Source organism: Rutidosis leptorrhynchoides, chromosome 1 (assembly GCF_046630445.1).
Source record: "Rutidosis leptorrhynchoides isolate AG116_Rl617_1_P2 chromosome 1, CSIRO_AGI_Rlap_v1, whole genome shotgun sequence".
Lineage (NCBI taxonomy): Eukaryota > Viridiplantae > Streptophyta > Magnoliopsida > Asterales > Asteraceae > Rutidosis > Rutidosis leptorrhynchoides.
Genome location: NC_092333.1, coordinates 656,109,685 through 656,181,773, shown reverse-complemented (window position 1 = coordinate 656,181,773; position 72,089 = coordinate 656,109,685). Strand labels below are relative to the sequence as shown.

At 35.1% G+C, this 72,089-nt stretch overlaps 1 protein-coding gene and 2 pseudogenes across 6 annotated transcripts; all 3 read left to right on the top strand.

Annotated features, from left to right (window-relative positions):
- The first annotated feature begins 45,543 nt into the window (after nucleotides 1-45,543).
- LOC139885825 (uncharacterized) lies at nucleotides 45,544-47,928 on the top strand. Of its 6 annotated transcripts, none has more exons than XR_011772123.1 (6): nucleotides 45,544-45,889; nucleotides 45,972-46,121; nucleotides 46,500-46,577; nucleotides 46,921-47,058; nucleotides 47,271-47,372; nucleotides 47,551-47,928. XR_011772123.1 is itself a non-coding variant. In XM_071869577.1 (6 exons), the coding sequence occupies exons 4-6, from the start codon at nucleotides 46,983-46,985 to the stop codon at nucleotides 47,728-47,730; spliced, it is 315 nt and encodes a 104-aa protein (XP_071725678.1). In that variant the 5' UTR covers nucleotides 45,544-45,889; nucleotides 45,972-46,121; nucleotides 46,500-46,577; nucleotides 46,921-46,982; the 3' UTR covers nucleotides 47,731-47,928. The 6 variants fall into 6 exon arrangements, 2 of the variants coding, with proteins under 2 accessions (XP_071725678.1, XP_071725679.1); XR_011772125.1 differs by having other exon boundaries at nucleotides 46,921-47,180; nucleotides 47,314-47,372; XR_011772122.1 differs by having other exon boundaries at nucleotides 46,921-47,180.
- Nucleotides 47,929-48,793: 865 nt separating this feature from the next.
- Nucleotides 48,794-50,004, top strand: LOC139850095 (two-pore potassium channel 1-like; annotated as a pseudogene).
- A 10,973-nt stretch (nucleotides 50,005-60,977) lies between these two features.
- On the top strand, nucleotides 60,978-61,898 carry LOC139850089 (two-pore potassium channel 1-like; annotated as a pseudogene).
- Nucleotides 61,899-72,089: the final 10,191 nt, after the last annotated feature.

Sequence of the window (72,089 nt, the reverse complement as noted above, 5' to 3'; positions counted from 1 at the left end):
GAACTCACCAACTTTTTGATTGACACTTTAAAGCATGTTTATTTTCAGGTATGAAAGAAATCTTCCGCTGTGCATTTGTTCATATTACATGGAGTCGTTTATGGCATATAGAGGTCAGAACCTCGCAATGGGACCAACTGTTGAAGACTTCGTCCAGATGGATTAGGACGGGGCATTTCATGTATATACTGGGTTGTAGATTGATTCAAGATAATATATATCGATTTATTTCTGCACATCTAACTGTGGGCAACTAGTTGTAGGTTACTAACGAGGACAGCTGACTTAATACACTCAAATCTTTAAAACATAATAAAAATGGTTGTAATTATATTTTGATCATACTTTGATATATATGTACATATTTGTATAGGTTCGTGAATCGATCCGTGGCCAAGTCTTATTTCCGAGGAAGGAAATATCTGTGAAAGTGAGTTATAGTCCCACTTTTAAAATCTAATATTTTTGGGATGAGAATACATGCAGGTTTTATAAATGATGTACAAAATAGACACAAGTACGTGAAACTACATTCTATGGTTGAATTATCGAAATCGAATATGCCCCTTTTTATTAAGTCTGGTAATCTAAGAATTAGGGAACATACACCCTAATTGACGCGAATCCTAAAGATAGATCTATTGGGCCTAACAAACCCCATCCAAAGTACTGGATGCTTTAGTACTTCAAAATTTATATCATATCCGAAGGGTGTCCCGGAATGATGGGAATATTCTTATATATGCATCTTGTTAATGTCGGTTACCAGGTGTTCACCATATGAATGATTTTTATCTCTATGTATGGGATGTGTATTGAAATATGAAATCTTATGGTCTATTGTTACGATTTGATATATATAGGTTAAACCTATAACTCACCAACATTTTTGTTGACGTTTAAAGCATGTTTATTCTCAGGTGAATACTAAGAGCTTCCGCTATTGCATACTAAAATAAGGACAAGATTTGGAGTCCATGTTTGTATAATATTGTGTAATAACTGCATTCAAGAAACATATGTCGATGCAATATATTTCTATTGTAAACCATTATGTAATGATCGTGTGTAAACATTATATTTTAGATTATCATTATTTGATAATCTACGTAATGCTTTTGAAACCTTTATTGATAAAATAAAGGTTATGGTTGTTTTAAAAATGAATGCAGTCTTTGAAAAACGTCTCATATAGAGGTCAAAACCTCGCAACGAAATCAATTAATATGGAACGTTTATAATCAATATGAACGGGACATTTCAAATTAGGATCTTTATAATTAAATATGGTGATCTGCTTCGATTACTCTGTCTGATAGTTCAATTATAAATTAAACTTTTCCGTTCTATTATTCTCACTATTCCTATAATTTCCTTCTTAGTTCTTACATCCAAAAGATTGTGAAAATTCTTAATCCTGTTCTAATCCTTGATATTTTCCTAATTATCATTTCTGTCATCCATCTTTTCAATCTTCCACCAGAAAATCTGTTTACTTCTACTATTACCTTGGGGTGATACTATTCATAATTATACCGTGTCTTTATATTGCTATTCGTATTAACATCCATGGTTTGTAACCTCCGTGTTGTTATTGGGCTTTATATTTTCTCTTATATTTTGGAGTCCCTGCTTCCATCTTCTATAATCGTTGTCATTCACAGTTAATGTTCTCTCTTATTTACTGCGATTTATACCCCCTTTCTATTCCGGAGCTTCATGCTTTTATTTTCTTTTCACAAGTAATGGTCCAGAATTCGTAGGTATGGAGTTTTGAATTATCATAATATACAAGGTAGAAAGGAAAGGTAGTAGCACGATTTGATTTGTCAAATTACCAGAATCACTGAGAATAGAACTATCAAGAATATACTTTCTTGATATGTTCAGAAGTTAAGCAGAATGAGAGAGTTATGTAACATGGCACATGATGATGTTATGATCTGTGAATCATTACGTTCCATTTAGAAACTCAGTATGACTTACTGTAATATAATCACGTTGATCAAGTGTCATTATATTATACTAACTCATGCATCAGTTCCTAACATTACTTCAATAACATTCATATTTTAAGCTCGAAAGTTACAGAATATAGAAACTAACAGTTTTTATATGATGTAACACTGATAGCACGAAGAGATTAATGATTTCAGATAATAATAGTTATGAAAATATCTTCAGAAATATGGAGGATATTTATAATGAATGATACGATGATATCTTTGAATTTATAATATCGAAGGATGGTGAAGAAAATTTGTCCGCAAGAGTTTGGAGTCAGAAGCAAGGTATGCGCTAAAGATTTCATCAGAAACATAATCATCAGGATTCTTAATGTACAAGTTTAGTCCTTGTGATTTGTTCAGAGACTCTTTCGTAGTTTGCTCAATCAGTTTTTCATTTTCAAACTTTTTCTGAGCTTTGCCAACATACAATTATTTATCATCAACTTTTGACTGTTAAGGTCGTTTACAGTTTTTGCTGCTTCATCAGCATTTTCAAAATTTGATGTTTTGATTCGTAGACTGGATGCTTTTCAGAAAGTTCAGAATTGAAAATTATAATTCTAAGAGGTAACTGTTATACCTATCCACATAACTGTTGGTGTAGCAATGCTGCGAGATTCGAAATACTGATTGTTAATTCTCGGTAATTGGTATGGCAATTCTTGTTACAAGATGCGGATGAGTATATGAATAGGTTTTAACGAACAAATATAATGGTTCTTCGGAGAGACTTAAGCCAATGAGTAATGAAGTTGCTAGTAAGTTTACTGCTAATGTGGTGGAATATAAACGGTTCTCCGGTAACGATGACGAAGGGCAAACTTATATATCAAGGTTATAATAAGGCTAATCCGAATGAAAGTCGAAGTTGACTTGCTGGGACTGTGACAAAATTGGCTAATTTGGAAAAGAATTGCAAAGTTATTTTCAGTAATAACAACGTTAAAGGAGCTAGCACAGATACGTGTTAAACGTTTACTCATGTTCCGAATGTTTTCAGGTGTATAACTATATGCATAAATCTTTCTTTCCGTAGATGAAGTGCGGTTGGTTCATCCTCTCGATTGAGGTGTTTTCAAGGATTATGAAAAGTTTGAACGCAGATTGTAGTCATCAAGATACAAATGAGGTTTAAGATGAAATCAAGTGGCAAACTTGAAGAATTGTTTAGTTTCATATGTTATGATCAATATTTTAATTCATTTTAATTGTCCAATGTTGGCAGTCCACAGCCGATAGTCCACAGTTAACATTCCAATAATTTATATATAGTTTAATATATCATATTCGAATTAACTAATACGTATCGTGACCCATGTGCATGTCTCAGACTCGATCACAACTCAAAGTATATATATTATTTAAAATCAACCTCAACCCTGTATAGAGAACTCGATCATTATTGCATATAGAGTGTCTATGGTGATTCCAAATAATATATATAGATGTGTCGATATGATATGTCAAAACCTTGTATACGTGTCCCGATATTTAAAGTGCGTAATATAAATAACAGAAATTAAATGACGATAAATAAAATTGCGAGAATATAAATTGCGATAAATAAACTGCGATAAATAAATTGCGATAATTGAATTGCGATAAATAAATTGAAATAAAATAAAATGTAATACGGAATTAACAGTTAGCTAGGAACAATTAGCTAGGATCTTGTTAGCGTGGTTTCTTAACAAAATTTCATATTGTTAATTAGTCTGTTTCTAATCAATTTTAATTTGTCCAATGTTTTCTTCATTATGCCACTTGTTGGATTCTGATAGGTCAATATCCAAATATGAAATTGAACGAAAATGATTATTCTGCGGTGAACGGATACATATATCTGTAGATGTAAGTAGGATAGTAAATGACTGTTGAATCAGATTCGAAGAATGTACAATGTAACTTATTAATGTGAAATCTAAATATTCCTCGGGTATTACGTACCCGTTAAAATATTTTCACCATTAACAGTTTGTACGAAAGAATTCTTAATTACAATCTTTATGAAAATATAAATACATATATATTTTCTTCAGATATAATCATGGATTTAATGAGTTAATGTGATATTAATCTCATTTGATTTACCATTAGAACTAGAATATATAATCTCTAAAACATTGAAGATTACATAATCGTCATGTCGAACGAAGATAAATGATGTAGAACGATTCGTAGAACGATGATTATGCTCGAGGTACATAATGAGATGTTGAGGCATGTTTTGTTGAAACTTGAGTTGTTGGTGGTACTGGTATTGATGTTGGTGGTACTTTTGGTGCCGGTGATGTTGTTGAAGCTGATACATTTTGTATCATATTTTCCAAGGCTACAACTCGGGTGCGAAGCTCGTTGACTTCTTCCATTACTCCAGGATGATTGTCGGTCGGAACGAGCAGATGAATAAGGTTTAGAATTTGATGTAGTATATAATCATGACGAGATACTCTGGAAATGAGAGAGAAAATGGTGTTTCGAACAGGTACACCGGTAAGTGCTTCGGGTTCTTCGTCAAGAGGACAATTTGGTTGGTGGAAAGGATCGCCTTCTTCCCGTCTCTATCGGTTAAGTCGACTACGAACCCATCAGATGAATTGGGGATGGATGATTGGTTGATTCATTCTGGTGACACTGCTTTCGGAGCTTAGGTGAAACTCCATATCGGAATAGATGTCGGAATCCGAGGAATTCGAACTGGTTGATGGATTCGTCTCGTACGATCAGATGAAGGATTTTCGATAAGAAATAGATTATAGGATATAGATTAGTACCATGCAATACATAATTTACATATGCATATATAATACTAAAATCCCATAAGTTATGGAGGAATCTACGGAAGCTATCAGGCAAAGGTAACAATAACAGATACACTAAGATATGAATTTATCTATACACAGTCTATGCAATGGAGGCAGTAAGACGTGTCCAGACTTTAAGGATGATAAGCAAATAATTTTCGACACTAAATGATAAGCAAAACTTTTGACATGCAGACACGGTCGAAGTCCAGACCCACTAATGCATCTAAATAACTATCAGTTAGACATACTAATGCAAGACCTGGTTCGCTAAGACCACCGCTCTGATACCAACTAAAAGGACCCGTTCATATACATTATAAACGATTCACAATAGTTGATTACATCGCGAGGTATTTGACCTCTATATGATACATTTTACAAACATTGCATTCGTTTTTAAAAGACAAACTTTCATTACTTCGAAAGTTGACAGCATGCATACCATTTCCTAATATATCCAACTATAATTGACTTAACAATAATCTTGATGAACTCAACGACTCGAATGCAACATCTTTTGAAATATGTCATGAATGACTCCAAGTAATATCTTTAAAATGAGCAAATGCACAGCGGAAGATTTCTTTTGTACATGAGAATAAACATGCTTTAAAGTGTCAACCAAAAGGTTGATGAGTTCATTAGTTTATCATAATCATTCATTTCCATCATTTTAATAGACCACAAGATTTTCATTTCTCATAAATATACGTCCCATGCATAGAGACAAAAATAATCATTCATATGGATTGAACACCTGGTAACCGACATTAACAAGATGCATATAAGAATATCCCCTATCATTCCGGAAATCCTTCGAACATGATATAAAACAACATCGAAGTACTAAAGCATCCGCTACAACGGATGGGGTTTGTTAGGCCCAATAGATCTATCTTTAGGATTCGTGTCAATTAGTAGACTGGTTTACTAATTCTTAGGTTACCAAGTAAAAAGGGGCATATTCGGCTTCGATCATTCAACCATATAATGTAGTTTCGATTACTTGTGTCTATTTCGTAAAACATTTATAAAACAGCGCATGTATTCTCAGTCCCAAAAATATATATTGCAAAAGCATTTAAAAAGGGAGCAAATGAAACTCATAATACTGTATTTTGTAGTAAAAATACATATGACGACATTGAACAATGCAAGGTTGGCCTCGGATTCACGAACCTATATCATTTATATATATATATTAACACACATATTCGTAATCGAGTAAATATATATATTATTATTAGTGATATAATTTTTATAATATTAAATTATATATATTTTTCATTATTTCATTAAATGTATTCTTTTTGTATATAAAAAGCATTAATATAGTTAAGTTATGTTTGTTAAATATATTTATATATATATTATTTGTTTGTTGAAACTAGTAATTGTAATAATACTAAATTAATATTTGTAATGGTAAAAATGATAATACTTAATATTACTAATAAAAATAATAATATTAATAATCTTAGTGATAAATGTAATGGTATAATAATAACTATAAAAATATTAATCTTTTCTGTTAACGATAATTTTAATACTAAATCTTATAATAATGATAATTATAGTAGTTTTTAATAAAATGAAAAATTTAGTAATGTAGGAAATGATCATTTTTATAATGATACTTAATACTTAATAATAATAATAAATTTAACCATCTTATAAGTACTAATGATATTACGAATAATGCTTATGTTTATAATAATAATTCTAATATTTATAATGATACTAGTTTTAATATTAATCAATATGATAATGAATTTTATTAGGTTCATAATAATACTAATCGTAATCATAATAACGATATTAATACTAAAATTATAAAAATCATAATAATAACATTAGTAATTAGTAATACTTATAATAATAATAATGATAACTTTAATACTTATAACTATGATACTAATAATAATAATTGTAACACTAATAATAACAATAACAATAACCATAATAATAACAATGACAATATTAATAACAATAGCAGTAATAATAATAATAATAATAATAATAATAATAATAATAATAATAATAATAATAATAATAATAATAATAATAATAATAATAATAATAATAATAATAATAATAATAATAATGATTTTAAAAAAAATATAAACTACCTTCTAAAGCCTTATCAAAAAGAATTGCACCAAGACGGGTTTGAACCCGAGACCTTTCGAACACACGCACCAACACCTAACCACTCTGCCATCTTTGTTTTTCTGATTAAATAAGGAACCCGATATTATTTACCCCATCTTTCTTTCTGACTCCTGTCTCATCCTTCTTCTTCACAGGTTTGATCAGAGGAATCAAAACCAACTTCTTCATCTCATCACACAACGACTTTCGATTCACCAAGATAAATAAATAAAACAAATTAAATTTTTACAATAATTGCAAAAAAAAAAATATAGAAACAGCACCGTTGCTGCTGTAACCACGGTTTAAAAAAAATTGAATTTGAGTTTGATAATGTTTTATCCAAAACTTGCAACATCAATTAAGTTTCAAATCACTCCTAAAACCTTTCTTAATCGACAATTTAACTGGAAATATCACTTTGAACTCGAATTTAATCGATGAACAACCTTTAACTTTTTAAGACCAAAACTTTGACTCCAAAATTAAGATTCGATACTAAAAATTGAAATTTGAAACTCTCCAGATAGTTTGAATAAATGATTTCTTAAAAAATGGCATTTTTACATTTTGAAGTTTCATTCGAATTTGAGGTTTTGATAGAAAGTTGTCACGAGCAGGGGTGTTTGGGTTATTTCTAATATTCTCTGGTTAATTCAATCTAATTATATCTGCTTCTGAATTTACAATTTAATATGAAGTGGAAGAATTGAATGGCTTATGTCTGATAAACCTAATCATTCGTTTTATACTGAAAAGAATCAACTTGTATCAATCAGGAAATAAGAACAGAAGTAATAATAATAATAAATAAATAAAAAAATAACACTTGAGTCTGATTGCTAACTGAATTTGTTCTTAGTGAGGCTGATTTGTACGATTTTTGGGATAGGAACAAAATCAAACACAGTTGATAATAACGTGAAACTCAATTGAATCCAAAAGGGTTCGTGATAGTGCTTTTATATAATAATTATTAATAATAATTATAATTATATTAATAATAATATAAATACAAATAACATTAATAATAATAATAATAATAATAATAATAAAAGTAATAATAATAATGACATAAATAACAATGAATATAATAATTATCAATAATAATCTTAATAATAATAATAATAATAAATTGTATAAAAATAACAATACTTATAATAATTTTAATAATTTCTATAATAATAATAATAATAATGATATTAATACTTATCATAATAATAATATTGATAATAATAGTATAATGACTTATACCTATCAAATTTTATATATTTTATATAATATTATTAATAATACTAATATTAATATTAACATTTATAATGAAAGTAATGTTAGTAATATATCTTTAATATTTTAACTTGTACTTAGTTTTTATTATTAATATGATATATAACATATACTGAATATTTATATTTATTTTAATAGTAGCTTAATCATTTTATTTATTATTTTACATTCTTAATTCCAATTGATTAAAGTGTATTTTATTAATTTAAATTATTATATATCCACTTATATTTATATATATATACACATATTTACTTACATACAATTGTTCGTGAATCTTCGGGCATGGTCAAAGGTTAACTGAATTCATGTAAACAGTTCAAGAACTATTGAGACTCTACAATACAGACTTTGCTTATCGTGTCGAAATCATATAAAGATTAGGTTTAAATTTGGTCGAAAATCTCCGGGTCGTCACAAATTGACATAGTCGGACCATTTCCAAAAGGCCGAGGAAACATCAAATTCTTGATTGTTGCAATCGACTATTTCACAAAGTGGGTTGAAGCACGACCGCTGGCAACAATTTTAGGAAAGAGGGTGCGAAATTTTGTATGGGAAGACATTGTTTGTCGATTCGGCATACCAAACGAAATCGTTAGTGATAACGGTACACAATTTGCGGGGGATCCTTTTCGTAGTTGGTGCGCGAAGCTTAATATTAAGCAAACTTTTACTTCTGTTGTGCATCCGCATGCGAATGGCCAATGCGAAGTCACCAACCGGGATATAATAGCTGGAATCAAAGCTAGATTGGGTCATGGTCACATTGGTTGGGTGGACGAACTACCAAAGGTTTTATGGGCACATAGAACAACACCCAAAGCAAGAACTGGTGAGACTCCGTTCAGTTTGGTCTATGGGTCAGAAGCTGTTGTACCCGCAGAGATTGGGGTACCAACGTTCCGCGTCCAGAATTTCGACGAGCAGAATAACTCAGAAGCTTTGTGAGAAAATCTTAATTTGTTGGAAGAACGCAGAATTTCTGTGGCGATAAACGAAGCCAACAATAAGTAGAAAATTGCAAAGTACTACAATCATCATGTGCGTTCGCGCTCTTATAAGTGCGGGGACCTAGTTTGGCGTCAGAATGATGCAAGTCATGCGGAAGATACTGGAAAATTGGGCCCCCGTTGGGAAGGTCTATACAAGTTAGTGGGAGCAAGCAACACCGACGCATACAATCTAGCGACATTAGATGGAAAACTTGTGAAACGCACTTGGCACGCGACGTTGTTGAAAAAATGTTACATGTAACTGGTTGGACCGGATCACTCCAAATATTTTAGCACATTATTTTTTCCTTGTGTAATTTACGCCCGTTTGGATGTGTCGCGGTTGTAATCATGATTAATGCCAATTAAAATATTTACTCGCGCATACTTTTGTTGTATGTATCTTTTTTTTTGTATGCGGTTCTTGCCTACTTAAGGGTGTCCTCTAGCCCCCGTGCGGCAGAAGCCTGTTTGGTTACAAGGCTAGACATTAACGACAGGTGAAGGGAATTGGCTTTCCCCTAACCAAGCGCCACGCAGACTAGATGGCTGCCAAGTCGACTTAAAATATACAAGCATTGGTTTGCTTGTGCATAATTACTCTCGCATTGGTTTGCATGAGGAAGTCAAGTATAAAAGCATTGGTTTGTTTTTAGTTGCGTTGCTTACCATACAGCTAAAGTGCACCTCTAGCACATGACCAAACGATAACGCAGTAGCTTTTGAGTCTAAATTGTTAAAGGTAAAATTGCTAAAGTATTGGTTTATTTTACGCAGTACCTGCGTATGCGCATGAGTTTTGGTTAATTATGCGCATGGGCATGCGGTTCATCCTTTGTTTTGATTCGCGATATATAAACAATTAATACATAATGCATGCATAACACAAAAAGTATATAATACAACTAAGTTATTACATGTAACAATTGTTTCAAATACCTGCCCAACACGAGACTTCGGGCTCAAAAATTATAATTACCAAATGCCTGCCTAAGCATAGGACTTACGGCGCATAACGTTAAAGTTTTCAAATTAAAAATCTTCCTTGAGAAACCCATCAATTGGCATATTGGGATCCGCAGCAAAAGCGTCTATTAAGGGGATCAGGATGGACTGGATGGCCTAGTCAGCTTCTAGGAGTGCCTCAGCTGTACCCTCTTTCAAATTTTTCTGCATAACTTCAGGGTACGGTAGCGTGAGGTCGCAGCCTTTGATCACCTCAAGCATCACCTTGTTGCGGTCATGCTCTTTCACTGCATCAACGTAGGTGTTGAACTTTTCGGTGACGGGCACCGAGTCCATTACCTTTTGCGCAATGACAGGAAGGGAGGTGCGAAGCTTTAACAAGTCTGCCTCTGCCAGCTCACGGCCAGTCAGCGCGTCGTCCATCTCCCTGCTCACCCTTTCCGGTTCCAACCGCAGGCGCTCCGTCTCCCCCTTAGCCTGGTCAACCGCACCAACCAACTCGCGGTTTTTCTTCCTTTCCTCAATCAGTGCGGTCTTTGTCTCCGCCACAGTCACCTCCACCACCTTGCGCGCCTCTTCCTCGGTATCCCTATCTTTCTTAACCTGATCTACCCCTGCCTGCAGCAATCCAAGCTCCGTTTCTTTCCGCACGTCCACTTGGTATAGGTTAGTGGAATGGTTTGCTGATCTGCGAACATACCAAAGAACACAAGGCCGTTTTGTATGAAGGCGTTATGCGCTTGGTGGAAGGGCAGTGTGGCTAATTGATTGCGGAACTCAGCTGAAAAAATTTGTTGTAGAAAGGCGGACTGCTCTACGGCATTTTCAGTAGAGGACTGGGTGAGTTGCGCCAGATTTGCCAATCGGAAGCTGCCGTGTGGTGGGATTGGTGTAGAATCAGAGTTAAGGTGTATTGCCCTGTCCCTGGACGTGGCGGTAGCCTCAAGTTCTGGATTTACCTGCGGCGGCATCTGATGCGTCTCCTCAATATGCTCTGCAAATCAGTAACTCGTTAGCACATGAAGTTAATTGTGCGGTGTTTACGCAAGAAAAGAGATGCTTACCAGTGGTAGGAGGAGGTAGATCTGCGGACGCTGGATCGACGGAGACAAAGTTGTCATTCCGCATGTCCTCCTTTTGTTTAGGAGTAAGCTTCTTCTTCTTTTGCTTAGTTTGGGGGGCTTCGGTTGCCTTGCGCTTATTGGCCGAGGTAGCGGGTGCGGACACCTCATTCTCACCAGTCTTCTCCTGATCAAGAGGTTCGTTAATATTTTGCTTGCGGAAAGATATAGCCGCAATATCCTCCGCGGTGAGCATTTTCTTCATCTTCATCTCTACAAACATATGTGTAATGTTAGAGCATGTATGTATACGCTAGTGGTTATAAATTCATATGCATTTATACTATTCCTACCCTTGCCATTCGGCGCGATTATGGCTGGACGCATACTCTCCCATAGCCAGTGCGCGGAAATGTTTCCTAACCGCAGCATAACATTCACATATGACCGGTGCACAAGCTATACGTTAGCGCACTCCGCTAACAACTTCGTTTCCTCTTCATCAAGGACGGGGGTTTTGTTCGCATCCTTAGCCATGCTTTCGCACCAGACAAGTGTTTGTGGGAAGTTGGCTCCCACAACAGATTGGTCAATAAAAAAGAACGTTTCTTTCCAGTGACCCGCGTTTGATTTGGGGGTTTTGGTAAAGTTCTGATGGACGAAGAAAGTAAACCACGACTTATGATGATTGGCTAGGCGGTATAGATGGCAGAATACCTTAACTAATGGTACCTTGTTTAGTGCAACGCACCACATCTCAAACAACACTATTTTCCCTATGGTGTAAGGGTGTAATTGCCCTAGTCCTATGCTGAAATGATCTAGAACGCCTAAAAAGAAGTCAGAAGGTGGCACTCTAAAATTTCCATGTTTAAACACATGCTCATATATGTCTACCTTATTCTTCGGTGGTTTGTGGGCACGTTGATTAGATTGGGGAGGCACCGGATTGTACTGTGCTAATGGTGGGTATTGTTTCACTAAAGAATCTATGTGTTTTTGCTCAATTATTGACTCTACACTATCTACATAAGTTTCATTGGCTTTAGTCATTTTCTTTGAGTGATCGAAGAGTAACTAACCTTTTGAAGTTGGCCGGAATATTTGGGATTTGATCGGAATTGATTTCGCAGCGTATCGGAGAAGCTTGAGGCATAAAAGTAGAAATGAGGCTGAATTGGGTCTATTTATAGTGGAGATTGGGTGTCATGGGGTGAAACGGTTTCATCGTGGCTGTACACGTGTAACGCAATCAACGTTCGACATTTTTTGCACACGCGTGGATGTCAGTTTGATGTACCCAATGTTGAGCGCGTGGCTAACACGCGCCTGCCAACTGCCACTTTACGTCTTGTCAGCTGAATGGGCTTCTGCGACAGTGACAAGCATTTAATGACCTCGAGACGCACGCGGAAAATTTAATGCTAGCCGTTTTCTTGTTTTTTCTTTTTCGCTTAATAGTTTGATATCATATGTCTTGCGTCACATAACATCAAACTAGGGGGATATAATGATACCGCAACCCGCATGCGCATTCTATCTGTATGCAGGCACTCGCGAGCATGCGTATGCGTGTACCTTGTATGCGGCATGCGGTGATGTATCCAATGCCTTGGTTCCCGGTACGGCGGTTACTTGGTCATCAAGTCAATATCTTTTCCATAATTATATCCGTGATTCGGGGGAGTTAGTTATGGACGAGATTATCATTATCTTGGATGGTTCTAGACTTAGGGTTTGCCTATATATATAAACCCTAATTATCATTCTAGGGATAACCAACATTACGTAACCACCATCTACTACACATCCTACGTAGCAAGCTATTATCGTTCATTTTCTCAAGGTTAACAGGTTAGTTTCTTATTAGCTGGCACCTACAACCTTGCTAGGGGCCTTCTGATCAACGATCATTATCGAAGGTGGACTTAATCACTTGGCCACCCCGCCGACATCATCATGTCGGCCAGGGTTATTCACGGTAGCCGGACCGGAGAGCCTTGTTCTAAGATCCTTAAACCCCCCTTTTTACGTGTTGAACAGGCATATTGACCCTACAGAAAATATATGCATGATCAAAGATGAAGATATTGACATTGTGGTCATTTGAATTTCTGCTAGTGGTATTACATTCCTCTCCCCTGTAGTTGCAGCTTCCTGTCATAGATTTGCTCACTGTAAGCTGACATATTCATACAACTTTGATGATATTCGCGTCACTACATTGTGCGTACTTCATTTAGCTGACATATTAATATATTCAAGTCACTACTAATAAATTTATAGCATAATTTGGGTCTTGTTAGCTTTGAGTTTCCAACAGGTTTTGGCTACTGGGAATGATTAGACGATTGAGATGATGATTTCCAGCCGTATCTTCTAGATGTTTCCATTCTAGCCGTAATCTAGATTTTTCTAGATGTTCAAAGAAGCCGGTTGAAGAAGCAAAGTTGGAAACAATTACGGCTAGCCACTTGTGTAACAACCCAAACCAAACCACCATCGAACCCGCGAAAAAATATCAAAATTCTTTTTTTTTGTTTGTTCAGCTACTGGCGCGGCGCGCCAGTACCCCGCGCGGCGCGCTGTGACGACCCGGAAATTTCTGACCAAATTTAAACCTAATCTTTATATATGTTCGACACGATAAGCGAAGTCTGTAATGTTAAAGTCTCAAAACTTTGAACTGTGTTCATGTAATCATTTGACCTTTGACCATTACCGACGATTCACGAACAATTGTTTTAAATAAAAATGTATATATATAAATAAGTATATATGTAAATAATTATACACTATCAATTAAATTATTATGTGATTTAGTATTATGACAGATAACTTAGGATAATTAAAACTTGATATTTAAAAACATAATTATATATATATATATATATATATATATATATATATATATATATATATATATATATATATATATATATATATATATATATGATTATTGACTATATGGATATTGTAATATATTGGAAGATATAAATAATAAATATTCTGTATGTACGAAAATATAAAATATATGATATAATTATAAAATATTATAACATGTAATATTAAATGGCAAGATAAAATTATAGTTTTTGTAGTAACATTAATGTTATTAATATTACTTTCATTATTATTAGTATTAGTATTATTAATATGAATATATATATAGATCTATCTTTAGGATTCGCGTCAATCAGGGGCCATTTCCCTAAATTCTTAGGTTACCAGACTTGAAGCGCGATATTCGGTTAATAATCCAACCATAGAATGTAATTTTAAGTACTTGTGTCTATTTCGTAAAACATTTAAAAAAGCAGTGCATGTATTCTCAGTCCCAAAAATATATATAGCAAAAACATTTAAAAAGGGAGCAAATGAAACTCACCATTATGTAGATAATTATATATATATATGTAGATACATATATATATATATGTAGATACATATATAAATTGTAATACTAATTATTAATATTATTATAAGTGGTATTATTATTAGTATAATTAATAACATTATCAGATTTATTAATAGACTTATATTATTAAGTAAAATTACAAAATCCAATAGGATATATACACTTGTATATGTGCAGATATATAACAAAAATAGGAATAAATACTGATATAGATATATACCGCGATATTTATCCCTCTATTATTATTCTGTTTTGTTTTCTTCTTTTCTTTCTCCCTTTTCTGTTCTTCACGTGAACCAGTGCTGACCATCATCACCATCAAACAAGCAAGTTGTTTTCCATTATTTGGAATGTTATAGAGATGGTTATTTATCACTGCATATCGAAAGAAATGAAATCAAACAGAATTTTTTTTCTCTGTCGTGTTCATATAAACCCTTTATGCTCTTAATTCGAAAACGAATCCATCTTAAAAATCTAAAAGTGCAGAAGTGTTTTAAATCACGTCATGAATGTTTTCTCAAAATCTCAGGTTCCAATTCGTTCTATCGAGCCCGAATTCTTGAGTCAAAGTTTTAAAACCTAAAAGTCAACGTTTTGTTCTTCCTTCAAATTCAAGTTATCTGTTAAATTTTAAGTTCAATTGAGGATTGAGATAGTTTCTAGGGGTGTATTACAATCTAATTCATGTTGTAAGTTTAGCCTAAAACATTCCCGAAATCAAAAATCATTTTTTTTACTTCACTTGCGTCGAGCAGTAGCAGCAACAATGCTGTAATAATTTTTTTTTTTTTGTGTTTTCATAAATCAAATATCATAATCTGAATATTTTGTTGCTTTTGCAATTTAAAAATCTGTTTTGGTGAACTAAGGAAGAATACTAGTCGACTTGAAGGGGAAGTAGAAGAAGTAGCGACTGTACGGGTTATGTATATATTATTGTATTCTGTAACAGAAAGAAAACAGACAGAGTAGTGGTTCAGTGTGTTGGTAATGGAACGGGAGGTCGCGGGTTCAATCCTGGCAGGTGGCGGTTTTTTTTTTTTAAAGCCTTTTAATGTGAGGTAGTTTTTTTCTATTTATTATTATTACTCTTATTGTTATTATTATTATTATTAGTATTAGTATTAGTAATTAGTATTATGTTAATTGTTATTATAGCTAGGATTATTATTATTATTGTTGTTGTTATATTTATGAATGAACTTATAAGTAAGTGTAAATACAAAGATGAAATATTATTATCATTAATATCATTAAATTATTATTATTACTATTATCATTAATATTATTACTATTATTATTAATATAAATTATTGAATACAAAAGGTAAAGAATAAAATTAAAGTGAATATATGTAAACGCTAGTAATGGTAATATTAGAAATTTTGATGAGATTAGGATTATGAGAACGATAAATATGTTATTACTAGAGATAAAATCATCAGTATTGACAATAGATAATATTAAGAATAAGTATGAAATTTATTTAAGTTCATGAATTATGCATGTACGTATAACACAGTTTTGAAACTTTATTATAAGTATTATTACTAATATTATCATATGTATCTTTTCATAATTATTAGTATTATTATTATTATTATCAACAGAATATTGTTAATATTATCATTATTAGTATTAGGATGATTATCATTGATAGTATTATTATTATTAAAAACTATTATCAATATTACTATTTTTTTTTTACAAAATTTATTGTTTTGTTATCAATAAAACTATTAATATTATTATTATCACGTATTATCTATATCATTATTATTAAGCTAATACTATTTATGAAAATAAAAGTTTTAAATGACATTGTTAAGATTATAAGTATTAAAATGAAGAGTATAGATATAAAATTTATATTTAACTTACATAACTTAACTATATTAATAGTTATATAGATATATATAAAATGAAAATATATATATATATAATTAATAAAACTTACAAATTATTACATATAACAGGTACAGCACTAATAATAATATATAAACTTATTCGATTACAATTATGTGTATTGATAAATATACAAATGATATAGGTTCGTGAATCCGAGGCCAACCTTGCATTGTTGAGTTGTTTAATGTCGTCATATGTATTTTTACTACAAAATACATAATGGTGAGTTTCATTTGCTCCCTTTTTAAATGTTTTTGCTATATATATTTTTGGGACTGAGAATACATGCACTGCTTTTTTAAATGTTTTACGAAATAGACACAAGTACTTAAAATTACATTCTATGGTTGGATTATTAACCGAATATCGCGCTTCAAGTCTGGTAACCTAAGAATTTAGGGAAATGGCCCCTGATTGACGCGAATCCTAAAGATAGATCTATAGACCTTGACAAGTCCCATTCGGGGTACGAATGCTTTAGTACTTCGAGATTATTATTATATAGACGAGAGGTTCTGTTTGGGGATATTCTATGCATTAAGTTAACGTCGGTTACCAGGTGTTCAATCCATATGAATGATATTTTTGTCTCTATGCATGGGACGCTTATTTATGAGAACTGGAAATGAAAACCTTGTGGTCTATTAAAATGATGGAAATGATTATTTATGTTAAACTAATGAACTCACCAACCTTTTGGTTGACACTTTAAAGCATGTTTATTCTCAGGTACGAAAGAAATCTTTCGCTGTGCATTTGCTCATATTAGAGATATTACTTGGAGTCGTTCATGACATATTTCAAAAGACGTTGCATTCGAGTCGTCGAGTTCATCAAGATTATTATTAAGTCAATTATAGTCAGATGTATTATGAAATGGCATGCATGTCATCAACTTTTGATGTAAAGAAAGTTTGTCTTTCGAAAAACGAATGCAATATTTGTAAAATGTATCATATAGAGGTCATGAACCTCGCGATGAAATCAACTATTGTGAATCGTTTATAATCGATATGGACTTCGTCCAGATGGATTAGGACGGGTTATGAAACGCGCCGATCTGGTCTGTCTAAAAAGTCTTGAAACGTGAAAAAGATTGGCCACTTCCCGACATAATTAGACAAAACGCTTTTAACAACGTATTCAAAAATGTACAACTAACACTTTTCAAACATAAAATAAGTTTTACAAAGCGGGGCCCACATCGACCGTTTTACGAGTTTACTACATAACAAGAGTTTCGACCGCAAAAGTTTAAATGCCAAACGACCCTACGAGCATGGTGTTTGGGGTTAAACTACCCGAGTCTTGGTCAAACCCCAAAAGCTAATATCTCCAAAAGCGTCCCCTAACACGACGGGATCTCTACTCCAAACAAACGCCCTTACCTTTGTACATACCTGAGCCTATAAAAAGGTAAACAACGAGAGGGTAAGCAAAGATTAGTGAATGTAATAATTACACATACATATATATAACTCATCTATTTGCAATCACATTCACCGAATTCCTCATACGAACTTGTAACTCAATTAGCATGTCATCGTACCCAAAACACTTAACAAGTCGTACATTAACACAAAACCGCATTAGCATATACTCAACACAATGTGTATATATATATATATATATATATATATATATATATATATATATATATATAAACAATATGCTAAATAATCGACAATCTCAATATGGTTAACCATAAACGCTATGGTGTTACCGGCTCGTGGTTCACACCATACGCAATTGAGTCATACTCTTTTATAGTGCTACCGGCTCGTGGTTCACACTCAATGCTACCGGCTCGTGGTTCACATCTTATTTTATAGTGCTACCGGCTCGTGGTTCACACTCGATGCTACCGGCTCGTGGTTCACATCTTATTTTATAGTGCTACCGGCTCGTGGTTCACACTCGATGCTACCAGCTCGTGGTTCACATCTTATCGCACACATGTTATGGCACTACCGGCTCGATGGTTCATACCATAACACCCACAAATAAACGTGTCATATACACATACGTATAATTACTCCACTCACCTCAAAATCTCTTGTGAAAGATAATCAAGCTCGGAAATCTTCAATGTAACGTACCTATTACATTGTACATAATATCAATCACAAACTCAAGTTGGTCAACCAACTAAAACTCCATTCTAGTGTTATCTTAACCCATAGTGCAATTTCGACCCATTTACACCCTTAACCCTAATATTTGGGTTAACATCCCCAAAACCCTAATCATTAGCCAAGTTAGGTTTAAAACGCATTTCAACACAAGGTTTATGCATTACACAACAACATTAACTAACTTAGGTCCATTTTGACCCATTTGACCAAATTAAGGTCAACACACCCACTTCGGGTCATCCACCAACCCACACAATGCCCATTTACTTATCTCTAGGTGTGCTAATAATTAACTAACTAATTTAAGCTCATAAACATCAATTAATACTTTGAAAAACCCTAGTTAATCATCTTTAGGTCTACATGACCCAAATTCACCCAAAACACTCAATTTACTAACAAAGTGGGTTTTAAGTTCACCATTAACCCTAACACTAACCCTTTCACAAAATTAAATTAGGAAATCAAGATTAGAGCATACCACTACAATCAAAACGTAGCTAGAGGATAGATAACAACTTTAATGCTTGCACTTAGACCCGAAATTGGCTTCTTCTTCCTTGATTTGAGTTCTCTCACTCTAGAAAACCCTTTCTCTCACTAAATTAATTTGGAAGAGGTGAAGTAGGTGAAAATGGTGTTATGAGGCTCACCAAACTGAATCTAGAGCCTTAAAGTCGTCCCTTTAGTGAATTTACCAATTTGCCCTCAAAATATCTAATAAAAAAGAAAGGAATCTGTCATAGACCAATGGCACGGCGCGCCAAAGGCCTGCGCGGTGCGCCACTCCCCCAGATCAGATTCTTTCTCCTTTAAAATATGTACAACAAAACCCCAACTTCAAGCATCTTATTTACACTTATGTACACAACAAATATTTGGGTCTTACAACTCTCCCCCACTTGAATCGGAGCGCGTCCTCGCGATCCAAGCCGCATGACAAGAAGGAAGATAAACTAACACGAATTCTTCGGGCTCCCACGTAAACTCGGAACCTTTACTCCGACGCCATTGAACTTTAAAGGTCCTTACTTCTTTATTTCTCAACCTTTTGACCTTCTCATCGAGTATGGCAATTGGCTCCTCAATATATTCTAACTTGTTGTTTAGCTCAATTTCGTCTAATGGTACCCAAGATGAATCATCCGCAAGACACTTACGGAGATGGGAGACATGGAAAGTATTATGAATCCCCGCAAGCTCTTCGGGTAATTCCAAACGATACGCGACTTCACCAACACGAGCTAAAACCTTAAATGGCCCAATAAACCGAGGAGCTAACTTTCCCCATTTTCGAAATCGAATAATACCTTTCCATGGCGAAACCTTAAGCATCACCATGTCACCTTCTTGAAATTCGATCGTTCGTCTACGTTTATCGGCATACGAATTTTTTCTATCTTGAGCCTTCTTCAAGTGATCCCGAATAATATCAATCTTGTTATTCGTCTCCAAAACCAAATCGGTACTCCCGATTTCTCTTTGAGCAACTACACCCCAACAAATCGGAGTTCGGCACCTCCACCCATAAAGCATCTCGTAAGGTGGCATCCCGATACTAGTATGATAACTATTATTGTACGAGAATTCCACCAAAGGTAAGTGCTCGTCCCAACTCCCACCAAAATCAATAATACACGCCCGTAACATATCCTCCAAAGTTTGATTCGTACGTTCGGTTTGACCGTCCGTTTGAGGATGATATGCCGTGCTCAATTTCAATTGTGTACCCATATCTTCGTGAAACTTTTCCCAAATAATAGATATAGGAACACCGTGTCGAGAGATGACTTCCTTGATGAACAACTTAGCCAAGGTCTCCGACGATATCGCTTCCCGAATGGGAAGAAACAAAGCACTCTTCGTCAATCGATCAACTATAACCCAAATCGAATCAAATTGGGTTCTCGCCGTTTAAGGTAACTTTGTGATGAAATCCATGGTAATGTGCTCCCATTTCCATTTCGGGATTTCTAACGGTTGTAACTTACCATACGGCTTTTGGTGCTCGGCCTTAACTTGCAAACACGTGACGCATTGCTCAACATACTTCACAACATCACGTTTCATGCCCGGCCACCAGTAATCTTTTCTTAAATCTAGATACATTTTCGTCGCGCCCGGATGAATGGAATACTTTGACTTATGTGCTTCATCAAGTAGCACTTGTCGATAATCACCCATCTTAGGCACCCACACTCTTCCTTGAAAAGACAACAAACCACGCGAGCCCATAGTAATGAACTCCGATTGTCCCATGATTCGTTTCGCATACTTGTTGTGAATGTAAGCCTCTATTTGAATCACACCAAGTTTTTCAAGAAAATCGTTAGTAATAATCATACGTAACAATCCCAATCGTAACGCTGAGTGATGACTCTTCCGACTTAATGCATCCGCGACCACATTCGCCTTGCCCGGATGATAAAGTATTTCACAATCATAATCTTTCACCACATCCATCCACCTACGTTGGCGATAATTCAAATCTCGTTGATTGAAGAGGTGTTTCAAACTCTTATGATCCGAATAAATCGTACTCTTGACACCATACAAGTAGTGGCGCCAAATTTTCAACGCATGTACCACCGCCGCCAACTCAAGATCATGAGTTGGATATCTCGTTTCATGTTCCTTTAATTGTCGAGAGGCGTAAGCAATGACATTACCTCTTTGCATTAGAACACACCCGAGCCCATTTAACGAAGCATCACAATAAACCGTCATGTCTTCCACTCCTTCCGGCAACACTAACATCGAAGCTTGACACAATTTCTCTTTTAGCAATTGAAAAGCAATTTCTTGCTCGTTCTCCCAAGTAAATCTCGCATTCTTCCTCGTCAATTTCGTCAACGAAGAAGCGATCTTAGAAAAGTCTTGGATAAACCGACGATAATAACCGGCCAATTCGAGAAAACTTCGGATTTCCGTAGGCGTAGTCGGTCGTTCCCAACTCTTCACCGTCTCTATCTTCCCCGAATCTACTTGAATACCGTCTTTGTTCACAATGTGGCCAAGGAATTGAACCTCCCTTAGCCAAAATTCACATTTGGAGAACTTAGCATACAACTTCTCCTTTTGTAACGTCTTCAATACTTCGCGCAAATGACGTTCATGTTCGTTCATACTTTTCGAGTAGACTAGTATGTCATCAATGAACACAATCACCGACTTGTCCAACATAGGTTGGCACACTCGGTTCATAAGATCCATGAATGCCGCCGGTGCATTCGTAAGACCAAAAGGCATTACCACAAACTCAAAATGCCCATAACGCGTTCGAAAAGACCCGCATTTGGTGATAGCCGGATCTTAGGTCGATTTTAGAGAAATACGTTGCACCTTGGAGTTGGTCAAACAAATCATCAATCCGAGGTAATGGATAACGATTCTTTATCGTCACTTTATTTAACTCCCGATAATCGATGCACATCCGCATACTACCATCCTTCTTCTTTACGAATAAGACCGGAGCGCCCCATGGCGAAGCACTCGGTCGAATAAAACCCTTCTCAAGCAACTCTTGGGTTTGATTTAACAACTCTTGCATTTCCGTCGGCGCTAAACGATAAGGAGTTTTAGCAATGGGGGTAGCCCCCAGAACCAACTCAATGCGAAATTCAACTTGTCTTTCCGCCGGAACACCCGGTAACTCGTCCGGAAAAACGTCTTCGAATTCACTAACCACCGGAATTTCACGAATGGGTGGTGGCTCATCACGAGTATCAACAACATGGGTAAGAAAAGCCATGCCACCACTATCGAGGAGACGGCGTGCCCGTGCAAAAGTGCATATCGGCACAAGTCTTCTATGCTTATCACCGTGAATAATTAACTCTCCCCCACTTGGGGCCTTTACACGAATAAATTTTTCATGGCATGCAATATCGGCTCTATTATGATCGAGCCAATCCATACCAACAACGATATCGAAATCGCCCAAAGTCATCGGGATAAGATCAATCTTAAAGTTTTCGGCACCAAAAATGACATCACAATTTTTACACACATCAACCACTAGCACAGTCTTCCCGTCCGGTATTTCGACTTCTACCGGACGACTTAACTTAGCTAACGGTCTATTAAGTCTAGGCACAAATTTTGGAGATACAAACGACAAATTTGCACCACTATCAAATAGGATCCTTGCTGGATTAGAGTTAACCATAAAAGTACCTGAAACAACTTCGTTGGATTGCTTGGCCTCATCATTGGTCATCAAGTAATTGTGATCCCTAGCCGTACCCACCGCTCTCTCCAACTTCTTCACATGATCATTATTCAAATCGGGACATTCCGGCCTCTTGTGTCCCTCTTTACCACAATTAAAACAAGTAAGCTTGGTCGTCGCCTTGGTACAATCACGGGCAACGTGCCCTTTTTGATTACAATTATAACACGTGGGTCCGAAACCTCCAGAAGTGAAATGTCCCGTTCTTATTGATTAAAAACGTTCCATATTAATTGATTTCTTTGCGAGGTTTTGACCTCTATATGAGACGTTTTTCAAAGACTGCATTCATTTTTAAAACAAACCATAACCTTTATTTCATAAATAAAGGTTTAAAAAGCTTTACGTAGATTATCAAATAATGATAATCTAAAATATCCTGTTTACACACGACCATTACATAATGGTTTACAATACAAATATGTTACATCGAAATCAGTTTCTTGAATGCAGTTTTTACACAATATCATACAAACATGGACTCCAAATCTTGTCCTTATTTTAGCATGCAACAGCGGAAGCTCTTAATATTCACCTGAGAATAAACATGCTTTAAACGTCAACAAAAATGTTGGTGAGTTATAGGTTTAACCTATATATATCAAATCGTAACAATAGACCACAAGATTTCATATTTCAATACACATCCCATACATAGAGATAAAAATCATTCATATGGTGAACACCTGGTAATCGACATTAACAAGATGCATATATAAGAATATCCCCATCATTCCGGGACACCCTTCGGATATGATATAAATTTCGAAGTACTAAAGCATCCGGTACTTTGGATGGGGTTTGTTAGGCCCAATAGATCTATCTTTAGGATTCGCGTCAATTAGGGTGTCTGTTCCCTAATTCTTAGATTACCAGACTTAATAAAAAGGGGCATATTCGATTTCGATAATTCAACCATAGAATGTAGTTTCACGTACTTGTGTCTATTTTGTAAATCATTTATAAAACCTGCATGTATTCTCATCCCAAAAATATTAGATTTTAAAAGTGGGACTATAACTCACTTTCACAGATTTTTACTTCGTCGGGAAGTAAGACTTGGCCACTGTTGATTCACGAACCTATAACAATATATACATATATATTAAAGTATGTTCAAAATATATTTACAACACTTTTAATATATTTTGATGTTTTAAGTTTATTAAGTCAGCTGTCCTCGTTAGTAACCTATAACTAGTTGTCCACAGTTAGATGTACAGAAATAAATCGATAAATATTATCTTGAATCAATCCACGACCCAGTGTATACGTATCTCAGTATTGATCACAACTCAAACTATATATATTTTGGAATCAACCTCAACCCTGTATAGCTAACTCCAACATTCACATATAGAGTGTCTATGGTTGTTCCGAAATATATATAGATGTGTCGACATGATAGGTCGAAACATTGTATACGTGTCTATGGTATCTCAAGATTACATAATATACAATACAAGTTGATTAAGTTATGGTTGGAATAGATTTGTTACCAATTTTCACGTAGCTAAAATGAGAAAAATTATCCAATCTTGTTTTACCCATAACTTCTTCATTTTAAATCCGTTTTGAGTGAATAAAATTGCTATGGTTTCATATTGAACTCTATTTTATGAATCTAAACAGAAAAAGTATAGGTTTATAGTCGGAAAAATAAGTTACAAGTCGTTTTTGTAAAGGTAGTCATTTCAGTCGAAAGAACGACGTCTAGATGACCATTTTAGAAAACATACTTCCACTTTGAGTTTAACCATAATTTTTGGATATAGTTTCATGTTCATAATAAAAATCATTTTCTCAGAATAACAACTTTTAAATCAAAGTTTATCATAGTTTTTAATTAACTAACCCAAAACAGCCCGCGGTGTTACTACGACGGCGTAAATCCGGTTTTACGGTGTTTTTCGTGTTTCCAGGTTTTAAATCATTAAGTTAGCATATCATATAGATATAGAACATGTGTTTAGTTGATTTTAAAAGTCAAGTTAGAAGGATTAACTTTTGTTTGCGAACAAGTTTAGAATTAACTAAACTATGTTCTAGTGATTACAAGTTTAAACCTTCGAATAAGATAGCTTTATATGTATGAATCGAATGATGTTATGAACATCATAACTACCTTAATTTCCTTGGATAAACCTACTGGAAAAGAGAAAAATGGATCTAGCTTCAATGGATCCTTGGATGGCTCGAAGTTCTTGAAGCAGAATCATGACACGAAAACAAGTTCAAGTAAGATCATCACTTGAAATAAGATTGTTATAGTTATAGAAATTGAACCAAAGTTTGAATATGATTATTACCTTGTATTAGAATTATAACCTACTGTAAGAAACAAAGATTTCTTGAGGTTGGATGATCACCTTACAAGATTGGAAGTGAGCTAGCAAACTTGAAAGTATTCTTGATTTTATGAAACTAGAACTTTTGGAATTTATGAAGAACACTTAGAACTTGAAGATAGAAATTGAGAGAGATCAATTAGATGAAGAAAATTGAAGAATGAAAGTGTTTGTAGGTATTTTTGGTCGTTGGTGTATGGATTAGATATAAAGGATATGTAATTTTGTTTTCATGTAAATAAGTCATGAATGATTACTCATATTTTTGTAATTTTATGAGATATTTCATGCTAGTTGCCAAATGATGGTTCCTACATGTGTTAGGTGACTCACATGGGCTGCTAAGAGCTGATCATTGGAGTGTATATACCAATATTACATACATCTAAAAGCTGTGTATTGTACGAGTACGAATACGGGTGCATACGAGTAGAATTGTTGATGAAACTGAACGAGGATGTAATTGTAAGCATTTTTGTTAAGTAGAAGTATTTTGATAAGTGTATTGAAGTCTTTCAAAAGTGTATAAATACATATTAAAACACTACATGTATATACATTTTAACTGAGTCGTTAAGTCATCGTTAGTCGTTACATGTAAGTGTTGTTTTGAAACCTTTAGGTTAACGATCTTGTTAAATGTTGTTAACCCAATGTTTATAATATCAAATGAGATTTTAAATTATTATATTATCATGATATTATCATGTATGAATATCTCTTAATATGATATATATACATTAAATGTCTTTACAACGATAATCGTTACATATATGTCTCGTTTAAAAATCATTAAGTTAGTAGTCTTGTTTTTACATATGTAGTTCATTGTTAATATACTTTATGATATGTTTTATTATCATAGTATCATGTTAACTATATATATATATATCCATATATATGTCATCATATAGTTTTTACAAGTTTTAACGTTCGTGAATCACCGATCAACTTGGGTGGTCAATTGTCTATATGAAACATATTTCAATTAATCAAGTCTTAACAAGTTTGATTGCTTAACATGTTGGAAACATTTAATCATGTAAATATCAATCTCAATTAATATATATAAACATGGAAAAGTTCGGGTCACTACAGTACCTACCCGTTAAATAAATTTCGTCCCGAAATTTTAAGCTGTTGAAGGTGTTGACGAATCTTCTGGAAATAGATGCGGGTATTTCTTCTTCATCTGATCTTCACGCTCCCAGGTGAACTCGGGTCCTCTACGAGCATTCCATCGAACCTTAACAATTGGTATCTTGTTTTGCTTAAGTCTTTTAACCTCACGATCCATTATTTCGACGGGTTCTTCGATGAATTGAAGTTTTTCGTTGATTTGGATTTCATCTAACGGAATAGTGAGATCTTCTTTAGCAAAACATTTCTTTAAATTCGAGACGTGGAAAGTGTTATGTACAGCCGCGAGTTGTTGAGGTAACTCTAGTCGGTAAGCTACTGGTCCGACACGATCAATAATCTTGAATGGTCCAATATACCTTGGATTTAATTTCCCTCGTTTACCAAATCGAACAACGCCTTTCCAAGGTGCAACTTTAAGCATGACCATCTCTCCAATTTCAAATTCTATATCTTTTCTTTTAATGTCAGCGTAGCTCTTTTGTCGACTTTGGGCGGTTTTCAACCGTTGTTGAATTTGGATGATCTTCTCAGTAGTTTCTTGTATAATCTCCGGACCCGTAATCTGTCTATCCCCCACTTCACTCCAACAAATCGGAGACCTGCACTTTCTACCATAAAGTGATTCAAACGGCGCCATCTCAATGCTTGAATGGTAGCTGTTGTTGTAGGAAAATTCTGCTAACGGTAGATGTCGATCCCAACTGTTTCCGAAATCAATAACACATGCTCGTAGCATGTCTTCAAGCGTTTGTATCGTCCTTTCGCTCTGCCCATCAGTTTGTGGATGATAGGCAGTACTCATGTCTAGACGAGTTCCTAATGCTTGCTGTAATGTCTGCCAGAATCTTGAAATAAATCTGACATCCCTATCAGAGATAATAGAGATTGGTATTCCATGTCTGGAGACGACCTCCTTCAAATACAGTCGTGCTAACTTCTCCATCTTGTCATCTTCTCTTATTGGTAGGAAGTGTGCTGATTTGGTGAGACGATCAACTATTACCCAAATAGTATCAAAACCACTTGCAGTCCTTGGCAATTTAGTGATGAAATCCATGGTAATGTTTTCCCATTTCCATTCCGGGATTTCGGGTTGTTGAAGTAGACCTGATGGTTTCTGATGCTCAGCTTTGACCTTAGAACACGTCAAACATTCTCCTACGTATTTAGCAACATCGGCTTTCATACCCGGCCACCAAAAATGTTTCTTGAGATCCTTGTACATCTTCCCCGTTCCAGGATGTATTGAGTATCTGGTTTTATGAGCTTCTCTAAGTACCATTTCTCTCATATCTCCAAATTTTGGTACCCAAATCCTTTCAGCCCTATATCGGGTTCCGTCTTCCCGAATATTAAGATGCTTCTCCGATCCTTTGGGTATTTCATCCTTTAAATTTCCCTCTTTTAAAACTCCTTGTTGCGCCTCCTTTATTTGAGTAGTAATGTTATTATGAATCATTATATTCATAGATTTTACTCGAATGGGTTCTCTGTCCTTCCTGCTCAAGGCATCGGCTACCACATTTGCCTTCCCCGGGTGGTAACGAATCTCAAAGTCGTAATCATTCAATAATTCAATCCACCTACGCTGCCTCATATTCAGTTGTTTCTGATTAAATATGTGTTGAAGACTTTTGTGGTCGGTATATATAATACTTTTGACCCCATATAAGTAGTGCCTCCAAGTCTTTAATGCAAAAACAACCGCGCCTAATTCTAAATCATGCGTCGTATAATTTTGTTCGTGAATCTTCAATTGTCTAGACGCATAAGCAATCGCCTTCGTTCGTTGCATTAATACACAACCGAGACCTTGCTTTGATGCATCACAATAAATCACAAAATCATCATTCCCTTCAGGCAATGACAATATAGGTGCCGTAGTTAGCTTTTTCTTCAATAACTGAAACGCTTTCTCTTGTTCATCATTCCATTCAAATTTCTTCCCTTTATGCGTTAATGCAGTCAAGGGTTTTGCTATTCTGGAAAAGTCTTGGATGAACCTTCTGTAGTAACCAGCTAGTCCTAAAAACTGGCGTATGTGTTTCAGAGTTTTCGGGGTTTCCCACTTTTCAACAGTTTCTATCTTTGCCGGATCCACCTTAATACCTTCTTTGTTCACTATGTGACCGAGGAATTGAACTTCTTCCAACCAAAATGCACACTTTGAAAACTTAGCGTACAATTCTTCCTTCCTCAATACTTCTAACACCTTTCTCAAATGTTCACCGTGTTCTTGGTCATTCTTTGAGTAAATAAGTATGTCATCAATGAAAACAATGACAAACTTGTCAAGGTATGGTCTACACACTCGGTTCATAAGGTCCATGAACACAGCTGGTGCATTAGTTAAACCAAACGGCATGACCATAAACTCGTAATGACCGTAACGTGTTCTGAAAGCAGTCTTTGGAATATCATCTTCTTTCACCCGCATTTGATGATACCCGGAACGTAAGTCAATCTTTGAATAAATAGACGAGCCTTGTAGTTGATCAAATAAGTCGTCGATTCTCGGTAGTGGGTAGCGGTTCTTGATGGTAAGTTTGTTCAACTCTCGGTAGTCGATAAACAACCTGAATGTACCATCTTTCTTCTTGACAAACAAAACAGGAGCTCCCCACGGTGATGTGCTTGGTCGAATGAAACCACGCTCTAAAAGTTCTTGTAATTGGCTTTGCAGTTCTTTCATCTCGCTGGGTGCGAGTTTGTAAGGAGCACGAGCTATTGGTGCAGCTCCTGGTACAAGATCTATTTGAAATTCAACGGATCGATGTGGGGGTAATCCCGGTAATTCTTTCGGAAATACATCGGGAAATTCTTTTGCAATGGGAACATCATTGATGCTCTTTTCTTCAGTTTGTACTTTCTCGACGTGTGCTAGAACAGCATAGCAACCTTTTCTTATTAGTTTTTGTGCCTTCAAATTACTAATAAGATGTAGCTTCGTGTTGCCCTTTTCTCCGTACACCATTAAGGGTTTTCCTTTTTCTCGTATAATGCGAATTGCATTTTTGTAACAAACGATCTCCGCTTTCACTTCTTTCAACCAGTCCATACCGATTATCACATCAAAACTCCCTAACTCTACTGGTATCAAATCAATCTTAAATGTTTCGCTAACCAGTTTAATTTCTCGATTCCGACATATATTATCTGCTGAAATTAATTTACCATTTGCTAATTCGAGTAAAAATTTACTATCCAAAGGCGTCAATGGACAACTTAATTTAGCACAAAAATCTCTACTCATATAGCTTCTATCCGCACCCGAATCAAATAAAACGTAAGCAGATTTATTGTCAATAAGAAACGTACCCGTAACAAGCTCCGGGTCTTCCTGTGCCTCTACCACATTAATATTGAAAACTCTTCCACGGCCTAGTCCATTCGTGTTCTCCTGGTTCGGGCAATTTCTAATAATGTGGCCTGGTTTTCCACATTTATAACAAACTACATTGGCATAAATTGCTCCGACACTACTTGCTCTGCCATTACTCGTTCCGACACCATTTGTTCCTTTCGTTCTATTAACCCCTGGTCCGTAGACCTCACACTTCGCCGCGCTATGACCATTTCTTTTACACTTGTTGCAAAATTTGGTGCAGAACCCCGAGTGATTCTTTTCACACCTTTGGCATAGCTGCTTCTGATTGTTGTTGTTGTTGCGGTTATTATTGTTGTTGGGATGATTGTTGTAGTTGCTGTTGTTGTTGTTGTTGTTGTTGTTGGGCCATTTGTTGTAGTTGCGATTGATGTTGCGATTGTTGGGATAATTGTTGCGATTATTGTTGTAATTGCTGTTGTTGTTGTATTGGTGATTCTTATCACCGTTTTCCTCCCACTTTCTTTTGACTTGCTTCACATTGGCCTCTTCAGCAGTCTGTTCTTTAATTCTTTCTTCAATCTGGTTCACTAGTTTGTGAGCCATTCTACATGCCTGTTGTATGGAGGCGGGCTCGTGTGAACTTATATCTTCTTGGATTCTTTCCGGTAATCCTTTCACAAACGCGTCGATCTTCTCTTCCTCATCTTCGAATGCTCCCGGACACAATAGGCACAATTCTGTGAATCGTCTTTTGTACGTGGTAATATCAAATCCTTGGGTTCGTAACCCTCTAAGTTCTGTCTTGAGCTTATTGACCTCGGTTCTGGGACGGTACTTCTCATTCATCAAGTGCTTGAATGCTGACCACGGTAGTGCATACGCATCATCTTGTCCCACTTGCTCTAGATAGGTATTCCACCATATTAACGCAGAACCTGTGAAGGTATGCGTAGCGTACTTCACTTTGTCCTCTTCAGTACACTTACTTATGGCAAACACCGATTCAACCTTCTCGGTCCACCGTTTCAATCCGATCGGTCCTTCGGTTCCATCAAATTCCAAAGGTTTGCAGGCAGTGAATTCTTTGTAGGTGCATCCTACACGATTTCCTGTACTGCTAGATCCAAGGTTATTGTTGGTATGTAGCGCAGCCTGTACTGCGGCTATGTTTGAAGCTAGAAAAGTACGGAATTCCTCTTCATTCATATTCACGGTGTGTCGAGTAGTCGGTGCCATTTCCTTCAAAATAGTTAAATGGAACAAGTTAATCATACAGAATATTAAGAGTAGTTAATAGTATTTCGTAGCATAATATGAACTCATTTATAAAAGCTTTTTCTTCATATTAGCGTTTTATAAGTTTAAATTCGGGTAGTACCTACCCGTTAAGTTCATACTTAGTAGCTAATATACAATTCAACTACTACAATTCTATATGAAAAACTGATTATAATAATATTTTGCGTTCAAACTTTTATACAATATTTTACAAACTTACAATACCGCTTATTTTACATAAAGCATGAAATATAGCACACAATAACTTTGATACAAGATAGTTGTGAAGACAATTCTAGCTAGTACACAAGTCGTTCAGCAAAGGCAATAAAGACACGTAATTCATACGTCCAGAAACAAGTCATGCATTCTGGTTTTACTAGGACTACTTCCCATCCTTGGTCTTGTGCAACATAACCATTATGGCCGTTGATAAGACAGCGTGTTGTAACGTCATCAAAGGGACGAGGGTTACGTAATGTCCAACAGTCCCGTAATAATCTAAAAACCTCATTTCTTACCCCAATTACCGACTCCGTCACTTGTGGAAACGTTTTGTTTAATAGTTGTAGCCCGATGTTCTTGTTCTCACTTTGGTGAGAAGCGAACATTACTAATCCGTAAGCATAACATGCTTCTTTATGTTGCATGTTAGCCGCTTTTTCTAAATCATGAAGTCCAATATTCGGATATATTGAGTCAAAATAATTTCTTAACCCGTTGCGTAAAATAGCATTTGGGTTCCCCGCAATATATGCGTCAAAGTAAACACATCGTAACTTATGGGTTTCCCAATGTGATATCCCCCATCTTTCAAACGAAAGTCTCTTATAAACCAAGACATTCTTGGAACGTTCTTCGAATGTCTTACAAACTGATCTCGCCTTAAATAGTTGTGCCGAAGAATTCTGGCCGACTCTAGACAAGATTTCATCAATCATGTCTCCGGGTAGGTCTCTTAAAATATTGGGTTGTCTATCCATTTTGTGTTTTTAAACTGTAAAATAGACAAGAGTTAGATTCATAAAAAAATACTTATTAATACAAGCAATTTTTACATATATCATAAAGCATAAGAACACTATATTACATATATTACACCACACGAATACAACTATCTTATTCCGACTCTCTCGTTTCTTCTTCTTCGGTTTTGGTTCGTTTTGCCAAGTTTCTAGGGATATATGATGTTCCCCTAATACGAGCCGTCGTTGTCCACATTGGTTTAGAAAAACCTGGTGGTTTAGAGGTTCCCGGGTCATTGTTACAACTTAAGGACTTCGGGGGTTGACGATACATATAAAGTTCATCGGGGTTAGAATTAGATTTCTCTATTTTTATGCCCTTTCCCTTATTATTTTCTTTTGCCTTTTTAAAATCAGTTGGGGTAATTTCTATAACATCATCGGAATTCTCGTCGGAATCCGATTCATCGGAGAATTGGTAATCCTCCCAATATTTTGCTTCCTTGGCGGAAACACCATTGACCATAATTAACTTTGATCGGTTGGTTGAGGATTTTATTTTACTTAACCGTTTTATTATTTCCCCCACCGGTTCTATTTCTTCATCCGGTTTCGATTCTTCTTCCGGTTCCGACTCTTCTTCCGGTTCCTCTTCGGGAACTTGTGAATCAGTCCACAAATCATTCCAATTTACATTTGACTCTTCCTTATTATTAGGTGAGTCAATGGGACTTGTTCTAGAGGTAGACATCTATCACATAATATCAAACACGTTAAGAGATTAATATATCACATAATATTCATATGTTAAAAATATATAGTTTCCAACAAAAATGTTAAGCAATCATTTTTAAAGAAAACACGGTCGAAGTCCAGACTCACTAATGCATCCTAATAAACTCGATAAGACACACTAATGCAAATTTTCTGGTTCTCTAAGACCAACGCTCGGATACCAACTGAAATGTCCCGTTCTTATTGATTAAAAACGTTCCATATTAATTGATTTCGTTGCGAGGTTTTGACCTCTATATGAGACGTTTTTCAAAGACTGCATTCATTTTTAAAACAAACCATAACCTTTATTTCATAAATAAAGGTTTAAAAAGCTTTACGTAGATTATCAAATAATGATAATCTAAAATATCCTGTTTACACACGACCATTACATAATGGTTTACAATACAAATATGTTACATCGAAATCAGTTTCTTGAATGCAGTTTTTACACAATATCATACAAACATGGACTCCAAATCTTGTCCTTATTTTAGTATGCAACAGCGGAAGCTCTTAATATTCACCTGAGAATAAACATGCTTTAAACGTCAACAAAAATGTTGGTGAGTTATAGGTTTAACCTATATATATCAAATCGTAACAATAGACCACAAGATTTCATATTTCAATACACATCCCATACATAGAGATAAAAATCATTCATATGGTGAACACCTGGTAATCGACATTAACAAGATGCATATATAAGAATATCCCCATCATTCCGGGACACCCTTCGGATATGATATAAATTTCAAAGTACTAAAGCATCCGGTACTTTGGATGGGGTTTGTTAGGCCCAATAGATCTATCTTTAGGATTCGCGTCAATTAGGGTGTCTGTTCCCTAATTCTTAGATTACCAGACTTAATAAAAAGGGGCATATTCGATTTCGATAATTCAACCATAGAATGTAGTTTCACGTACTTGTGTCTATTTTGTAAATCATTTATAAAACCTGCATGTATTCTCATCCCAAAAATATTAGATTTTAAAAGTGGGACTATAACTCACTTTCACAGATTTTTACTTCGTCGGGAAGTAAGACTTGGCCACTGTTGATTCACGAACCTATAACAATATATACATATATATTAAAGTATGTTCAAAATATATTTACAACACTTTTAATATATTTTGATGTTTTAAGTTTATTAAGTCAGCTGTCCTCGTTAGTAACCTATAACTAGTTGTCCACAGTTAGATGTACAGAAATAAATCGATAAATATTATCTTGAATCAATCCACGACCCAGTGTATACGTATCTCAGTATTGATCACAACTCAAACTATATATATTTTGGAATCAACCTCAACCCTGTATAGCTAACTCCAACATTCACATATAGAGTGTCTATGGTTGTTCCGAAATATATATAGATGTGTCGACATGATAGGTCGAAATATTGTATACGTGTCTATGGTATCTCAAGATTACATAATATACAATACAAGTTGATTAAGTTATAGTTGGAATAGATTTGTTACCAATTTTCACGTAGCTAAAATGAGAAAAATTATCCAGTCTTGTTTTACCCATAACTTCTTCATTTTAAATCCGTTTTGAGTGAATCAAATTGCTATGGTTTCATATTGAACTCTATTTTATGAATCTAAACAGAAAAAGTATAGGTTTATAGTCGGAAAAATAAGTTACAAGTCATTTTTGTAAAGGTAGTCATTTCAGTCGAAAGAACGACGTCTAGATGACCATTTTAGAAAACATACTTCCACTTTGAGTTTAACCATAATTTTTGGATATAATTTCATGTTAATAATAAAAATCATTTTCTCAGAATAACAACTTTTAAATCAAAGTTTATCATAGTTTTTAATTAACTAACCCAAAACAGCCCGCGGTGTTACTACGACGGCGTAAATCCGGTTTTACGGTGTTTTTCGTGTTTCCAGGTTTTAAATCATTAAGTTAGCATATCATATAGATATAGAACATGTGTTTAGTTGATTTTAAAAGTCAAGTTAGAAGGATTAACTTTTGTTTGCGAACAAGTTTAGAATTAACTAAACTATGTTCTAGTGATTACAAGTTTAAACCTTCGAATAAGATAGCTTTATATGTATGAATCGAATGATGTTATGAACATCATTACTACCTTAATTTCCTTGGATAAACCTACTGGAAAATAGAAAAATGGATCTAGCTTCAATGGATCCTTGGATGGCTCGAAGTTCTTGAAGCAGAATCATGACACGAAAACAAGTTCAAGTAAGATCATCACTTGAAATAAGATTGTTATAGTTATAGAAATTGAACCAAAGTTTGAATATGATTATTACCTTGTATTAGAATTATAACCTACTGTAAGAAACAAAGATTTCTTGAGGTTGGATGATCACCTTACAAGATTGGAAGTGAGCTAGCAAACTTGAAAGTATTCTTGATTTTATGAAACTAGAACTTTTGGAATTTATGAAGAACACTTAGAACTTGAAGATAGAACTTGAGAGAGATCAATTAGATGAAGAAAATTGAAGAATGAAAGTGTTTGTAGGTATTTTTGGTCATTGGTGTATGGATTAGATATAAAGGATATGTAATTTTGTTTTCATGTAAATAAGTCATGAATGATTACTCATATTTTTGTAATTTTATGAGATATTTCATGCTAGTTGCCAAATGATGGTTCCCACATGTATTAGGTGACTCACATGGGCTGCTAAGAGCTGATCATTGGAGTGTATATACCAATAGTACATACATCTAAAAGCTGTGTATTGTACGAGTACGAATACGGGTGCATACGAGTAGAATTGTTGATGAAACTGAACGAGGATGTAATTGTAAGCATTTTTGTTAAGTAGAAGTATTTTGATAAGTGTATTGAAGTCTTTCAAAAGTGTATAAATACATATTAAAACACTACATGTATATACATTTTAACTGAGTCGTTAAGTCATCGTTAGTCGTTACATGTAAGTGTTGTTTTGAAACCTTTAGGTTAACGATCTTGTTAAATGTTGTTAACCCAATGTTTATAATATCAAATGAGATTTTAAATTATTATATTATCATGATATTATCATGTATGAATATCTCTTAATATGATATATATATACATTAAATGTCTTTACAACGATAATCGTTACATATATGTCTCGTTTAAAAATCATTAAGTTAGTAGTCTTGTTTTTACATATGTAGTTCATTGTTAATATACTTTATGATATGTTTTCTTATCATAGTATCATGTTAACTATATATATATATCCATATATATGTCATCATATAGTTTTTACAAGTTTTAACGTTCGTGAATCACCGATCAACTTGGGTGGTCAATTGTCTATATGAAACATATTTCAATTAATCAAGTCTTAACAAGTTTGATTGCTTAACATGTTGGAAACATTTAATCATGTAAATATCAATCTCAATTAATATATATAAACATGTAAAAGTTCGGGTCACTACAAGAAGTACCCTTCTTCACACTATTAATGCTTTCAGAGCCTTTCTTGTTCTTTTTATTTGAAAAGTTCGAATAACTCGAACCTTCAAACTTTCTCTTCGAAAAAGTGAAATCGCTTTTCCTTGGAACCTCCGGCTCAAAACCCCTAGCCAATTCATATAAATCTTCAAATGACTTAGCCATTCCCCGGCTAATCTTACCCTTCAACTCATCACTTAAAGTACGGTAGAAACCTAGAATCAACTTGTGATCATCACCAACATACTCCGAACAAAAACGAGTCTTTGCCAAGAAGGTAGACTTGAGAGTAACCAAGTCCATTGAACCTTGTCGCAAATTGTGCAACTCGTCCCGGATTTTATCAAGATCGGAAGAAGTTCCGTATTCTTGGAAAAATTCCTTCTTAAACTCTTCCCATGTCAAGCACATGCATTGCTCTTCACCATATAATTTGATTTTATCGTCCCATCACAACTTGCCCTCTTCGCGCAACATGCTAGACCCATACCTCGTCTTCTTCTCGGGAGGACACTCCGCGGTACAGAACGCTCCCTCGATATTGGAAATCCAACAAGTGCTTTTCAATAGATCCCTCACCCCATTAAACATCGGAGGTTGAGTATCCTTGAAATTTTTGTAGTGGAAGTCCCGCCTTCCACCCCCACCATTACCTTCACCCCCTTCGCCTCGAGGATAAATGTTTCTAGCCTCTAAAGCCTCCTCTATTGTGGCTTTCATTCGATCATTGATCATTTCGGTCACTTGTCCATCGACCGACTCTTGGAAGACCTTTCGAACGTCGTCAAGAAAATCCTTCTTTAGCCTTTTAAAGATGGCCTCAACCTTGGCCGTGAGTTCAACATCCTCACTCGTACTTCCGTCATTGGTGTCGTGTCCATTTCTCATCTTCATTCTATAAAACGAAGTAAATTAAGCAACAAAACGAAAGGACTTAACACATATGTATATACATATACGCCACACTACCCCATCTTGCTCAACAATCATCGTACGTCGCTTGTTTGACACGATTTGAACCCGTAACAATGGTAGCTAATCATTGTTATGCGAGCACATCGCATTAACTCACTAGTACCACGTCTATCTCGCTTGACGATTTCAAATACCACAGAAAACAATAGCGCATGATTAGTTCACATAAACCTATGCACTAACCAAAACTCAAACCGACCCGAAGTCCTACAAGTCCCGCATAACGCGCACAAAAAAAGTCTAAGTCTAGGCGCCTATCTCAAGTCACCTAAATCCCTTAGACCATGCTCTGATACCACTTGTAACAACCCAAACCAAACCACCATCGAACCCGCGGAAAAATATCAAAATTTTTTTTTTTTTGTTCAGCTACAGGCGCGGCGCGCCAGTACCCCGCGCGGCGCGCCGATCTGGTCTATCCAAAAAGTCTTGAAACGTGAAAAAGATTGGCCACTTCCCGACATAATTAGACAAAACGCTTTTAACAACGTATTCAAAAATGTACAACTAACACTTTTCAAACATAAAATAAGTTTTACAAAGCGGGACCCACATCGGCCGTTTTACGAGTTTAATATATAACAAGAGTTTCGACCACAAAAGTTTAAATACCAAACGACCCTACGAGCATGGTGTTTGGGGTTAAACTACCCGAGTCTCGGTCAAACCCTAAAAGCTAATATCTCCAAAAGTGTCCCCTAACACGACAGGATCTCTACTCCAAACAAACGCCCTTTACCTTTGTCCATACTTGAGCCTATAAAAAGGTAAACAACGAGAGGGTAAGCAAAGCTTAGTGAATACAATAATTACACATACAAATATATAACTCATCTATTTGCATTCACATTCACCGAATACCTCATACGAAATTGTAACTCAATTAGCATGTCATCTTACCCAAAACACTTAACAAGTCGTACATTAACACAAAACCGCATTAGCATATACTCAACACAATGTATATATATATATATAAACAATATGCTAAATAATCGACAATCTCAATATGGTTAACCATAAATGCTATGGTGCTACCGGCTCGTGGTTCACACCATACGCAATTGAGTCATACTCTTTTATAGTGCTACCGGCTCATGGTTCACACTCGATGCTACCGGCTCGTGGTTCACATCTTATTTTATAGTGCTACCGGCTCGTGGTTCACACTCGATGCTACCGGCTCGTGGTTCACATCTTATTTTATAGTGCTACCGGCTCGTGGTTCACACTCGATGCTACCGGCTCGTGGTTCACATCTTATCGCACACATGTTATGGCACTACCGGCTCGATGGTTCATACCATAACACCCACAAATAAACGTGTCATATACACATACGTATAATTACTCCACTCACCTCAAAATCTCTTGTGAAAGATAATCAAGCTCGGAAATCTTCAATGTAACGTACCTATTACATTATACATAATATCAATCACAAACTCAAGTTGGTCAACCAACTAAAACTCCATTCTAGTATTATCTTGACCCATGGTGCAATTTCGACCCATTTACACCCTTAACCCTAATATTTGGGTTAACATCCCCAAAACCCTAATCATTAGCCAAGTTAGGTTTAAAACGCATTTCAACACAAGGTTTATGCATTACACAACAACATTAACTAACTTAGGTCCATTTTGACCCATTTGACCAAATTAAGGTCAACACACCCACTTCGAGTCATTCACCAACCCACACAATGCCCATTTACTTATCTCTAGGAGTGCTAGTAATTAACTAACTAATTTAAGCTCATAAACATCAATTAATACTTCGAAAAACCCTAGTTAATCATCTTTAGGTCTACATGACCCAAATTCACCCAAAACACCCAATTTACTAACAAAGTGGGTTTTAAGTTCACCATTAACCCTAACACTAACCCTTTCACAAAATTAAATTAGGAAATCAAGATTAGAGCATAACACTACAATCAAAACGTAGCTAGAGGATAGATGAACAACTTTAATGCTTGCACTTAGACCTGAAATCGGCTTCTTCTTCCTTGATTTGAGTTCTCTCACTCTAGAAAACCCTTTCTCTCACTAAATTAATTTGGAAGAGGTGAAGTAGGTGAAAATGGTGTTATGAGGCTCACCAAACTGAATCTAGAGCCTTAAAGTCGGCCCTTTAGTGAATTTACCAATTTGCCCTCAAAATATCTAATAAAAAAGAAAGGAATCTGTCACAGACCAATGGCGTGGCGCGCCAAAGGCCTGCGCGGCACGCCACTCCCCCATATCAGATTCTTTCTCCTTTTAAATATGTACAACAAAACCCCAACTTCAAGCATCTTATTTACGCTTATGTACACAACAAATATTTGGGTCTTACAACTTGTTTGACAACTCATATGGAAGTATTCAAATTGGAAACGATTACGGCTAGCCACCTTTTTATGCGTTCACACCAATCCCATTCACACTTTTCCACCTCCTCAAATTTTTCCTATAAATAGAGGTGGAAATCTTCATTGTAATGCATTCAGAAAAGTGTAATCACACCTAGCTAGTGTGTGTGAGTTAAAGTGTAATCATAACCAAGAGTGAATACATCCTAGATAGTGGTGAGATTCCTAGTGTGTTAGTTTGAGAGTTTTTGTTTTTGTAAGAGTTTTGTAATACTCTGTAATCTATTCTTGTGAGTAATAGAGTTATTTTCTCTCAAATTTGTGTGTACCAACGTCCAGTCGATCCCCTCTAAATTCACAACAAGTGGTATCAGAGCTAGGTTATAGCCCCGATGTGGTGGACGGCGCAGTAGGGTGCACCCCTGAGCGCACGCAGTGACGTGGCGCACCCCTCGGTCTTGAGCAGCGATGAGTGGACCCAGCTCTCGTTCGAGGGGGACCCTGGCACGATGAGTTGATCCTGGAAGCCTTGTATCGAAATCTCCCCGCCCTCCTACCAGGTTGAGAGTTCCGAGTTGGCGGCGGTAAAGGTTGGATCCAGACTATCGTTGGAGGGGAGGCCTAGATGGACTTAGGTTTGAGGGGAGGTTTGTAAGGGTGCAAACCAAAGTCCCACATCGGTCATGGGATAAAACAAATGTATGTATATAAGTCTAAGGGGAAGTCCCTCTATCACCAATTGGTTTTAGAAAAGGATGGACTCTTGGGCTTATATTGCAGGACATTGTGTTTGGGCTATACGATCCTTAACAAGTGGTATCGGAGCTAGGTTAGAGGCGTTGGTCGAGTTTTTTTGAGTTTTCTGAAGTTTTCAACCCTGTTTGTGTTGAAAAATTATTTATAAGGTGATAATGTCCACGAAAGAGTCAGGATCATCTTTCGGAGCCATGATTATGCTCACTGCCACCAACTACACGCTGTGAAAACCTCGGATGGAAGATCTCCTCAGCTGTAAGGATTTGTTTGACCCTATTGAATTAAAGGGTACAAATCCTGATTCTGCCAAAGAGAAAGAGTGGAAGAAGTTAAACCGAAAAACTATTGGTCAAATTCGTCAATGGATTGATCATAGTGTCTTCCACCATGTTGCACAAGAGACAGACGCATATGTCCTCTGGAAAAAGTTGGAGGACATGTACCAGGCCAAGACTGCTCGAAATAAAGCCCTGTTGATGAGGCGTTTAGTCAACATGAAGCTTAAAAGTGTAACTTCAGTTGCCGAGCATACCAGTGAGTTCCAGAGCTTGGTCAACCAGTTATCGTCTGTAGAGATGCCGCTTGGCGATGAAGTTCAGGCGCTACTGCTACTTAGTTCTCTTCCCGATAGTTGGGAAACGCTGGTAGTAACACTCAGCAACTCAGCCCCGAATGGCAAACTTACCATGTCAATGGTCAAGGATGCCCTATTCAGTGAAGAGGCAAGGAGAAAGGACATGGGCACAGATCAGACCCATGCCTTTGTCACAGAGAATCGGGGGAGACAACAAATAAGTAGCAAAAATAAATGGAGAGGCAGAAGTAAGAGCAGGGGCAGGTCCTCTGATAGCAGAAAATCAATATATAAATGATATCATTGTGGATTAGAGGGGCATATGAAGAAGAACTGCTATAGATTGAAAGAAGAACAATGTCAGAGCAGTTCACAATCAAAGAATAAATGTGGAGAAACATTAGTTACTATCACTGGTGATGTAGCTTATTGTTCAACCAATGATTAGACATGCCTTCACGTCTCACGAGAAGACACGGAATGGGTGGTAGATACTGCAACTTCCTACCACGTGACTCCATACAAGGAATACTTCATAACATACAAAGCTGGTGACTTTGGAGCTGTGAAGATGGGAAATTCCAGTTCAGCTGAGATTGTCGGAATTGGTGATGTCAAGATAAAGACAAGTTCCGGGAGCACAATCACTCTGAAGGATGTCCGCCGTGTGCCAGATGTTCGGCTGAATCTACTTTCTGGAGTAGCTCTTGACAAACAGGGCTATGATAGTCATTTCAGTAGAGGCACATGGAAATTGTCAAGAGGCGCTATGATAGTCGCTCGAGGACACATTTGTGGCACACTGTACAAGACTCATGTGAAGATCTGCACAGAAAGCATTAATGTTGCAGAAAAGGAGGCTTCACAAAATTTATGGCACCAGAGACTCGGTCACATGAGTGAGAAAGGGTTGTCTACCCTAATAAAGAAGGAGCTTATCAATGTAGGCAAGGGCGCTGCACTAAATCCTTGCAATCATTGTCTGTTTGGTAAACAACATAGAGTCTCGTTTAATTCCTCTTCAAAGAGAAGATCAGAGTTACTCACTCTGGTGCACTCTGATGTTTGCGGTCCCTTGGAGGTTGAATCAATTGGCGGCAACCGATACTTTCTAACATTTATCGATGATGCTTCTCGAAAGGTGTGGGTATATTTCTTGCGGACGAAGGACTAGGTTTTCAATTACTTCAAACAGTTCCATGTCATGGTAGAATGTGAGACAGGAAAGAAGTAAAAGTGTCTTCGATCCGACAACGGCGGTGAATACTCTTCCAGGCAGTTCGATGCTTATTGCAGATCATATGGCATCCGACATGAGAAGACAGTTCCACGTACCCCTCAACACAATGGTATAGCGGAAAGAATGAACCGAACAATCATGGAACGTGTTCGGAGCATGCTCAGTATGGCTAAGCTGCCAAAGCCATTCTGGGAAGAAGCAGTCAGAGCCGCATGTTACTTGATCAACCGATCTCCATCAGTACCACTAAATTTTGAAGTTCATGAGAAACTTTGGTCTGGAAAGGATCCATCATACTCTCACTTAAGAGTATTTGGATGTTTGGCGTACACACATGTATCCAAGGAGCTCAGGCAGAAGCTGGATGCAAGGACCACTCCATGCATATTCATAGGCTATGGAGATGAAGAATTTGGATACAGATTATGGGATCCAAAAGAGAAAAAGGTGATCAGAAGTAGGGACGTAGTGTTCCATGAAAGCCAGACAATAAAAGATATTGAAAAGCCCACAATATCTCAGAAGTCAAATGTTGCTGCTCAGGTGCCAGAGGCAACAACTGTATCATTCATGAGAAATAATTATACAGTGCAAGAAGAAATGCCAGAAGTAGAAGATAATGAGGAAAATGACGCTGCTGAGCAGGGGGAGCCACAACCCCATCTGCCAGACGTTCCAGGACCATCACAAGGCGAAGATGATGGTGGATCTCCTCAGTATACTCCAGAAGTTCGTAGATCTGAACGAGGTCGGATTCCATCGAGTAGATATCCAGAATCCGAGTACCTTCTACTTACTGAAGATGGAGAACCAGAGAGTTTTCATGAAGCAGTATCTCATAAGGACAAAGAAAAATGATTGCTCGCAATGTAGGATGAGATGGATTCTCTGCAGAAAAATCAAACTTATGAGATTGTAGAACTTCCACGCGGGAAGAAGGCACTGAAAAATAAATGGGTGTTCAAGCTGAAAAAAGATGGCAGCGGAAAAGTGGTGAAATACAAAGCACGGCTTGTAGTCAAAGGATTCCAACAGAAGAAAGGAATTGACTTTGACGAGATATTTTCACCAGTAGTCAAGATGACTTCAATCAGAGTCATACTTGGATTGGTCGCAAGTATGAACTTGGAGCTTGAACAGATGGATGTAAAGACGGCTTTTCTTCATGGAGATTTACATGAAGAAATTTACATGGAGCAGCCAGAAGGTTTTGAGGTTTCAGGAGATAATCTCGTATGCAAGCTAAAGAAAAGTTTGTACGGTTTAAAGCAGGCACCTAGGCAGTGGTACAAGAAGTTTGACTCGTGCATGGTGAGTCAATGGTACAAGAAAACTGCAGCAGATGAGTGTGTCTACATTCAGAAGTTTTCTGAAGGAGATTTCGTTGCTCTTTTACTATATGTAGACGATATTTTGATCGTAGGGAAAGATGCAACGAAGATCAACCAGCTGAAGAAGGAACTCTCTAAGTCTTTTGACATGAAAGACTTAGGACATGCTCAACAAATTTTGGGAATGCAGATTACCCGAGATAGGAAGAATAGAAGGTTATGGCTATCTCAGGAGAAGTATATTGAACGAGTCCTTTCACGATTCAATATGAACAATGCCAAATCTGTTAGCATTCCATTAGCCAACCATTTCAAGTTAAGTAAAAGATCATGTCCCTCATCTATGGAAGAGATCGGGGAGATGTCATCAATACCATATTCTTCAGCCGTTGGAATTTTGATGTATGCAATGGTGTGTACGAGGTATGATATTGCTCACGCAGTGGGAACAGTTAGTCGTTTTCTCTCTAACCCCGGGAAAGAGCATTGGAATGCGGTAAAATGGATTCTCAGATATCTTAAAGGTACAACGAAGATATGTCTTTGTTACGGGGGAGCTGATCCAATCTTGGAAGGCTATACGGATGCTGATATGGCTGGAGATCCTGATAGTAGGAAATCTACTTCAGGATTCATTTACACTTTTGCAGAAGGAGCTGTTTCATGGCAGTCAAGACTACAGAAGTGTGTTGCATTATCCACAACCGAAGCAGAATATATTGCTGCCGCAGAAGCTGGAAAAGAAATGTTGTGGTTAAAGCGCTATCTACAAGAATTTAGAATCAAGCAAAAGGAGTACAAGGTACATTGTGACAGTAAGAGTGCTCTAGATTTGAGCAAGAACTCCATGTACCATTCCCGTACAAAACATATTGATATCCGCTATCATTGAATACGAGAGGTAATTGATCGACAACTGTTGAGACTAGTAAAGGTCCATACAAAGGAGAATCCTGCGGATATGTTAACAAAGGTGGTGACTCGAGAGAAGTTAGAGTTATGCAGAGACATAACCAGAATGTTTTCTATGGATACGTCTGGAGGGGGAGAATTGATGATTTCCAGCCGTATCTTCTAGATGTTTCCATTCTAGCCGTAATCTAGATTTTTCTAGATGTTCAAAGAAGCCGGTTGAAGAAGCAAAGTTGAAAACAATTACGGCTAGCCACTTGTTTGACAACTCATATGGAAGTATTCAAATTGAAAACGATTACGGCTAGCCACCTTTTTATGCGTTCACACCAATCCCGTTCACACTTTTCCACCTCCTCAAAATTTTCCTATAAATAGAGGTGGAAACCTTCATTGTAATGCATTCAGAAAAGTGTAATCACACCTAGCTAGTGTGTGTGAGTTAAAGTGTAATCATAACCAAGAGTAAATACATCCTAGATAGTGGTGAGATTCCTAGTGTGTTAGTTTGAGAGTTTTTGTTTTTGTAAGTGTTTTGTAATACTCTGTAATCTATTCTTGTGAGTAATAGAGTTATTTTCTCTCAAATTTGTGTGTACCAACGTTCAGTCGATCCCCTCTTAATTCACAACATGAGACTTGCTTGTTTGTCTATTTATGAGGATTAATTTTGACCGTCAATTCTGAGCACGTGTATGATTATTGCTTAAACAAACCTTGTAAAGAATCAGATGTGGCTGACATTGTGAAGAACCTGGTATGATTTTGTCTAGAGTCACTAAAATTTTAATATCCTTATTTTTGGCTGCATGAGGAACTGACTGTTTTTTATTCTGTTGCAAAAGGATAAACTCAAGCAGTCAATTCAGGTCACATGTACTATATTTACCGAAAATTCAAGTGGGAGATGCAAAACCTCTTGTTACTTTGTATAAAACTGAAAGGTTTAAATAATCTACGCAAGAATTCATATCGACTACTTACAAATACAATACAATACAATATTATTATTATTATAATCCTTATACACTATTTACAACCTCGATCTGTGTCATCTAATTACAGCAAAACGACATATAAACACCATTTTCTTATCGGTATCTAATATATAATAAAATCTAACCCTACCTCCATTTTCCTTGCGATTTCCCCAAATGTAAACCCTCAACCAACACCGTCATCTTCATCGCCTGACCCTAATCGGCGATCTCCAGCCGATTGTTCAGCCTGCCATGTTCAGCGCGTCATCCTTATCGACAGTCTTCAGGTTTCTGTTGAACCGCCTGATCCTAATCGACGATCTCCAGGCGACTGTTGAACCAACAGTGATGTTCACACCAACGAAGATCTTTCTGTACTATCTCCATTTTCACTTAATCTATGCACTAGATCTTCCATGCCAAAGCGGGAGTATCAGCCACCGAATAGCTATTCGTCGTGACGAAAGATTGTTGCCGTCTGAAGCGATTGACAGAATTGACAGGTTAGGGTTTTCTTTTCTTGAAATTTAGATGTTTCATTGTCTGAATCGTGCAATTCTCCTTTTTTCACTCGGTTGTTTTCAGGTTGGAGATTAGGGTTGAAATTTATGAGGGTAATTGCGATGAAAAAATATTGGTTATGGAATTCTTCAGTTGATGACTGTCAACATATTGGAATGTAGTGTAACGGCTAAACCTTCTTCCAATTAAAGAGTTGAACTCGATATTTTAAGGGTGCGTTTTTAGGTCTCAACCTTAATTTTTTTTGCTCCTTTCTGGGACTGTATGGGACCGTATGTTGAAAATTTTTAAAGGTTATGTTGAAAGGCAATGATGTGATTTTTGTTTAATTCTTACTGTATTTTGAAATTTTGGTATTTATAGTGTATATTGAAATGCAAAGATTGGACTATTTATGTTATTGTTATGTTGATGATTTATGTTCAACTTTTACTTTTTATTCCATATTGTAGGTTCATGATTTATGTTTAGTTATTACTTTGTTTTCCTTAAATTCCAGGTTCCTATTTTGTGTTCACTGTTGTGATTGAAGGTTCGTTAAACATGTTATGTAGGTCATCTTATACGAAATATTTGCTATTTAAATTTCAGAAAAAATTCTCTGCTTCCATTTGCATGTTACCATCCATGTTCTCCGTGCGCTGCGTACATCATCGATTACAACTACCTGTAAGTGTTTATTGAAGCGCTAATTTTTAGTCAGTTCTATGTTTTTCGTAATCGTTGTCGATTTTGTTTTTTTTTTTTTTTTTTGTTTGTTTCGTAGTTACCGTTGTTGCTATTATAAGGCATGTGTTGGATTGTTATAAAATATTTCTAAGCTTTTGTTCTTTATTTGTTATGCTCCATGATTGTTAGTTTTTATTGTTTATCTGCACTTTTTTTGGGAGTTATATAGCCGTTTTCATAGTATTGCTTATGCCGATTGCTGATATGTTCTTCTATCATGAAGTTCTTATATCTGGAGTTATTGTTGTCTTCTTTTTCTTTGTATTTGGCTATTTTGTTTCAGGTAAAAGGTACTTCCATATTTTTTTTTTGTTTTAATGCTACCAAATAAGAGACAAAACAAATATGCCAAGGATGTTTGCCCATCCATTCCAGCTGCTTCTGCTGCAAGTAGTCAAGGTCGTGCAACTTCATCAGCTAGGTAATATGATTATGTTAAGAAGCCACGAAATAGGGTAGATAGTCGTGTCACTACATTTCGTGCTCATACAACGTTTGAATGTATATCCCAATGTCAATGACCTCTTGCTTCTCACCCATCCGGTAGTGCTATAGATACTTCTCTTATTTTGTGTTTTGGATTCGGAAATATTTGTTCGTGCATTAACAAGTTATCTTCCTGTATGTATGTAGCTCAAGCTATTTTTTCTGTTTGTTCTTTGGCTGGTCATTCCAGAAGTGGATATTCTCAATACAATTCGGTGCATTCACTACCGTAACGAACTGTCGCTGAAGGTATTTTCGGCAGTCTGATATAACAATGTTTATCCTTGGGATTGTGTGACTTTTTGAAACCCCCTGCCTGTTATTATTGTTTTGTTTGGATATCTAACTTGTTTTTCTTCCTCATACGTGTTGATAACTTTTGTTCTGCCTAATAGTTGTTTGGTTTTTAATTTATTTATTTTTGCAGCTGTCACGGCTTATTACAGAGATGCAGGAGACTACAGTTGTGCCTGAACTTATTGTGGTGCTGTGTTTTTGCTATGAAGAGCATGTGAGATCGTCTTCTCCGCGGACGAAGAAAAAGAACCAAAAAAGAAAGAAGATTAGCCACCACCTACAGTGTCACACACCAAAGCCATGTACATAGTAACTGTGCTGTAACCTTATCGGACAATAATAGATATGTGCAAAACCTTAGCCATGTTGAAAACCCACCCAAGTAACATAAGCTATGTGAAGCAGCATAGCAATTTTGTTTGTACAAACTAAACCCGAAAAAACCGCCGCAACGCACGGTTCCGTTCTCTCACTAGTTTTATCTAAATGACTATAATGTCTATTTCAACTTTGTACGTACCTTTAGACATGTCTTTATTTAACAATCTATCTAAATTGATACTGTATTAAACAATGTTTTAGTCCCACAAAGTCATGGGTGTTAAACTAGTTGACTAAAAAAACATATACATACCACCCACCTAAATATTGAAATCATATCTGATGCCACCTTAGTGTAAGTTTGATTTGATTAATATAAATTTTGGGGAACGTGTTATTACCTATAATTTAAAATTTAATAAATAAATGAAATAATTATCTTAATTTTTAATTGTTTGATGTAGCCGTGTGATAGACTGAATTGAATACAAATATTTATCATATTATGTTACTCGAATTATTTGAACAGAGTTGACAACCAGAATTCAGATCAAATTCATTCATTCCTGCTCCGATTGAAGATTGAAACTCAGTAAGAACTATCAATTGAACTCTAATTTCATTGCCTGCTTGCTTGCATCTGACACTTAATTCATCCTGAAATTCATGTCACTCATCTTGTTTCTTGCTTTGACTTTTTACCTATTTCATCTCTTATATTTCATGCTATCCGATTTTCATAACTGATGAAACTCTGTATCTATCTATGTAACTCATTAGTCATAACTGTATTTCACGATTTCTTGATGTTACTATAATATTAGCAATTAGTTTATACAAGTGTCCACATGTCAGTTGCTTATTTTAACACAAGAATATAAGTTAATCCAATCAGTCTTCTAAAACAATTGTTATAGTAACAATTGATTTGATGTTACTATAATATTAGATTATTAGCTATTAGTTTATGTAAGTGTCAATAATTTTGCACCTCTAGTAATGTTACACTTGATAGACTGATTTTATTACTCCGTATTTGTTATAGGACTGCAATGACCTATGACAATGGAAAACAACCTCTGATAACCGAACAACACGAACCAAAACCTGAGTTTGATAGTATGCCATCATCAAGTAACAGAAAACTGAGGCGTTATAGCAGCGCTCCAATGAAAACAACTGATCTTGGGGAATATGATGATGAACGCTTTGTTGAAGGCCCAACGTCCGTTTCTAACAACTCAATCCTCATTTTAAAACAGTGGCCATCTACTTATTAATATTCTTAAGCATAGGCACACTTTGCTTTTCTCTTATTAATAACCAGATTTCTGGAGCAAAAACTTTTAGTGTTCTAGATTCTATCTACTTCTGCGTTGTAACAATCACCACCACCGGATATGGAGACCTTGTACCGGATAGCACGGCAACAAAACTACTTTCTTGCGCTTTTGTATTCTCGGGGGTGGCCCTAATTGGACTAAGTTTGAGCAAAGCCACTGATCGTATCATTAAGAATCAACAAATATTACTAGTCGAAAATTTACATTTGCGTCAAAAGCCGAATTCGACACAAAATCCCAGAGAAACGGAAGCTAAAATAGTGAGATACAAGTGTATAAGATTTTCCATTTTGGTTGCTAAACTTATAGTTTCCGGAACAATCTTTTTGACGACAGTGGAGAAAATGGAGATAGTTGATGCTTTTTATTGTGTTTGTTCCACAATTACGACTCTTGGCTATGGAGATAAAAGTTTCTCTACGTTAGCTGGGCGTGTTTTTGGTATATTTTGGATATTGCTAAGTATTATATGTTTAGGTCACTTGATAATTGCTTTTGCTGAATATTATACGGAAATTAGGCAGAGGTCGTTCGTCAGATGGGTTCTTACAAGCCGAACAATGGCTGATTACCTGGAAGCAGCTCATCTTGATGATGATGGAGTTGTGGGGTAAGCTCAAAAGTTTTAACTCTATTGATTGATAAAAGTTATACGTAGAAAAAAAAAAAATTTAAAGTTAAAGTGAAAAAAGAAAGTCAAATCAGGACTATTAATTTGGGAACTATAAGATTATCTCAATATCTCTCAAAGTTGGTATCTTTTATACTATTTCTTCCTTTATGGATTTCGAGTTTGTTTTCAATAAAGTTAACTATGTGATGCAGGAATTTTTAACAAAGGAACCACATGATGTAAATATTCTATCCCTTGTAAGCCCCTCAACATATCGCCATCGATCTTAAGATAACCATTATACGTGTTACCTAATTGGTTTTTCGAGAATAAGTCATTGTGCTGGTGCGATTGCTGGAACGGGCAGATCTCGTAGTTTTGTTTCTGTTTGCGCTGTGCATGCCCGAAAACCTTGAAGATTTTTTTTTCCCCTTTTTGTATGCATAGGTTATGTTTGTAACACTAGTCTTATAAAGTTATAATCTTGTAACTATAATTAATAATAAGTATTACTGTATATATTATTAATAGGTGTCCTCATTATAATATCGATTGAAATCGAAATCAAAATCAATGTATGTGATTGATTACTCACCAACAATCTTACACATGTTAGCAATTAATAGCAATTAAACAAAACAGAACACAACAAAATTATTAAAAGTTAGAAAGATTCATACAAGAATAATGTTATATTACAATTGCTCAGATTTATTACTACTAGTTCCTTCTCCAATATCATGTAGTACAACCGGTTCAGGTGGGCCCGCAATGTAATCCAAGATCCCATCACCTGCTTTCTCACCGGACACTTGAGCGGATGGTGGCGAAATAAGACCAAAAACAACGACGGCATCAAGGAAGAGAGCAGTCGAAACCAAGAGCGGGCCTAAGTAGGCAAGAATGTTGAGGAAGCTAGGGGAGATATAAATGAGATATAGAATGATGTGTTAAAGTGGTGGTGAGCAATATGTGATATTTGAAGTTGATTAAGTTATTCATGGTATTTTAAGTTTAACAAGAAGAATGTGGCGATGTTTTTGTAAAAGGTGAAAGTTAAGTGGAAGATGGCATCAAGATGATTGGATTTTTATGTAAAGAGATTCTCTGTCGATGTTGTACGTACGGTTCTCTAAAGATTTATTGACCAAATATATATGCTCATAAAGCATCTTGAATGTGTACCATTTTAGAAAAGGTAATGCAATCTTATGAATTAAATATTAAATATTATCCCAAATTAAATATTCTGATAAAGATTGGTAATTCTTGGGAATAATATTTCTAGTGATTATAGATATATGTTATGTGATTAATTAACTTGGTTTAATGATTAAATTTAAATTTAAATTGTAAGTATGATAGTATGAGGTATAAATACGATCATACGCCATAGAATGAATAAGCCTTCACCGTTTCACACATACATTTACACCACTAATTGTGTGTTTTCCCAAAATAAAATCTCTCAACATATTCTTGAGAGATTTGACCTAAACTTGTAACATCAAAATCGATTCTTATCATTTTGATTGTTGAAGAAAGTCATGGATTCAATCAAATCTTGACTGAATTCATGAGCTAATCATTGTATAAACACATATTGTAATTACATATTATCATTGCATCAAATCTGAGTTTTTGTGTTCATCATATTCATATCATTTTCATCATCACCTCACACACCTACTGTTATAATCGAATTCAACCATATACAACGAATTGAAGATTAATCTACTAATATCGGTGACTTTTCAATTGTAACTTCTATTTACATTTTTGAAAATGTAAACGATGATTTGAATTGGTAGAAATTTCATAATTATATCTTTTACCATATAAACTACATGGATTTTAAACTTGTACATGTGTTATCCGAGAGACAATGAAGTTAATATAACTCTTATAATAAATATTTACTAGTTAAATACCCGCAACTTCGCGGATTTTATATAAAAATTATTACTATATAACAACACTCCAAAAAAGTGTTTGTAGATTTAAATGTTGCATATGAAATAAGTTGAAAGGATGTTGACACAAAAACAAAATGTTCTTGACATTACGTATAAGTAATGACAATATAAATAAATACAAGAAAAAAATAAACATTATTTATACTCAAAAACCCGTGAATACTAAACATTATTTATAGTCAAAAACCCGCGAATTCGGAAATTTTTTTAAAGAGATTTATTAAAATAAAGTAGAAATAAGATGAGATAATAATCAAATTCAGATGTAACATTGCTAGAATACAAAAAATCTATTTAAAAATATAATGTATGCTAAAAATGATAAATAAACGTTACATCGGTATTATTTTACATTGATGATTAAACGACTTTAATTTTGGTTAGGTAGTTGTACATGGTTAAAAATATAAAACAAATGGTACGTAGTAATCAAATTAAAATTTTGGATATGTTTACTTTTTTTTTTTTTTTTTTACTTAGGGGCCTTTTAATTTAAAGTTAATATTTCACACCGGGTTCATTATAGTATTTATACGCGTTTTTTCATACCTTATTATTAGTATTTTTTTCATCTTAATCACAGATTATCAATATTGTTTTTGGACTCTCCCTAACTATTGGTATATGTATGCAAATGTTTATAGTATTAAACATGGTCTTTGATTTCAAATAAATGTATGAAACTATTGTACAAAAAGCAGTGTTGAAGATATATAATTGCAACATACAAACTCTGCCAGTTTGAAGACATATGAATCAGTTTGAAGATATGTTCACACACGTGTATGTAAGTGTTAGGGACTAATGACTAACAAACCTATTCAATTTGATAAACTTCTGCCATAAAAACTTTTGTTAAATCTTTAAACTTGTCTACTTTAAAAGACTCATTGGTGCCCAAATTCAAATCGTTCTGATTGACAGCTTGAATAACTCCAGCTGCAACGGTGGCTTCAAGTCTATTAATAATCAATTTGACATCAACTTTATTCAGTGGCGAATCTAGAGCTTCAAAAACGAGCTAGATAGTGGGGTCCTCAAGTGGGTTATGTCAAATTTGGTCCAATTTTACACTAAATTTACATAATTAGTAGGTCCTAGAACACCCTTAAAAGGGCCTAGATTCGCCCCTGACTTTATTAGTCCTCAATGTTAAGAATGAAATGTTATGGAATTTTCTAATAAAAGCTCACTTGACTAACACTTAAGCAGTTTTGCAGTCATGGATGGGGATGATATCTTGATCGATAAACAGTCAACAGCCATAAAGTTGATTACTGACTTGAGGACCTTGTCATTAAAAATAATAGAAACTTTACGTTAATATGTATTGTATCCGAAAAACCTCAATGTGACATTAGCTAATGATGGTGTATGAAAATTACCTTCCCAATCCTGTTTATTGTAGTTGTTAATAAAACAAATCTTATAAGACCCATCAGATTTATGAGGTTTAACATACTCATATAACCGCATTAGTTGACCACAACGCACACTTAATACGGTTACCACTGCACATTTGAAAATAAGCTGTCAGTTATAAACGTTCATATATCTATTCACTTTAGAAAGTTTTCACCAGATAATAAAAAATAATCAAAGATATGAGAATTATACTATAAATCTCGTAGATAAAACACTATCGATTGTTTAGCACTGCCTTTATCCCTCTTTATGTCCACCGGTGACATTTGCATGAGTCGTCCAACCACATCTGAAATAACATTGAAACGAATAACTGTTTATTTATATTATTGTAAAGAATCATTATCAGCGAAAGTGTAGACAATTGCAAAATAGTTTGATTCCATGAATGATACTAAACAAAGGCAGTGGTTGGATCCACATGTGAGCAGCCATCTTATATGGTTCATCATATGATGCGACAAAAAATTCAGAAAAGTCGAAATAACTACCTTCAACAAAGACATTAACAAAAAATCGAAATCGATGGTTGCAACTATCTTATTACCCTGCTTATCAATTAATAATCAATGATCTATTTCGAAAGTGAAATACATTATAATCTTAACAATGTTACAGATTATTTAAAAAGGCATACAGCTTAATAAGCAATAAAGCATTAGTGTAAATTAACATAGTAAAGCATCTGTTAATCAATAAACAACATATCAATGGATAGAAGACCATACGGTATGTTTATATAGTCCATATTGGGAAATTTCAAATTTAAAAATTAGGCGGAAACTATTGAATTTGATACTGCAACTTATGATTTTGATCCTATTTAAATGAAATTGATTATCCATAATTTATGCAATTCCGCCAAATGAATTGAGTCGCCCCGTTTTTTACTGGATTAAAGCGTATGGGATTCAATCACATTATTAAGATGGAGTGTATTTTAGAAAGATGATTTCTTAACAGTTGGGATTGCCCTATACAGCTGGAAAATTTAATTTTGGTGTGGTTGACTCCTATCTTCCATCTCCCATCCGGTATAAAATAAACTAAATTTAGTGTTTAAATTTTATTATATATTATAATTATAATTATAATTATAAATAAATATAATATGGAATGTATGCAGTATTATCAATTTAATTTTAAATTTGCAATAAGGTATACGAAATTTATGGTCAAAGAGTTGAATACTGATGCAATTTTAATATAATTTTGAAAGTTTAGAAATTTGATTTGATTGTAAATTTTAAATTTAATTGTAACTGTAAATGTTGTAATTAATTGTTTGAATTTTTTTTTTATAAAAAACGTGTTTCTCAAATTAAATGGCAATTTTCCTATTTTGGCGTTTTCTAGTTGAATATTTTTAAATTAAAAGGGGTAGTTATGTAAATTGGATTTAAATTGAAATTTTTATTAAGTAATAATCATTTCATCTTTAGATTCAATGGTTTGTAATCATATTATTAGTTTAAATGGATGGTCTAGATTTTTTTTTTCTTGAAAACAATATTACTTATTTTAGCTTTTAATTTAATAAGAAGAGGGATTATAATTATAATTATAAAATTATAAATATAATTTATAATTATAATTATAACTATAACTATTATATATATAAATATAAATATAGATATAAATTATTACTATGAATTTAAAATATACGGAATATTATGTGTATATCAACAAATATTCTTTTTATGTATTTTGAAATATATTGATAAATAATAGTAAGTTATATATTTATTATAATTATAAAATTTAGGAGTAAGTAGTATCTTCTCTATATTATATTGTAGTTATCTATCGAATCTATATATTTTCAATTTCAACTCCTCAATATAGACATATAAATCTTTTTTAACAGAAATTAAAACCTAATAACTATAAATATAATTATAGGTCCCCAAATAACTATTTTACGCCTTTGAACGCGCATAGATACGGATCGACAAAAACCGTATGTATACATTTTTTAGTAGATTTCTAGGCTCATGGACAAATTAAAGTGATTGGGCCGGTACCAATGTAACACTGTATAATTTGAATGGTATCACTATATAGTTGGACCACTATTATTACATGACTTCTAGATTATTGTTTGCTGAGCTTTCAGGCTGAGTGGTGGCACGGGCATTAAGTGCATCCGCCTCTGCTAATAGTCTCAAGCAAAGAGGTGGGAAACCAACTCAAAGTTTGATGTGGAAAGACTCAACAACAGACAGTGCAGACTCTTGATAATGATTCTTTAAACAATGTCCTAACTTCGCGAGTAGTGTGCAAACCGAGCACGAAAAATGGTGCTTCTTCTAAGGTTATCTTAATGACATATGTGGTGGACATTTGTCGAAGGTGTAAAGAGATGACGGCATGACTCGGTCTCGGGATAAAGAGACATTGACACGATGATGACCTGACTCGGCCTCGTGATAAAACCTGCTGGACAATGAGTTTTGGATTTTTTGAGAGAGAAAGAGATTAAATGCACGATCACGGCTATGATTGCTCAATGATCGGATGGAGAATTGCCAATAGGGTGGAAGAAAAGTGGGATCGGGTAGTTAAGGTTTTTGTACTGATTGATCAGGCTGATATCATATTAGAAAATAATTTTTCAAAGTGTTTTCTATTGATCAATATATATAGTACAAAAAATTAGGGTAGAACTCAATACAACAATATATGAAAATCATATCTATACAATATTTAAACCTAAACTTGTTCTCTATGTTTATCATGTTGTTACTTGGTCCCTAAGTATATCTCCATTACCTTTAAATTTTTTTAAAACTAATATAACTCATTAAATGAGGGACATATTAGTCAAAACGTTAATATATCTTAAATTCAATAAAAGTCAAAGATGACAATTTTTACGTTACGGATGTGAGTATTTATAAGATAATTTTTTTTTGGCAAAAAAATGAAAACTTGTGTAAAACTTGAGACGTCTCATGAATTTTGTAAAAAAAAAAAAAAAAAAATTTTGCAAGAAACAATTGCGGCTTGCTGGGTCAGACCCCCTTCGGGCAGAGTGGGAGACGAACTTCATGAGCTTAATTCTTTAATTAGGTTGGTCCCGATTGATAGCTAAACGACTGATACATGGGCGTGGCAATTTGGACACAATGGTCTGTTCTCCACCAAAAAGCTTACTTCCATTATCGATGCAAAAGTGCTATTAGCTGGGACGAACACTTGTGAATCATTGAGAAACTACTTGGTTCCAAAGAAAGTTGAAATTTTCATTTGGCGGTTACGGAAGAGAAGACTACCTATTTTTCCGGAACTCGATAAAAGGGGTATAGACCTTAACTCGGTCTTATGTCCTCTTTGTAATGATGTGATCGAGTCCTTGGATCATGCGTTTTTCTTGTGCAAGCACGTTTATGATATTTGGGTCAAAGTTTATAATTGGTGGGGACTAGGCAGTGTGACTAATTTGAGCACTAGCGAGGCATTTCTTGGCGATTTAAATCAACTCACTTCGGACATCGGGAAGCAAATTTGACAAGCGGTCGAGTGGTCGTGTGCTTATCTCATTTTGTAACGACCCGGAAATTTCCGATCAAATTTAAACCCTAATCTCTATATGTTTCCGACACGATAAGCAAAAACCCTAATGTTGAGTCTAGAAAGTCTAAAATCTATATTCGGATAATCAGTTACCCTTTTGACCATGCCTGACGATTCACGAACAATTTTGCATAAATAAGTGTACGTGTATAAATATATATATATGAATATGACTTCCATATATAATTGATAATTATATGTATAATTTTAGTTATTATAATATCTATTATTAATATTACTAAAGGTTGTTATTTAAAATTATCATTATTATTAATAATAGTAATATTATTTTGATATTAACATTTTAATTATTATTTTTACTAATAATGCTAAAAGTATTATTATTAATAATATATTTATTAATTAATAAAATTAATTACATAACTATTAAAATCAAGAAGATAAAAATACATCTTATCAACTGTTTTTGATTGAATTTGCTAATCCCAATTTTGGTTACTGAATCGAATAAAATCTCAGATCCAGCCAAAATTTGTTACATGTCCATATCAGTTTTATTTTTTTTATTTATTCGTTTTTCTTTGTCTAGTAATAAAGGCTGTCGATTTTCATCTGTTTATATAACCGTTCAATGACTCACAATATATGACATAAACCATCTACACCATTTTCTCTATCTCCATATATATCATTTTCTGTTTTCTATTTAGAACCCAAGCACCATCGAAACTTATGAGTTTTAATTCTCTGTTACTCCAACTACGAACCATTTACTGCTACTGCTACTCCTGTTCTCGTTCCTGTCAACCACCACTGCTCACAACCACTATCAAGCACCAACCCACCATCATCTTTCTTTTTTTTTTTTTTTTTTTCGTTGAGACCACCAACCATGAACCATCTCCATCTCTCTCCTCTTCCCTCTCTTCTACAACTCGGCTGTAACAACCATTAGACCACCATGATGCACCATCGAACCCTGCAACTACTCTTTCGCTGTTAAAAATCATCACGAAATCACCATCACACTTCAACTACAACCCACCACCACCGTCGTGATACCATACCGCTACCATGTTTCTGTTTCTGTCACCGAGAACCACCTCATCATTTATAAACCCACTTGTTTTCATCTACAAATCACCATTTTCTGTTTTCTGTTTCTAACCGTCGCATTTAACCACCACCGCAGCCTGTTTGTTCGAAAAACAACCAAAAGCTGATTCACTGTTACTATCATTCGTGTTCTCTACCAAACATAACCCATATCATCACCATAAACAACCACCGTGACCAAGGAATCGCTGCTACTATCCTCTTCCTCTTCGGTTCAACTAATACTCGATATCTCCTGCTGCAGCGATATATTTTTTTTTTCTTTTTCTTCTGTTTCGAACAATTAACAATGAGAAGACGATTAGGGTTATAATTATAAGAGGATAGTGGTGTATGAGCTGTAAAGTTCCTGCTATCTGATTTGATCAAGTCGTTCCAGTTTTTTTTTTTTATACACCGACACTTTTTTTTTTGATATGTTTTAATGGACTAAATCCACTTAAATGAATTTGATTCATGGACTTATAATATGATAAGAGGTTGGACTCATGTTAAATATAAATGGGCCGAGACTAATAGTCTGTTGGGCCGGAACATGCTTTGGAAAATAGGAGACGGGTTTAAATGGACTGAGATTGGATATAAATCAGAAATACTGAATGGGTTCAACGGTTGAGGGTGTTGGCTAGTGAACGTGAGGTCGCGGGTTCCATTCCCGGCCTGGACAGTTTGATTTCTTTCTTTTTGAGTCTAAAGGTAGATCCCATATCAAATTTATTATTAATATTAGTTTTATTATTATTATGATTGTAAATTGTAATGCATATTATTATTGTTATTAGTATTGTTACTATTACTTATTATTATTACTACAAGTATTAAAGGTATTATTATTATTATAAATATCGTTAACAATAAAATTAATACTTTACAACTATTATTATAAATATCATTATTATTATCATTAATATAATTTTATTTTTATTTTGAATCAAGTACTAATTTTTTTAATTTGTTAATCTTAATAAAAATAGGAAATATATATATATAAAAAGGATATAACTAACGAATTTATATATATATATATATATATATATATATATATATATATATATATATATATATATATATATATATATATATATATATATATATATATATATATATATATATATATATATATATATATATATATATATACATAGAGGTGTTCAAATTGACTTATGTGTTTTAATATAATTACAATTAATATAGGTTCGTGAATCCAAGGCCAACCCTATACTTGTTCAATGATGTTATATGTATTTTTACTACAAAATACATTAGGTGAGTATATAGTCCCACTTTTAAACTCTAAATATTTCGGGATGAGAATACATGTATTTTATGTTTTACGTTATGGACACAAGTAACTGAAAAATATATTCTACGTTGAGTTGTACCACTGGCATACTTCCCTGTAGCTTGGTAACTGTTATTTACAGCGGTATTGTAAACGCGAATCCTGTTGATAGATCTATCGGGCCTGACAACCCCAACCGGACTGGACGACCAGTATTCAACGGTTGCACAGTACTTCGTTTCGTGACTACACTTGGTACAGTGTAGTAAGATTTCATAATAAAGGGAATATGCGACGTGATTAAATGTTAAGTATGGTTACCAAGTGCTCAACCACTTAGAATATTTTTATTAAAATGTTTACATATGAAATCTTGTGGTCCATTGTTATAACGCTGCTAGCATCAAACCTATATATCTCACCAACTTTATGTTGACGTTTTAAAGCATGTTATTCTCAGGTACGAATTAAGTCTTCCGCTGTGCATTAGCTCATACTAAAGGCATTACTTGGAGTCGATCATCGCAATGGAACCAAATGTTGAAGACTCTGTCCAGATGGATAAGGACGGGTCTTCACACATTTGGAAAAACCGGAACCAAAAGGTCTTCAAGAACAAATCTTGGAACTCACCGGTGGCTTTAAATGAGATTCAAGTAAAAACATTTGATTGGGTTGCAAAGAGAATCAAGAAGAAAAAGATTGATTGACATTTGTGGTTAGTCGATCCGAGAAGTTCATTTTCATAGTGTATTTCTTCTTGTAACAGGTTGCCTACTCGGCATCTTATTGTATCGGTACTAGAGTTTGGGTTGTATGGTGTGAACGTTTCTTAGATGCTCTCAGTAGCATCCTTGTGTAAGTGTTATTCTGTATAATATAATGTTGCTTTAAAAAAAATAATAATAATTTGAAAGTATGTGACGTTACATTAGAAATGGTGAATTATTTCAGAATGATAATTTTATAAAAAAGATGTTCCATTAAATTATGCATTAGTAATTAGTAATTAGTAATTAGTATGTGATAGACTAAAAAGGATAAAATGTTGTATTATACCGTATACATTAGTAGGGTGATAAAATCTAAATCTATATTACATATACACAAAACATACCATATTGCTTATCAAATCATTTGTTAGTGACATAAACACATTTAGTATGTTAATAAAAATTGATTACTCAAAACAAACATAAAAAAAAATTAGTATAACATAAGTATAATAAGTAATATAATCTATAATATAATACATATACATACCATCCAAATATTTCACCTGAAAATATTAAAATCATATTTGAGGCCACCTTAGTGTAAGTTTGATTTGATTTATATAAATTTCGTGGGACGTGTTATTACTTGTAATTTAATTATAGTATATTTATCATATTAGATAGGAGTAACTCAAATTATTTGAACAGAGTTGACAACCGGAATTCAGATCAAATTCATTCACTCCTGCTCCCATTGACGATTAAAACTCGGTAAGAATTTTCAATCTAACTCTAATTTCATTGCCTGGTTGCTTGCATCTGACACTTAATCCTGAATATCATGTGGTCACTCATCTTGTTTCTTGCTTTGACTTTTTATCTATGTCATCTCTGTTATATTTCACGCTATCCGATTTTCATAACTGATGAAACTCTGTATCTATCTATGTAACTCATTAGTCATAACTCATAACTGTACGTGTTTCATGATTCCTTAATATTACTAATTACTATAATATTAGCAATCAGTTTATACAAGTGTCAACATGTCAGTTGCTTATTTTAACACTAGAATAAGTTAATCCAATGAGTCTTCTAAAACAATTGTCACAGTAACAATTGATGTTATTATAATATTAGCAACTAGTTTATACAAGTGTCAATAATTTTGCACCTCCAGTAATGTTACACCTGGTAGACTTATTTTATTATTTGTTATAGGACTGCAATGGCCTATGACAATGGAAAACAACCTCTGATAACCGAACAACACGAACCAAAACCTGAGTTTGATAGTATGCCGTCATCAAGTAACAGAAAACTGAGGCGTTATAGCAGCGCTCCTATGCAAACAACTGATCTTCGGGAATATGATGATGAACGCTTTGTTGAAGGCCCAACGTCCGTTTCTAAACAACTCAATCCTCATTTTAAAACAGTGCTCATCTACTTAATCATATTCTTAAGCATAGGTACACTTTGCTTTTCGCTTATTAATAACCAGATTTCTGGAGCGAAAACTTTTAGTGTTCTAGATTCTATCTACTTCTGCGTTGTAACAATCACCACTGTCGGATACGGAGACCTTGTACCTGATAGCACGGCAACAAAACTACTTTCTTGCGCTTTTGTATTCTCAGGGGTGGCCCTTATTGGACTAAGTTTGAGCAAAGCTACTGATCGTCTCGTTAAGAATCAACAAATATTACTAGTCGAAACTTTACATTTGAGGCAAAAGCCTAATTCGACACAAAATCCCAGAGAAACGGAAGCTAAAAGAGTGAGATACAAGTGTATAAGATTTTCAATTTTTCTTGCAATTCTTATGGTTGTTGGGACAATATTTTTGGCAACAGTGGAGAAAATGGAGATAGTAGATGCGTTTTATTGTGTTTGTACCACAATTACGACTCTTGGTTACGGAGATAAAAGTTTCTCTACGCTAGCTGGGCGTGTTTTTGCTATATTTTGGATATTGCTAAGTATTATATGTTTAGGTCAGTTGCTGTTTGCTTTTGTTGAATATTATACGGAGATTAGGCAGAGATCGTTCGTCAGATGGGTTCTTACAAGCCGGACAATGGCTGATTACCTGGAAGCAGCTCATCTTGATGATGATGGAGTTTTGGGGTAAGCTGAAAAGTTTTAACTCTGTTAATAAAAGCTATAAAACAAAAAAAAAAAAAAAAAAAAAAAAAAAAAAAAAAAAAAAAAAAAAAAAATTTAAAGTCAAAGTTAAAAATAAAGTCAAACATTTGATTATTAATATGCCACGGTGGGAGTATAATATTATCTCAAAGTTGGTATCTTTAATACTATTTCATCCTTTATGGATTTCGAGTTTGTTTTCAATAAAGTTAACTATGTGATGCAGGAATTTTTAATAAAGGAACCACCTGATGTAATGATTTTATCCCTCAACATATCGCCATCGATCTTAAGATTGCCATTATACGTGTTACCTAATTGGTTTGTCGAGAATGTGTCTTTGTGCTGGTGCGATTGCTGGAACGGGCTGATCTCGTAGTTTAGTTTCTGTCTGCATTTGTGCATACCCAAAAACCTTTGATTTTTTTTTTCTATTTGTATGCATAGGTTATGTTTGTAACACTAGTCTTATAAAGTTATAATATTGTAAGTATAATTAATAATAAATATTACTGTATATATTATTAATATGTGTCCTCATTATAATATCGATTGAAATCGAAATCAAAATCAATGTATGTGATTGAATTCTCACCAACAATGTTACACATGTTAGCAATTAATAGCAATTAAACAAAACAGAACAAAACAAAATTATTACTACGTAAAAGTTAGAAAGATTCATACAAGAATAAATGAATAATGTTATATTACAATTGCTCAGATTTACTACTAGTTCCTTCTCCAAGATCATGTAGTACAACCGGTTCAGCCGTTCAGGTGGGCCCACAACGTAATCCAAGATCCCATCACCTGCTTTCTCACCGGACACTTGAGCGGACGGTGGCAAAGTAATACCAAAAACAACGGCGGCAACAAGGAAGAGAGCAGTCGAAACCAAGAGCGGGCCGAAGTAGGCAAGAATATTGAGGAAGCTAGGGGAGATATAAATGAGATATAGAATGGTGAGTGTTAAAGTGGTGGTGAACAATATGTGATATCTGAAGTTGATTAAGTTATTCATGGTGGTTTAAGTTTAACAAGAATGTGGTGATGTTTTTGTAAAAGGAGAAAGTTAAGTGGAAGACGGCATTAAGATGATTGGATTTTTATGTGAAGAGATTCTTTGTCGATGTTGTACGTACGGTTCTTAAAAAGATTTATTGACAAAATATATATATATATGCTCATAAAGCATATTGAATGTGTACTATTTTAGACATGGTTAATGACATGTACACAACCCATTTTTGTTATGTACATAATAATTATGTGTTTATAGTGTTGTGTAGTACAACACTGTAAAACATAATGGTTGTATACATAACAAAAATGAGTTGTGTACATATCACTATCCTTTTAGAAAAGGTAATGCAAATTAATGAATTAAATATTATCCCAAATTAAATATTCAGATTAAGATTGGCAACTTTTCAATTGTAACATCTATTTACATTTTTGCAAATGTAAACGATGATTTAAATTGGTAGAAATTTCATAACTATATCTTTTACGGAGTACTATATAATTAGAGGTGTAAACGAGACGAGCTCGACCTCGACTCGTTTGAATTTTATAGAGCTCGAGCTCGGCTCGAGCCAAAAATTTTAAGATCGAGCTCGGCTCGTTTAATATTTTACAAGTTCGGGCTTGGCTCGAGTTCGACTCGTTAATTACATAATTTTATTTTTCTTTATATTATTCAAAATTATCATATTTTGTGTTGATGATTTTTATAATTTTTTCCCACATATAATAAGATTTATTTTCCATTATTCTTTTACCTATTATTGATTATTGATATAATATTAACTTTTATATAATTATATATAAATTACTATAAAATTATAATATTTAGTGTATATAAATGAAAAGTTCGTTTAGACTCGCGAGCTTGTTCGAGTTCGATATATCAAGTTCGAGTTCAGGCTCGTTTACTAAATGAGCTTAAAATTGAGTTCAAGTTCGAACTTGAGTTCGTTTAGGCTCGGTTCGAATCGAGCATCTAACAAGCCGAGCTCGAGTTGCTCAGCTCATTTACAGCCCTAATATAAACTATTTAGATTTCAAACTTGTACATCTGTTATCCGAGAGATAATGAAGTTAACATAAATATAAATAATTATAATTATTATAAACATAAATATAAATTGTAATTATTACTATGAATTTAAAATATATGGAGTATTGTTTGTACTACTTATCAATAAATATTCCTTTTATGTATTTTGAAATATATTGATAAATGATAATAAGTTATATATTTGGTATAATTATAAAATTATAATTATATAGTAAGTAGTATCTTCTCTAGAAAAAATATTGTAGTTATCTACTGAATCGGATGTATACATTTTTAGTGGACTTCTAGGCTCATGAACAAACTAAAGTGATTGGGCCGGTGCCATTGCGTCACTATGGTGTCACTATATAGTTGGACCAATATTACTACACGACTTCTAGGTTATTGTTCAATAACAAATGTCGATTTATTGTCGCCTTGACTTCCGTTTAGAGCTTAAATTAAATTTCAGACAGGATTTAAAACACATGGAAATTTAATTCTACCATTTTCATGGCGTCTCAATTTTATTTTACTATTTTTAGAAAAATTTTCCTACTTATTGGCCGAAGGTCCACTCGGAAGCAATCTCTTTATCCGTCGAATAGATAGAGGGATGACTTTCTCTACTTTTAAGAGTGTTGCACTCTGGGTGGGGAAATGACATGTTTTTATTCTCGAATAGGGGAAGGATTGTCTACATCCCACCTTCCTCATACACCACTCATGTGGTATTGAGTTTTGTTTTTGTTTTTCTAGATTATTGTTCCTAGGGCTTCCACGCTAAGTGGTGGCACATTGTTCCTTGGGCTTCCACGCTAAGTGGTGGCACATGCATCAAGTGCATCCGCTACAAGCTTTCTCACTATGATTAGCTGTCAAATCAGTGCTACATCAGCACTTCCTTACCGAGAATAACTAGAATTAAACATTACCAACCATGAAATATTTCTTCACAATAATTGTAACCTACATTTAATTATTATAAATTAATTAAATATACTTTTATTATTATTAGTATTATAATTATTTATTATTAAATTACATCTAATTTTAAACTTAAAAACTAATTTGATTAAATCTTAAAAAGATAAAATAAAATAAAAATGAAATCAAAGTATTCCGTAAATAATTCTTGGCCACAACCTTGTAGGATCCACAATTTTAATGAAAAATTAAAAATATCACTCATCTTCATCTTCAACACATAGATGCATATATGTACTTTAGATATATCATACCATACATTCACCTCCTTTTTCATCACAATTGAAGACTAAAAAATAAAATAAAAATTTTTTTTTTTAAAGGAAAAAGATCCATTGATCCGTGTTGCAAGCTGCTTGAGAAAGAAAGAGAAGAGGGCGAGATAGGCAGGGCGGACTAGGGCGCGAGGTAGGGCGGACTGGTGCCATCGGCGCCTTACAAGGCTTGATCGAGGGCGGTTTGGTGGACAACTACGTTGGGAGCACTCTGATACCCTCAAGCACGGAACTCAGAGCTCGATGTGGAAAGACTTGAACAACAAACAATGCAGACTCTTGATAATGATTCTTCAAACAATGGTGCTTCTTCTAAGGTTATCTTAACGACACAGGTGGTGGACATTTGTAGAAGGTGTAAAGAGATGGCGACATGATGACGCCCTGACTTGGTCTCGGGATAAAGAGACGTTGTCACGATGACGGTCTGACTCGGTCTCGTGATAAAAATGGCAAAGGGTTTTGGATTGTTTGTGTAACAACCCCACTTTTTCCGTCACTTCCGTTAACTTTCCGTTAGTTTATTTAACGGCGATTATTTGACTTTTATGTGTTTAAGTGTAATAAATGCATACTTGATCTTTGGAGGGTTACAATAATTAATATGGGTTGATATTAATCCAAATAAATATTTCGGATAATGAAATACGATAAAAACAATACGATTTTGATAACTGCTTTTTGAGCAACGAAACGCTCGGGTTTATCTTAATAATTATTTTAATAATTATTAACTTTTAAAAAAAATAAAAAATAAAAAAATATATTTTATTTATTGGGTTTTTAATAGATTAAACATTTGGTTGCGTTTTAACGATCGGTTTAGCGTTCCGGGCCTTCGGTACGACTAAACGACACTTGAAACGAACCACGATTACACGCTTTTGTGAAACTAGAGCCCGGGAATACCCCATTGGGCCATGTTGGCCGAATTTCCCATGTGCACCCCTTAAAATTTCTATTTTGGGCTTAATTAGTAGTAATGCATGTGAATTAAGGCCCTAACTATATAACACTAAACCTAACCTAATTGCACTACAATCTAACCCTCACAAAAAAACTGCACAGTCGACTCCCTCCCTCCCCTCTTGAACCGTCGACCATCATCACCATCCCATAACCCTAATTTTTCACTTTTAGATTAAACCTCGAACACGAAAAGTGCAATTCCCTTCATCCTCTACGCATTGATATAATTCTTTTCGAGATTAAAGGTATAATCACACGAACCCTAATCTTTAAAAATTCTGATTTCATAAGGTTTCATAGTTATGTTGGTCAATTGCTCGATCCATCGTGTTTGTATGCTTGTTTAATCGTTAATTTGTTCGTATTGATTGTTTAGGGTTAAAACCGAATTGTTAATTGCATGATCAGTAATTTATGATTTTTCAAATGTTAATTATTATGTTATAATCAGATTTCTTGCGAAAAACTATTGAGTTTAGGCTTTGGATTCGCTTGATTTCGTTTTCGTATGATTAAGTTATGTCAATTTGAATTATCGTTGTGTTTTTGTTGCTTGATCAGAAATCTGGTATTGATAGACAATGAATTGGAATGTAAGACTTATACCACTGGAAATATAATTTAAAAATACTCAATTTAGACTAGGATATCATGTCGTTTGCTTATGTATAGCCCGAGATATGCTTGAATTAGTGTAAAGGTAGTTTTATACAGTACTTGCATGAGAATAACCTTGTATGATAAAATGTGTTAACTTCTGTGATTAAAGCTTTGCATATTTGAAAATTAGACAAAAAGTACTTCATCTTTCATGTGGATATCATAGGCTAATTGTATATAGATCTTCAGATAATCGCGTGCGAATGTGTCTAACTAAATGAGAATCGAATCTGTAACTTGCTCACGGTTTTATACTATGTGGATTGTGTTTATTGAATGAGCATGTATGCTTCTGGAAAATGAAACTTAACATGATATGTGACTTATTGTTAGTTTATGTTAATCTCTGAAACCTTATGCATTGGGCACAATAGAGCCATACTTTATGTGAATTCTGATCTGAGCTGAAAACTGAATGTTCAACTTCAACGAATAAACTGTACAAATTGAATAAACTGAATGTGTTACTTTGATTTGTCCTTGAACTATGTCCACTGGTCTTGTATCAATTTCATGTTCCTAACTCCAGTTATAGACAAAATGAAATCAGTGCGCGGTTAGAAACTGACTTGGCAAACCCCGAATGATTCACTTCTGATTCCTGACTTTTAATTATCGTATGAGACCCTGGATGGACTTTTTGGAATATATTTTAAGTATATTTATGATCTGGAGTTTGTCATGATTACTTGAATTTTGTACTATGAGATAATGTGCTAACTATGCTACGTGTTCATGAACTTTGTGCATAACGATAAACTGAAATTGTGAAAATGATCATTCATGACCTAAAACGTATTGTTTGACTTAGGTTTGACATGTTGACCAATATTTGATATGAACCTACTGATTTTGACTTTAGTTGACCACATTGACCAAGTTTGACTTTCGGTTTGACTTCGGTTGACTTTGTTTGACTTGCATGATATAGTTGACTTTTACTTTGAAACGCGTCGAGTCGAGCAATAAGACAACGTATACTATGAAACCACACTTATTTAAGATATATATATTGACCAACCTAAATACGTATACTTAGGTTGCATTACTCGGCAATAAACCGTACAAGTTAATTGTTCACTTTTCAATCCGAGCTTTATTCAAAGGTGAGTCTACAGTCCCGCTTTTTACATGTTTTCAGGGATGAGAATACACGCTGTTATATTTATATTTTTAAATACTTTTGTATTGACATGAGTACTACACATATGCATAATGAGTTTGTTCAAAAAGCCTCTAGCTTGAATACTTTTAATACCATCGGTGTAAGCACAATTTAGATGGACGGATCCGTTAGGTTGACAACCTCACCCGCTATAAAAACTGTGGTGCATTTACTTTGAACATTAAATACATTTGAACAAGTGTATAACATTTTACGAGGTAAGGCGGGTATAGTGGCTTCTATACTCGGGTCATTGCTAGTATTCAGGTGCTCGGTTTATGCAAACGATAGAATCTCGTGGTCAAGGAAACTAAACTATTTTTCTGATAACTATTTTTTAGATACTGTTACATTACTTTAAACCTGTAGATTCACCAACATTATTTGTTGACCTGTTTTTGCGTGTTGTTATTCTCAGGTATTAATTGCTTCCGCTGTAATTACTAAATACTACTTACTACTACCCCTTGCTACTTGCTACTACTCAATACTAGTCACGACTGATCACTGCTAGTCACGACTAGTCACGACTGATCACTGCTACTCAATACTAGTCACGACTGATCACTGCTACTTGCTACTACTTACTATTTTGCCTCTGAATTGCTTCCACCTCTCACTGCTAGTCACGACTGATCACTGCTTCTCACTGCTTGTCATTACTAAATACTACTTACTACTACCCCTTGCTACTTGCTACTACTCAATACTACCCATTACTGCTTACCACTACTAAGTAATACTGGACACTACCAACACCTCCGCGTTTTACTACTCGCTAATGTGCATCACAACTCATTTCTAATACCTCTTTAGAGGAGGAATTCCTGATAACCGCCCGCACAATATGTAGTAGATATTATCCACTCGATTACCAACTTACCTATCATTCAGCCATCCGTCGTCCATGACTTTGTTTTCCAACACGAGCCTACCAAGTAAAGACCATTATGCCTTATTAAGTGCATTAGAGTACATGTGCATATACTTATGATGTGAGCATGCTATATAACAACTTATACGTCACTACTATCATCACTGCTTATCACAACCCATTGCTACTTATCGCTAACGCCACCACTCATTGCTACTAGTAATACTACCCGTTACCATATCCCTCATCATTTTGTTCCAACATACTATTATTAAGCGAGAATCATTTTCATTATACCCACAAACATTACCAACCAACTTTGAACACATCGACGCGAACTACACTTCATCTGTTCCTGCGAGACACACTCGTCTGGGAGTTTGTACCAACCCTTTTTGATTAAATACCAGATTTTGTTTGAGTCACCATTATACCTTGTTCATTTTCGTTTTCCATGAAATTCATCACGTTCTCACTCATCAACCATAACGTTTATATATGCTGTCAACACCGGTGCTGAGAGAAGCCTTACGCTAGGAAAGTTTGGTATCAACGTTTATAACCTTGTACCTTCCTTAGACAACGTGTGCTCTATAGAACTATTAAACTGGGAAGTTTTAACCTCGTGGTTGAAACAAACTGGTTATCTGACGATACAACCAAGGCAGCTACGACCAGAAGGCTTTTCGAATTCCTTTCCCGATGGTAATGGTATACGGAGTGGAGATTAGTACACTGCCATGTTACATTAATTACTCGAAGGTCCAGAAGTACATGAGATGAGAATATCTCGCAATTCTGGCACATGTGAGTAAAGATAAACCAACACTTAAGAGACCCGAATATTTCCCAACTATTAGAAATTGCCCTGAGGTTACAAGTCTACCCCACCGTGAAGTCGAATTTCGGATTGATTTCGTGCCAACAGCTGCACCCGTTACGCGTACAATATACGGACTTGCACCTTTAGAACTACAAGAGCTTCCCGTGGTGAAGAACATCAGAATTGTAATGCCCTAATTTGTGGCCGGTACTAGAAGGTGGGTCACATAACCATGAATTAACGAGTTGGAGCTCCAGTCTTATTTGTTAAGAAGAAGGATGGGTCGATGAGATTGTGTATCGACTATAGAGAATTGAACAAGTTGACAATCAAGAATCGGCATCCGCTACCGAGGATTGATGACTTATTTGATCAGCTACATGGATCTAGTTGTTATTCGAAGATTGATTTGAGATCCAGGTATCACCAATTGAGAGTCAAAGAAGCCGATGTCCCGAAGACAGCACTTAGAATACGTTATGGACATTATGAGTTTACAGTGATGTCGTTTGGTTTGACGAACGCACCAGCAGTGTTCATGGACCTGATGAACCATGTGTGTAAGCCATACCTAGATAAAATTGTCATTGTATTTATTGATGATATATTGGTGTACTCCAAGAACAAGGAAGAGCACGAATAACATCTACAATCGATATTGACCATGCTTAGAAAAGAGCAGCTGTATGCAAAGTTCTCTAAGTGTGACTTTTGGTTACCAGAAGTACAATTTCTTAGCCATGTTTTAGGGGCCAATGGAATTCAAGTTGATCCAGCAAAAATTGAGTCGGTTAAGAATTGGGAAACTCCAAAGATGCCAACTCAGGTTCGGCAATTTTTGGGTCTAGCTGGTTACTACCGGAGATTCATCGAAGGATTCTCTAAGATCGCCTGACCATTGACTGCGTTGGCTCATAAGGGCAAGAAGTATGAGTGGTCAGAACCGCAAGAGGCTGCATTTTAGTTGTTAAAGGAAAAGTTGACAACTGCCCCGATATTGTCTCTACCCGAGGGAAGTAAAGACTTTGTTGTTTATTGTGATGCCTCACGTCAATGAATGGGTTGCATGCTTATGCAGCGAAATAAGGTTATTGCTTATGGATCACGTCAGTTAAAGATTCGCGAGCAAAACTACACTACGCACGACCTTGAACTAGGAGCTGTTGACTTTGCACTTAAAATGATGAGACACTACCTGTTTGGAACCAAATTTACTATCTTCACCGACCATAAGAGCCTACAGCACATATTTAATCAAGAACATCTCAACATGAGACAACGATGTTGAATAGAACTACTTAACGATTATAACTGCGAACTTCAATACCATTCGGGCAAAGCGAATGTTATGGTGGATGCTTTAAGCAGAAAAGAGCGAGAGAAACCCCTCAGGGTTAAAGCGCTTAACATAGTTATACGTACGAATCTCATATCACAGATTCGCGAAGCACAACGAGAGGCCGTCAAACAAGAAAATGTCGATGTTGAATTTCTCAGAGGAATGGATAAGAAATTTGACATTAAGGAGGACGGAACATGGTATTTTGCTAATCGAATCTGGGTACCAAAGTTTGGTGTGTTGAGAGAACTAGTGTTGAAGGAAGCACACAAGTCAAGATACTCAATTCATCCGGGATCGGATAATATGTACCAAGATTTGAAGGCGTTTTATTGGTGGCCGAATTTGAAAGCCGACATTGCTACCTATGTCGGGAGGTGCTTGACTTGCGCTAAAGTCAAGGCCAAACATCAGAAGCCATCAGGGTTACTAACTCAACCAGAGATTCCCCGGTGGAAGTGGGAAGGTATTACAATGGACTTCATCACGAAACTGCCGAGAACGACGGGAGGTCACGATACTATTTGGGTTATTATGGATCGTCTCACTAAGTCAGCACACTTCTTACCGATAAGAGAAACTGATAAAATGGAGAAGTTGGATCAGATTTACATTAAGGAAGTCGTATCTAGGCATGGAGTGCCTATATCTATTATGTCCGATCGCGACAACAGATTCACTTCCAGATTTTAGCAATCATTACAGAAAGCAATGGGGACCCGTCTAGATATGAGTACAACATATCACCCCCAGACCGATGGCCAGAGCGAAAGGACTATTCAGACTTTTGAAGACAGGTTACGAGCATGTGTCATTGATTTTGGAAACGGATGGGATAAGTATTTACCATTAGCTGAGTTCTCATACAACAACAGTTATCATGCGAGCATCAAAGCTGCACCTTTCGAGGCATTGTACGGAAGAATGTGTAGATCTCCTGTTTGTTGGAGGGAGTTGGGGGATAGTCAGTTGACAGGCCCTGAGATTATTCAGGAGACAACTGAGAAAGTTCTACAGATTCAGGAACGATTGAGAACG

Excerpts from the sequence above, each read along its gene's own strand:
- LOC139885825 (XM_071869577.1), top strand. The coding sequence starts at position 46,983 with ATGCCAAGGATGTTTGCCCATCCATTCCAGCTGCTTCTGCTGCAAGTA. Across the intron at positions 47,059-47,313 it reads CGTGCAACTTCATCAGCTAG|AAGTGGATATTCTCAATACA; the intron begins GTAATATGATTA and ends TGGTCATTCCAG. Across the intron at positions 47,373-47,550 it reads GTAACGAACTGTCGCTGAAG|CTGTCACGGCTTATTACAGA; the intron begins GTATTTTCGGCA and ends TTATTTTTGCAG.